Here is a 72089-nt window from a genome sequence, read left to right as displayed (position 1 = left end):
CCTCCCGCCTGAGCCTCCCAAAGTGTTGAGATTACAGGCATGAGCCGCTGTGCCCAGCCTGGAATGTTTGTTGTACTAGACACTCCCACTACATTTTTCTTTAAAAATTACTGAGTTGTTCAGCTCCTTAAAAGGATCTTTGGTGTTTTATACATCAAAATATGTGAGGCCAGGTGTGGTGGCTCAGGCCTGTAATCCCATCCGTTTGGGAGGCCAAGAAGAGTTTGAGACCAGACTGGCTAACATAGTGAAACCACCATCTCTACAGGAAAAAAAAAAAAAAAAAGCTGGGTGTGGTGGCACAAATCTGTAGTCCTAGCTACTTGGGAGGCTGAGGCAGAACTACTTGAGCCCAAAAGTTTGAGGCTGCAGTAAGCTATGATCGTGCCACTGCACTCCAACCGGGATGACAAGGCAAGACTCTGCCTCAAAAATAAATAAATAAAATCAAATAGACAATAGAATCTTCTGAGCTTTTCACCCTTTCCACGGGGTATAGGTGCCCGCAAGAAATAGTGAATGTTACAGGCTAGACATTTTTCATTGCAATGCAACTAGGATACCATTTCTAACCGTGTTCCTGTGCAGACGTAGAATGAAAAGCCAGTCGACTGGGGCTGCAGCAGGAATTCAGGCATCGTGCAGATGGCTCAATTTGAAGGGCCTTTTCTTTTTCTTTTTTTTTTTTTTGAGATGGAATCTTGCTTTGTCACCCAGGTTGGAGTGCAGTGGTGTGATCTCGGCTCACTGTCACCTCCATCTTCCAGGTTAAAGCAATTCTTATGCCTCAGCCTCCTGAGTAGCTGGGATTACTGCTGTGTGCCACCACGCCCAGCTAAGTTTTGTATTTTTAATAGAGATGGGGCTTCACCATTTGGCCAGGCTGGTCTTCAATTCCTGATATCACGTGACTCTCCAGCCTCGGCCTCCCAAAGTGCTGGGATCACAGGCATGAGCCACCATGCCTGGCCGATACCCTCCTCTTAAGTCTGGATTAGACCTGCTGGCTTGCTTCTTTTTTGTTTTTTTTATGAGACAAGGTCTTGCTTTGTCCTCCAGGCTGCAGTGCAGTGGTACAATAGTTCACTGTAGCCTCAAACTCCTGAGGTCAAGAGATCCTCTGGCCTCAGCCTCCCGAGTTACTGAGACCACAGGCACATGCCACCACTCCCACCTAATTTTCTGTAGAGGCAGGGTCTCACTATGTTGTCTAGGCTGGTCTTGAACTTCTGGCCTCAAGTGATCTCACTTCAGCCTCCCAAAGTGCTGGGATTACAGGTGTGAGCCACTGTGCCGGCAAGAAATAAGAAGGTTTAATTTATTGGTGCGAGCTGTCTGGTTGGCTGTGCAGAGAGCTGCTGATGTGAGCGGGTTCGGGGCCAAGGTGAGAAGGTGTGATCCTTATGAGCTTCTCTGCACCTCCCCCTTCTGGAAAAGGGCAGGGTCTCCAGGGTCAGACTCCCTGCCAGCTCTTGGTGGGCCCTGACTCAACACCCTTCTGACTTGCTGTCATTGTGGTTCTTGGCATGTGGCACTAAGCACTATTTTTTTTTTTTTTTTTTGAGTCAAGGTCTCACTCTGTTGCCCAGGCTGGAGTGCAGTTGTGCAATCTCAGCTCACTGCAACCTTGACCTTCCAGGCTCAAGCAATCCTTCTGCCTCAGCCTCCAAAGTAGCTGGGATCACAGGTGCCCGCCACCACACCCAGCTAATTTTTGTATTATTATTTTTTTAGAGATAGTGGGTATCCCTATGTTGTCCAGGCAGATCTTGAACTCCTGGGCGATCCTCCCACCTCAGCCTCCCAAAGTGCTTAAGTTACAAATGTGAGTCATCACAACCTGGACAGAGTTTTTTTAAAAACCAAATTGAGATTTTATTTCAAACTGTAAACAAGATTTTAAAATGTTTAAATTAGGCTGGGTGCAGTGGCTCATGCCTTTAATCCTAGCACTTTGAGAGGCCAAGGCAGGCGGATTACCTGAGGTCAGGAGTTCGAGACCAGCCTGGCCAACATGGTGAAACCATGTCTCTACCGAAAATACAAAAATTAGCTGGGCATGGTGGCACATGACTGTAATACCAGCTACTTGGGAGGCTGAGGCAGGAGAATCGCTTGAACCCAGGATATGGAGGTTGCAGTGAGCTGAGATTGTGTCACTGCACTCCAGCCTGGATGACAGAGCAGGACTGTGTCAATAAATAGATAAATAAAATATTTAAATTATTTTCTTAGCTGGGCATGGTGGTGTGCACCTGTGGTTCTGGCCACTTGGGGGCCTGAGGTAGGAGGATGGTTTGAGCCTGGGATATAGAGGCTGCAGTGAGCTATGATCATACCACTACACTTTCGCCTGCGTGACAGAGCAAGACCTTGTATCAACAAAAAACCAAAAAACAAACAAACAAACAAACAAACTATTTTCCTCTCAGTCCCAGGTATTCTAACAAGCCTTGATGGCCCCCATTTTGAGATTATAGCCTGTGGCAAGGGCCTGGCAAACAGGTTCTCTGTGCAGAATTGAGGTTGTTGTGGAGTAACATTTCCTTGGGCTGCATCAGCCTGTGGGTGAAAGTAAAGTTGGGCGCGGTGGCTCTCCCCTGGATTCCTTGATGCTTTTAATATCCTGAGTCCTCTACCCCACTCTGCACGAGCCACATTGACACTCGTGCACCAAGGTACGTGGTGTGGCCCCAGTGCCCACAGGATCGCTTGTGAGAACTGCTCCTTCGGCCCCACCTGTGTCCTCTCCTCCCGGATGAAGTCTGGCTCCTGATGTTCATGCCACGCTCCTTCTCACCAGGGTGCACACACATCACTGCCTCCAAAACACCTGATTGAAACCTGTTCCTGGTGGGGCCACCTCACCTCTCCAGGATGGCTTTCTCTGAAGCCAGTTCTTCCATCACAGTGGAAGTAAAGAAAATTATGAAAACTAGCAGGGAACAGTGGTTCACGCCTGTAATCCCAGCACTTTGGGAGGCTGAGGGGGGCAGATCACTCAAGGTCAGGAGTTCGAGACCAGCCTGGCCAACATGGCAAAACCTGATCTCTACTAAAAATACAAAATATTAGCTGGGCATGGTGGCGTGCACCTGTAATCCCAGTTACTCAGGAGGCTGAGGCATGAGAATTGCTTGAACCCAGAGGTGGAGGTTGTAGTGAGCTGAGATCATGTCACTGCACTCCAGCCTGGGCGACAGAGCAAGACTCTTTCTCAAAACAAATAAATAAAATTATGAAAACTCTCTTGAATATATGGGCACCTCCTGAACAGGAGGTGGTTGAGGGGAGGTCCTGGCAGGTGGGACAGGGTATCCTGGCAGGGCAGGAACTGGGACTTCAGTGTATTGTTTTTGGACCTCAATGGTGCCCTCTGTCACAAGTATCCATCTGCATCCACTGACTTATATGGGGGAACCTGGGGAAAAACCAATGATATGGTTTGATTGTTTCCCAACCAAATCTCATCTTGAATTTTAGCTCCCATAATCCCCACATGTTGTGGGAGGGACCCAGTAGGAGGTAATTGAATCATGGGAGTGGGTTTTTCCACTGCTGTTCTCTTGGTAGTGAATTAGTGAATAAGTCTCATGAGCTCTGATGGTTTTATATAAGGGCAGTTCCCCTGCACACGCTTTCTTGCATGCTGCCATGTAAGATGTGCCTTTGGTCTTCCTTTGTCTTCCGTCACAATTGTGAGGCCTCCCCAGTCATGCTGAACAGAGAGTCCATTAAACCTCTTTCCTTTATAAATTACCTAGTCTCAGGGATGTCTTTATTAGCAGCATGAAAATGGATGAATACAACCAACCTCAATAGCTTAAGTGGGTCCAGCCATCACTCCAGAAGATACAGGATCATAAACCATGGCGGCATCCACACGGTGCTAACTCAGCACATGTGCAAAGTATATGAGCTGTGGGGCTATGGTGGCCTCCGCCTAGATTTTTATAGTAGAGACAGGATTTCACCACATTGGTCAGGCTGGTTTCAAACTCCGGACCTCATGATCCACCTGCCTCAGCCTCCCAAAGTGCTGGGATTATAGGCGTGAGCCACCGTGCCAGGCCAAAAATGCAGATTTATGAGTGTCTCCCAGTGCTCTGAATCTAAATTTCTGAATGTCTAAATCTCTGTATATCTAACTTTTAACAACTTTGCTCTCTATATCTAATATCATTTTAACCCGGAAAATATGCACTCACCAACCCTTCAATCAATATTATTACCTGAGTTTTCCTGATCATAAAGGTCACTAGAGGGCTTGATAAACATACGCATTCTTGAGCCGGGCTTAGTGGCTCATGCCTGTAATCCCAGCACTTTGAGAGGCTGAGGAAGGGAGGAACATGAAAGAAAGAGAGAAAGAAAGAAATTACCTGGGTATGGTGGCACGTGCCTGTAATTTCAGCTACTTGGGAGGCTGAGGCAGGAGAATCGCTTGAACCCAAAAGGCGGAGGTTGCAGTGAGCCGAGATCGTGCCTCTGTATTCCAGCCTGGTGACAGAGCGAGACTCTGTCTCAAAACAAAACAAAACAAAACAAAAATCAAACACATTCTTAGGTCTCTCTGCTGGTGGGGATCATGTATAAAACAAAGCCCAAGAATCTACATTTATTTATTTATTTTTTAAGTTTTTTTCCTTTTTTTTGAAATGGAGTCCCACTCTGTCACCCTGGCTGGAGTGCAGAGGCGTGATCTCAGCTCACTGCAACCTCTACCACCCAGGCTCAAGCGATTCTCTAGCCTCAGCCTCCTGAGTAGGTGGGATTACAGGTGCCCGAAAACATGCCTGATTGATTTTTCTATTTTTAGTAAAGACAGGGTTTTACCATGTTGGCCAGGTTTGTCTCGAACTCCTGACCTCAGGAGATGCACCCACCTTGGCCTCCCAAAGTTCTGGGATTAGAGGTGTGAGTCACCATGCCCAGCCAAGAATCTACATCTAAATGCAGTTGTTAAATGTTCTAAGTAACTACACACATTTATCTGTTTTGTGGAATTACTGGAAGTTAGATCAGTTAAATTTTGGATAGCCTTAACCCAATATGATAATTTTAGTTTTTGAATAGCAGTTTATTTTAAGCCATTGGTTCTGGAAGAATTTAATCTGATCCAGTGTTGCATTTTTCTCTCACCCATAGATACAACAATGAAGATAATAGCTATAGCATTTAATGAGCATTAACTATATGCCCGCCACCATGTAACTGAACCTCCTCAAACCCTCTGAGGCATGGACCACTGTACTACTGCCATCCCCATTTTATGGAGAAGATACTGAGGCAAAGCAGGGTTACGTATCTTGCTAGACCAGGCAGTTATTAACATGGTAGAGTTGGGATTCCAAACTATTCTTGTAACCAACACAACACTGCGTCTCTGGACTTAATCCAGACCAATTTCTCTGATGCTCAAAATTTGCCTGCTTTTTTTTGTGTGTGTGTGAGATAGAGTTTCACTCTTGTAGCCCAAGCTGGAGTGCAATGGTATGATCTTGGCTCACTGCAACCTCCATCTCCTGGGTTCAAGAAATTCTCCTGCCTCACCCTTCCTGAGTAGCTGGGATTACAGGCATGTGCCACCATGCCCGGCTAATTTTGTATTTTTAGTAGAGACAGGATTTCTCCTTGTTGGTCAGGCTGATCTCGAACTCCCAACCTCAGGTGATCCATCTGCCTCGGCCTCCCAAAGTGCTAGGATTACAGGTGTGAGCCACTGCGCCTGGCCAATTAGCCTGCATTAAATGTGCTTTTGTGAATATAGATAGATAGATAGATAGATAGATAGATATAGAGATATAAATATATAGATATTTGAGACGGAGTATCTCTCTGTCACCCAGGCTGGAGTGCAATGGTGCAATCTTGGCACACTACAACCTCTGCCTCCCAGGTTCAAGCAATTCTCCTGCCTCAGCCTCCTGAGTAGCTGCAATTACAGACACCCACCACCATGCTAATTTTTGTTATTTTTAGTAGAGATGGGGTTTCACCATGTTGGCCAAGCTGGTCTCGAAACCCTGACCTCAGGTGATCTGCCTGCCTCAGCCTCCCATATTGCTGGGATTACAGGCAGGAGCCATTGTGCCCAGTCAAAACATATTTCTAATATAAAAGAGAAAGTTTTCCTTGCGCCACGTTCTACTCATGGCTAAAAGTTTCCTAAAATGGGCTGGGTGCGGTGGCTCATGCCTATAATCTCAGCACTTTGGGCAGCCAAGGCGGGCGGATCACCTGAGGTCAGGAGTTTGAGACCAGCCTGTCCAACATGGCAAAATCCCGTCTCTACTAAAAATACAAAAAAAAATTAGCTGACGTGGTGGCGGGTACCTGTAATTCCAGCTACTCAGAAGGCTAAGGCAGGAGAATTGCTTGAACCCAGGAGGCAGAGGTTGCAGTGAGCCAAGATTGCGTCATTGTACTCCAGCCTTGGTGACAGAAGTGAAACTCCATCTCAAAAAAAAAAAAAAGTTTCTAAAATGGACCTTGTTCTTTTTTTCTCCCCCCCCCCTTTCTTCTTCTTCTTCAGCTAGAAAGAACCTTCTTTTTAACCCAAACAAACTTCTTCTAAAAATATTTTCTATATCAGTGAGACTAATTAAATTGGAAAAGATCACCAACTAAATGATAAAACAAGGTAAAGCCTTTTGCTAATTATTTTTGAATAATTTATTCCTGGGCTCCCTGTGACTTGTTGAGGAATTGGAAGATACTGGGAAGTCTCTAATTAGGGAGTTTTAGAATAAACAGAAGTATAAACATTCATAGGAGTTAGATTTGAGGACAACTGCTTTTAACACACAGACCCACCAGGAAGTGAGCATCTTGGCCAGAGTTATTTATTATGTGTTTTACTTTGAACAGAGAACATGCATATTGATTAGGTCAAAAGTGTTCTTATCCTCGCATAGTGAAGAAAATGTAAGCAAGATAAGGATGAATGTGGTATGAAGGGAGATCCAGGCATGGCTGGTGTTTGGCTTTGCTGTTGGCTGTAATGTGGACTGTGGACTGTGGGCAAATTAACTCACCACTTTATGAGTGGGCCTTGGAGAGGGAATCCTAAAAGGATCCCAGGACTTGCAGCAGCCACACAGGAGATCGAGTATTCAAGGGAATAGAATGCTGGAGAACACAGAGACACTTAGGTTAGCTAAAGAAGATGAAAAATGAGGCTGGGCACAGTGCTTTATACCTGTAACCCCAACACTCTGGGAGGCCGAGGCAGGAGGATTACTTGAGCCCAGGAAGTTGAAGCTGGCCTGAGCGACATAGTGAGACCCCATCTCCACAAAAAATAAAAAGAAAGCAATCAGGTAAAGTGGCATGCACCTGTGGTCTCAGCTACTCAGGAGGCTGAGGTGGGAGAATCGCTTGAGCCTTGGGAGGTGAGACCCTGTCTAAGAACAAGAGGAGGAGGAGGAAGAGGAAGAAGAGGAAGAAGGAGGAGGAGGAGGAAGAGGAAGAAGAGGAAGAAGGAAAAGGAGGAGAAGGAGGAAGAGGAAGAGGTAGAAGAAGGAGAAAAAGAAGGAGGAGGAGGAGGAAGAAGAAAGGGAAGAAGAAATAGAAGAAGAAAAAGAAAGAGTCTCTGAGCAGCCATGAAGAGTAGGAAGATAACCCAACCTATCTCTCACTGGGTCTATGGGGAAAACACTGATTAAAACAGAGCAGGTCTTCAGAGAGAGACTAGGTTTGGTGAGTAAGAGATTCGAAAAGCTAGAGGAAATGGAGGATGTTTAAGTTACTCTTACGGCATAATACATAACCCCAACACTTCAGGTGCTTAAAATAACAATCTTGCCGGGCGCTGTGGCTCACACCTGTAATCTCGGCACTTTAGGAGACCAAGGCAGGCGGATTACCTGAGGTTGGGAGTTCTAGACCAGCCTGATCAACATGGAGAAGCCCCATCTCTATTGAAAATACAAAATTAGCTGGGCATGGTGGCACACGCCTGTAATCGCAGCTACTCAGGAGGCTGAGTCAGGAGAATCACTTGAACCCAGGAGGCGGAGGTTGAGGTGAACCGAGATCACACCATTGTACCCCATCCTGGGCAACAAGAGTGAAACTCCGTTTAAAAAAAAAAAAAAAGATTTTTTTTCATGGTTCTGGGAGTTGATGGGTTCAGGTAGGTGATTTTCACTCAGGGTCTCTCACGCTGTTGCAGTGGCAAAGCCTTCTTTAGTCTCATGTCCGGCAACTGATGTTGGCTGTCATCTGAAACCTGTGCTGGGACTGTTGATTAGAACATCAAAATGTGGCCTCTCCCTGTGATCTGGGCTTCCTCACAGCATGTGACTGGGTTCAAAGAGCAAGCATCCCACGAAGACCACAGAGAAATGGTATCCCCTTTTATGACTCACCTTGAATCACTTCTGCCAGTCACAGACCTTCTTGAATTCAAGGGGAAGGAGAACAGACCTGACCTCACCATGGGAGCAATGTTAAGGTCATGCTGAAGAACAGCACACTCTATTATTATTATTATTATTACTATTATTATTATTATGTCTTGCTCTGTCACCCAGGCTGGAGTGCAGTGGTACAAACTCAATTCACTGCAACTTCCGCCTCCCGGGTTCAAGTGATTCTCCTGCCTCAGCCTGCTGAGGAGCTGGGATTACAGGCTCCTGCCATCAAGCCCAGCTAAATTTTGCACTTTTAGTAGAGATGGGGTTTCATTGTGTTGGCCAGGCTGGTCTCAAACTCCTGACCTCAAGTGATTCATCTGCCTCAGCCTCCCAAATTGCAGGGATTACAGGTGTGAGCCACCGCACCCAGCATATGCTATTACTAAAATGTCAGAAAACAGTCAGGTATAGTGGTTTACACCTATAATTCCGCACTTTGGGAGGCTGAGGTGGGCAGATCACTTGAGGTCAGGAGTTCGGGACCAGCCTGGGCAAGAGAGGCCTGCATCTCTATAAAAATAAAAAATAAATATAAAATTTAAGTCAGAAAACCACAGATACTGGTGAGGATGAAGAGAAAAGGTAATGCTTATACACTATTGGTGGGAATGTAAATTATTACAACCATTACAGAAAACAGTATAGAGATTTCTCAAAGAAATAACAATAGAACTGCCGTTACAACCAGCAATCTCACTACTGGGTATCTACCCAAAGGGAAAGAAGTCAATACATCAAAAAGATTACAGGCTCATGCTTGTAATCCCAGCACTTTGGGAGGCTGAGGCAGGCAGACCTGTACTCACCTGTAATCCCAGCACTTTGGGAGACTGAGGCGGGAGGATCACCTGAGGTCAGGAGTTCGAGACCAGCCTGACCAATATCCCCATCTCTACTAAACATACAAAATTTAGCCGGGCATAGTGGTACCCGCCTGTAGTCCCAGCTACTCGGGAGGCTGAGACAGGAGAATCGCTTGAACCTGGGAGGTGGAGGTTGCAGTGAGCCGAGATCACGCCATTGCACTCCAGCCTGGGTGACAAGAGCAAAACTCCATTTCAAAAAATAATTTTAAAAAAGTACCTGTACTCATAGGTTTATCACAGCCCTATTCATAGTAGCAAAGATGTGGAATCAACCTAAGTGTCCATCAATGGGTGACTGGATAAAGAAAATGTGGTATATGTACACCGTGGAACACGACTCAACCACGTAAAGAATGAAATCATGTTTTTTGCAGTACCGTGGATAGAACTGGAGGCCATTATCCTCAGTGAAGTAACTCAGAAACAAAATCAAATACTGAATGTTCTCATGCATGGGAGTTAAACAATAGATAGACATGGGGAACCACAGATATTGGAGACTCCAACAGATGGGAGAATGAAAAGAGGGCGAGGGGTGAAAATTTTCCTATTGAGTACAATGTTCACTATCTGAATCATGGCTATACTCAAAGCCCAGACCTCAGCACTCCACAACATATGCACATAGAAAACCTGTACCTGTATCCCCTAAACAGATCAAACTTTTCAGTTTTATTTATTTAAAAATTCAACTGACTGGGCATGGTGGCTCACACCTGTAATTCCAGCACTTTGGGAGGCCGAGGCAGGTGGGTCACGAGGTCAGGAGTTCAAGACCAGCCTGGCCAAGATGGTGAAACCCCATCTCTACTAAAAATACAAAAATTAGCCAGGTGCAGTGGCAGGTGCCTGTAATCCCAGCTACTCAGGAGGCTGAGGCAGGAGAATCACTTGAACCGGGGGAGTAGAAGTTACAATGAGTCGAGATCATGCCCCTGCACTCCAGCCTGGGAGATAGAGTGAGACTCCCTCTAAGAAAAATAAATAAATAAATAAATTCAAGTTTTGCAGGGTGTGATGGCTCATGCCTGTAATCCCAGCACTTTGGGAGGCCAAGGTGGGTGGATCAATGGAGGTTGTGAGTTTGAGACCAGCCTGACAATATGGCAAAACCTTGTCTCTACTAAAAATAGAAAAATCAGTCGGCCTGTGGTGACATGCGCCTGTATGACGTGAGCCGAGATTGTGCTGCTGCGCTCCAGCTTGAACGACAGAGCGAGACTTCGTTTTGAAAAAAAAAAAAAAAACTCTGGGCGTGGTGACACATGCCTTTATCCCAGCACTTTGGGAGGCCACCATGCCCGGCCTTAGTATATTAAATTTAAAATGTTAACATATAATCGCACCTAGAGGAAATTCCAGCTTATTTTTTATCAATTATTTCTATTCTTACAGTAATTACCATACTCATTCTTGACTTCTTTTTTCATTTGGTTTTATAGCATCAGCCCCGTTTGCTGGGCGCAGTGGCTCACACCTGTAATCCCAGCACTTTGGGAGGCTGAGGTGCATGGATCACCTGAGGTCAGGAGTTCGAGATCAACCTGACGAACATGGTGAAACCCCGACTCTACTAAAAAAATACAAAAATTAGCCAGGTGTAGGGATGGGCGCCTTTAATCCCAGCTACTTGGGAGGCTGAGGCAGGAGAATCGCTTGAACCCGGGCGGCAGAGGTTGCAGTGAGCCGAGATCGAGCCATTGCACAGCAGCTGGAGCAACAGAGTGAGACCCTGTATCCAAAAAAGAAAAAAAAAAGGAATATTACTATCAGTCACTTCTTGATATAACTGGAGATCTCAGATATTATAACAGCTGTGGCACTGCTATGGACCAGAGAGGGGACAGGAGGCTTCCCCGAGAGCAGCTGTAGTTCAGTAATCCATTAACAAAAGTCTTTCTTCTAAAATCTCTGTCTTTTTTTTTTTTTTTTTTTTTTTAAAGACAGAGTTTCACTCTGTCACCAAGGCTGGAAGTGCAGTGGCGTGATCTAGGCTAACTGGAGCCTCTGCCTTCCAGCTTCAAGTGATTCTCCTGCCTCAGTCTCCTAAGTAGCTGGGACTACAGGTATGTACCACCATGCTCAGTTAATTTTTGTATTTTTTTTTAAGCAGAGTTGGGGTTTCACCATGTTGGCCAGGCTGGTCTCACACTCCTGACCTCAAGTAATCCTCCCACCTCACACTCCCAAAGTGCTGGGATTACAGGCGTGAGCCACCGTGCCCAGCCAAAAGTCTCCTTCTTGAGTCTAAATTGCTTCAAATGCATAGAAGCTCCCATAAAGTTGAAATATAACATATAGCAAAGTAAGTCATAGGGGCTATGTAGGAATTAATGTTTCATGAAATGCACACATTTATGTACAGACGGGTGATGTTATAGATAATAAAGCTAGGACAGGTGATGACCTAAGTCTATTTTGCTGAGCAAAGGATACCAAAGGGCAAAAGACATCAATTAAGAGGACCATTTATCTCAATATTTAACTCTGATGTGACTGTTTAAGTTGCATTCCAACAGACATTACCCAGAATACTGAATAATAGAACTGCTAAGAAAAGGAACATGTTACCATTAACGTCTTACTGTTAAAGTAGAATTTCAGCCTATTGGCAAATACATTGGTTGCTGGGATACTGAGCTTTGAAGCAACATGCTCTACAATACTCCTAAAGCCACCAGATATTAGGAACACCTGAACATTTCGCTCTCGTAGGCGACTTACCAGCTCCCTGAAAAAATAAAATGCAAAATATCAAACACTGAGTAACACAAAAAGAAAAAAAAAAAAAAAAGAAACATGAAGAGGAAACTAAGATATATTTTATTCTTCTGAATGCATTTTCCTGAGGTATATTTGACAAGGTATATTGCCTGGACAGTTAATGTTTTATATATGCTTTTCTTTTTCTTTCTTTCTTTCTTTCTTCATTTTTTTTTTTTTTAGATAAAGTCTCCCTCTGTTGCCCCGGCTGCAGTGCAATGGCACAATCTTGGCTCACTGCAACCTCTGCCTCCTGGGTTCAAGTGATTCTCCTGCTGCCTTAGCCTCCTGAGTAGCTTGGATTACAGGCATGCAACACAATGCCCCGCTAATTTTTGTTTTTTATTTTTGAGACGGAGTCTTGCTCTGTCACCCAGGCTGGAGTGCAGTGGTGCAATCTTGGCTGACTACGACCTCCACCTCCCAGGTTCCAGCGATTCTCCTCCCTCAGCCTTCCAGGTATCTCAGATTACAGGTGCCCACCACCATGTCTGGCTACTTTTTTAGTATTTTTAAGTACTAAAAACATCATGGTTTCACCGTGTTGGTCAAACTCCTGACCTCAAGTAATCCACCTGCCTCAGCCTCCCACAGTGCTGGGATTACAGGTATGAACCACCGTGCCTGGCCTAATTTTTAAATTTTGAATAGGGACCGTGTTTCACCATGTTGGTCAGGCTAGTCTTGAACTCCTGACTTCGTGATCCACCCACCTTGGCCTCCCAGAGTGCTAGGATTACAGGTGTGAGCCACCACGCCTGGCCTTATATGTGTTTTCCTAAACGCACTTAGAAATCAATGGCTAGGGCTTGGTGCCTTGAGGAAACCATTATAGAACTCTACTCTTCCATGGACCCAGAAAACCACAAGACGAGGACAAATAAGGAAAGTTTAGGTTTTCCCTGGAGAAAGAGGAAAGGCGGAAACAGGCAGGACCAGACAACCGGCCAGACAAGACCACGTGTAAGTGCCAAAAGAACCACACAAGCTATGCCTTTAATTCCAGCACTTTGGGAGGCCAAGGTAGAAAATCACTTGAGGCCAGGAGCTTGAGAACAGCCTGGGCAACATAGCAAGACCCCATCTCTACAAAATATATATATATATATTTTTTGAGACGGAGTCTCGCTGTCTCCCAGGCTGGAGTGCAGTGGCTGGATTTGGCTCACTGCAAGCTCTGCCTCCCGGGTTCACACCATTCTCCTGCCTCAGCCTTCCAAGTAGTTGGGACTATAGGCACCCGCCACCATGCCCGGCTAATTTTTTGTATTTTTAGTAGAGACGGGGTTTCACCGTGTTAGCCAGGATGGTCTCAATCTCCTGACCTTGTGATCTGCCCACCTTGGCCTCCCAAAGTGCTGGGATTACAGGCTTGAGCCACCACGCCCGGCCTACAAATTTTTTTTTAACGGCTGGGTATAGTGGCTCAAACCTATAATTCCAACACCTTGGTGGGCAGAGGGGGGAAAATTGATCACTTGAGCCCACAAGTTCAAGACCAGCCTGGTCAACATAGTGAGACCCTGTGTCTATACAAAATTATTTTTAAAAAATTAGGCATGGTCATCTACATCTGTAGTCCCAGCTACTTAGGAAGCTGAGACGGGAGGATCCCTTGAACTCAGAAGGTTGATACTGCAGTAAGCTGTGTTCATGCCACTGCACTCCAGCCTGGGTGACAAAGCAAGACCCTGTCTCTCAAAAAATTTTTTTTAATTAGCTGGGTATGGTGGCATGCACCTGTAGTCTCCACTACTAAGGAGGCTAAGGTGGGAGGGCCACTTGACCGCAGGAGTTTGAGGCTACAGTGAGCCATGATTATACCACTGTACTCCAACCTGGGCAACAGAATGAGACTCTGATGCTAAAAGAAATAATAAGCCAGGTGCAGTGGCTCACATCTGTAATCCCAGCACTTTGGGAGGCCAAGGCAGGTGGATCACTTAAGGTGAATAATTCGAGACCAGCCTGGCCAACATGGCAAAACTCGTCTCTGCTAAAAATACAAAAATTAGCCAGAGGTGGTCGTGGGCGCCTGTAATCCCACCTACTCCGGAGGTTGAGGCAGGAGAATTGCATGAACCTGGGAGGCAGAAGTTGCAGTGAGCTGAGATCGCACCACCACACTCTAGCCTGGGTGACAGAGTGAGACTTCGTCTCAAATAATTAATAAATAAAAATTTGCCAGGCACAGTGGCTCACGCCTGTGATCCCAGCACTTTGGGAGGCCGAGGCGGGCAGATCACCTGAGGTCAGGAGTTCAAGACCCGCCTGACTAACATGGCAAAACTCCGTCTCTACTAAAAATACAAAAACTAGCCTGGCATGGTGGTGGGCGCCTGAAATCCCAATTACTTGGGAGGCTGAGGCAGGAGAATTGCTTGAACCCCGGAGGTGGAAGTTGCAGTGAGCCAAGATCACACCATTGCACTCCAGCCTGGGTGACAGAGCGAGACTCTGCCTCAAAAAATAGGTAGATAAATAAAAAAATAAATATTTAAAAATAATAATAAAATTAGAAAATAAAAATGAAAATAAACCACCCAGAGGGCGCTCTAAAGGAATAGTTAGATGCTCTCAGGAGAATGTGCCCCCGAACACTGGTGCTGAAATACACCTGGAGCAGGTGCTCCTCTTACCTTATGCCGGGGGTCAGGTATGGGGGGTGCTCTGCTATGATTCTCTGCACCAGCTCCCTGGAGGGCTGGATGAGGGCTAAGTGCTCCGTCAGAGCAGCTTTGAAAGGCACTGCCCCGCCCATGGCTCGCCGTGTCCTGGGAGGGAGACCCAACAGTCAGGCCAGCCAGGTTCGCTGTCCTCGAGATTAACATGCCTTACTGCCCCGGGTCTGCACAACATCCACCAACAGGAAGATGCTACCAAGAGCCCGTGCAACAGACAGGCTTTGCTGCTATGAGAGCAAGGCCTTGGAATAAACTTTTGAAGGTTTGCTTGAAAATAACATTAATAGGTCAGGTGCAGTGACTCATGCCCATAATCCCAAACACTTTGGGAAGTTGAGGTGGACAGATTGCCTGAAGCCAGGAGTTCAAGACCAGCCTGGCCAACGTGGTGAAACCACATCTCTACTAAAAACAAGGGCAAAAATTAGCCAGGCATGGTAGTACGTGCCTTTAATCCCAGCTACTTGGGAGGCTGAGGCAGGAGAATTGCTAGAACCCAGGAAGTGGAGGTTGCAGTGAACTGAGATCACACCACTGAACCCCACCCTGGACAACTGAGTGAGACTCCATCTCAAAAAAAAAGAAAAAAAAAAAAGAAAAGAAAAAGTCACACGGCCTATCCATAGGTAGTTTTCTTGAAAGCCATGAGCTGTCATAAATCAAGAAAGAGACCAAAGGCTAAATGTTCTTCCATGAAGGGCAGTTTAAAACGAAATGGTGGCCGGGTGCGGTGGCTCATGCCTGTAATCCCAGCACTTTAGGAGGCCGAGGCAGGCAGATCATGAGGTCAGGAGATCGAGACCATCCTGGCCAACATTTTGAAACCCCATCTCTACTGAAAATACAAAAATTAGCTGGATGTGGTGGTGTGCACCTGTAGTCCCGGCTATTTGGGAGGCAGAGGCAGGAGAATCGCTTAATAAACTGGAGAGGGGGAGGTTGCAGTGAGCTGAGATTGCACCATTACACTCCAGCTTGACTCCCTCTCAAAAGAAAAAAAAAAAAAGCACAGTAGGCTGGGCGTGGGGGCTCATGCCTGTAATCCCAGCACTTTGGGAAGCAGAGGCACGCAGATCACTTGAGCCCAGGAGTTCAAGACCAGCCTTGCCAACACGACAAAACCCCATCTCTACCAAAAATACAACAATTATCCAGGGATGGTGGTGTGTGCCTGTGGTCTCAGTTACTTGGGAGGCTGAGGTGGAAGGATCCCCTGAGCCCAGAAGGTCAAGGCTGCAGTGAGCTGAGATCATGCCACAGAACTCCAGCCTGTGTGACAGAGTGAAACCCAGTCTCAAAAAAAAAAAAACAATTTTTTTTTAATTACTCCATTTAGCAGGAGCGCAGTTGCTGCTGCCTGTAATCACAGCACTTTGGGAGGCCAAGGCAGGCAGATCATTTGAGAACAAGAGTTAGAGACCAGCCTGGGCAACATGGTGAAATCACATCCCTTAAACAAACAAAAAATTAGCTGGGCACAACTGTGGTCCCAGTTACTTCGGAAGCTGAAGCACGATAATCGCATAAACCCGGGAGGTGGAGGTTACACTGAGCCGAGATTTTCGTCACTGCACTCTAGCTTGGGTGATACAGTGAGACACTCTCTCTGAACAAACAAAAACAAAAGATTATTTAATCAATCAACAATGACATCTTGAAATTGAGAACTCTTCCTTACTGTTCACTCAGCAGTTATTTTTATTTATTTATTTATTTATTTATTTTGAGATGGAGTCTTGCTCTGTCACCCAAGCTAGAGTGCAATGGTGCCATCTCGGCTCACTGCAATCTCTGCCTCCCAGGTTCAAGAGATTCTCTTGCCTCAGCCTCCTGAGTAGCTGGGATTACAGGTGTGTGCCACCACACCCAACTAATTTTTGTATTTTTAGTAGAGGTGGGGTCTCACCATGTTGGCCAGGCTGGCCTCAAACTCCTGACCTCAAGTGATCCACCTACCTCAGCCTCCCAAAGTGCTGGGATTACAGGCGTGGGTCACCGCGGCCAGCCAAGAAGTTCTTTTCAATACAGACTATATATAACTACGTTACCAAAGGTTAAAAATTTGATAGTGGGTTGATGAGGCATTTTTGTCATGCCAGCCCTTTTGTGGGCTAGCATATTTTGCACCGGCACTCTCGGCGCATAGACATTTAATATCATGGCCTTACCTGAAACTCTGACTTGACTCCGTATTTTCAGACTGACCTAACTGATTGAATTTAGCAGCAATGTTTCCAGACACCTGCACTGACCAAACGATTCCAGTCATCATCATTTTTGGTTTCTCCCAGATCACAGGAGTGATAGTGAGTGGTGAATCCTTTTACAGAAACCAGACTTTTTCTAAGCTGGGCCACGGCTGTGATAAATCGGCTCCCAAGTGGACGGCCACAGTGATAAAGGAGTCAAAACCTGGTTCCAAGGCCCGCTTGCCACTTGTACGGCCTGTCTGTGCCCTCGGGATTATTGGGAGCAACAAAGATTTGGAAACGGCCATCCCGCCCCCTCCTGGAATCTTGCTTTCCGCGTCTCTACCAAGACTGGTGGAGTGCGCCTGCAGTCCCAGAATTTTGGGAGGTGGAGGTGGGAGGATCGTTTCAGCCCAGGAGTTCGAAAACAGCCTGGGCAACATAGCAAAATCCAGTCTTACAAATAAAAACATTTAAAAACGTAGTCGGGCGTGATGGCGCGTGCCTGTAGGGCCAGCTACTTGGGAGGCTGAGGCAGAAGGATCGTTTGAGACCAGAAGTTGGAGGCTGCAGTGAGCCGAGATCGCGCCACTGCACTCCAGCCTGGGCGACAGAGTGAGACCCTGTCTCTAAAAGAAATAGAGAGGCCAGGCCGGGCGCGGTGGCTCATGCCTGTAATCCCAGCACTTTGTGAGGCCGAGGCGGACGGATCACGAGGTCAGGAGATCGAGACCATCCTGGCTAACACGGTGAAACTCCGTCTCCATTAAAAATACAAAAAATTAGCCGGGCGTGGTGGCGGGTGCCTGTACTCCCAGCTACTTGAGAGGCTGAGGCAAGAGAATGGCCTGAACCTGGGAGGCAGAACTTGCAGTGAGCCGAGATGCACTGCACTCCAGCCTGGGCGACAGAGCGAGACTCCGTCTCAAAAAAACAAAAACAAAAACAAACAAACAAACAAACAAACAAACAAGAAATAGAGAGGCCAACCCGGAAGAACCGCGTCTGCAGCCCGGGCTTTGTGGCTTCTCTCCGACGCCCTCCCAGTTGCAGACGCGCCCACTTTCAGCCCTGTGCGCCGGAAGTGGCCGAGTCTCCTAGGCCCCTGCGGGTCGCTAGCCGTCGCCATGGAAACGACAGCGGCCAGGGAGTGCTCAGCTCGGACGCGCCAGCTCTGGTGGGCTCCGGCGGACTACGCCGCGGCAGACAACGATGCTGAAGGCCAAGATCCTCTTCGTGGGGCCTTAGAGGTGAGGCCCGGCCCAGCGCGGCAGAGGGAGCCGGGAGCGGGAAGCGGGTCTCCGGGCCTGGGGGAGCGCAGGTCGCCACCCCTCTGGTCTGTGCCTTGTTCCTGAAGGTGGGAACCCGGGCCCACCGCGCCCATCCCGGCTAGCGACCCTGGCCTTTCCGTGAATTCCGTGCTTTCAGACCTTGATTCCAGTCACTGCCCGGAGGAGATAGTGGAGGCAAGCCCGGTGTTAATGAGCCCCGAAGGCCCAAGGTACTGAGTGGCATCGTTGGAACCACAGCCTAAGTCTGGTGACTCTTTTCTTTGCCCCCGATATCCCCCTAATGAATGCGTCTGTGGGTCTGGACTTTTGAGACAGGGACTCTCACTGTCGTTTATGCTGGAGTGCAGTGTTGTGATCATAGCTCACTGCAGCCTCGGCTTTCCTGGGCTCAAGCAGTCCTCCTGCCTCAGCCTCGTGAGTACCTGGGACTACAGGCGTGCACCACCATGCCCGACTGAGTTTCTTGTTTTTGTTTTGTTTTGTTTTGAGACAGAGTCTCGCTCTGTCACCCAGGCTGGAGTGCAGTGCCATGATCTTGGCCCATTGCAGCGTCTGCCTCCTGGGTTCAAGGGATTCTCCTGCCTCAGCTTCCTGAGTAGCTGGGATTACAGGCGCACACCACCACCCCCAGCTAATTTTTGTATTTTTTGTAGAAATGGGTTTACACCATGTTGACCAGGCTGGTCTCTAACTCCTGACCTCAAGTGATCCGCCTGCCTCGACCTCCCAAAGTGCTGGGATTACAGGGATGAGCCACTGCGCCTGGCCTAAATTTGTTAATTATTTGTAGAGATAGGATCTCGCTATGTTGCTTAGTACCTAGGCTGGTTTCCAACTCCTGGGCTCAAACAGTCCTCCTGCCTCAGCCTCCCAAAGTTCTGGGATTACAGGCGTGAGCCATTGCTTGAGGCCTGAACTTTTTACTATATGGTCCTGCAACCATTGGCTATTAATGTGTGTGTCCGGGGAGTGATAGTGGGGAATCACATCTACATGTATACTTCACATCATCCACAGAAATAAAGCTCAGATGAACTAAAGCTAAATGCGTTAAAAATAAAAAATAATAAATAAAAAGTAAAAAGCCCAGGTGTGGCAGCTCATGCCTGTAATCCCAGTACTTTGTGAGGCCGAGGCTGGTGGATCACCTCAGGTCAGGAGTTCGAGACCAGCCTAACATGGTGAAACCCCATCTCTACTAAAACTACAAAAATTAGCCAGGCATGGTGGCACATGCCTGTAATCCCAGCTACTTGGGAAACTGAGGTAGGAGAATCACTTGAATCCGGGAGGCAGAGGTTGCAGTGAGCAAAGATCGCACCATTGCACTCCAGCCTGGACAACAAGAGCGAAACTGTCTTAAGTCCTAGGCCAGGCACAGTGGCTAATGCCTGCCTGCACTTTGGGAGGCCAAGGTGGGGAGCTCACTTGTGCTCAGGCATTCAAGACCAGCCTGGGCAAGATAGGGAAATGCCATCTCTACAATACAAAAATTAGCCAGGCATGGTGGCGCACACCTGTAGTCCCAGCTGCTCAGGAGCCTGAGGCAGGAGGATCACCTGAGTCCTGTAGATGCAGGCTGCGGTTGCTCCACTCCAGCCTGGGCAACAGAGTACGACCCTGTCTCAAAAAAAAAAAAAAAAAAAAAGCAGTGTGGCAATGTGTATTACTCATATAATTGAGGTGGAGAAGCAGCTCCATGTGAGATTGTGAGACAACTAGTCACGAGTCCCTAGGCTGACTTGATCCTCTGTATGACCTAAAAACTCCTTGGCCGGGCTCAGAGGCTCACATCTATAATTCTAGCACTTTGGGAGGCCAAGGCAGGTGGATCACCTGAGGTCAGGAGTTCCAGATCAACCTGATTAATATGGTGAAACCCAGTCTCTATTAACACTACAAAAATTAGCTGGGTGTGGTGGCACATGCCTGTAATCCCAGCTACTCAGGAGACTGAGGCAGGAGAATTGCATGAACCCGGGAGGCAGATGTTGCAGTGAGCCAAGATCGCGCCATTGCACTCCAGCCTGGGCAATAGAGCGAGGCTCTGTCTCAAAAAACAAAACAAAACAAAAAAATCAGGTGTCCACCAGGCACCATGGAGTTGGGCCTGGCATGTTTCCTGGCACGTATGAGAAGCTTGATAAATTATTTGCTGACACGCATTGCTTTATACACTTTAGTGATTAGGCTATGATGCAGTTAGCAGTCATCAACCTTGGCCAGGCGTGGTGGCTCACGCCTGTAATCCCAGCACTTTTGGAGGCCGAGGCAGGCAGATTACCTAAGGTTAGGGGTTCAAGACCAGCCTGTCCAACATGATGAAATCTCATTTTTAAAATAAATAAATAAATAAATAGGGGCCAGGCACCATGGAACACACCTGTAATCCAGTACTTTGGGAGGATGAGGCAGGCAGATCACCTGAGCTCAGAAGTTTGAGACCAGCCTGGCCAACATAGTGAAAACCCAGTCTCTACTAAAAATATAAAACTTAGCCCAGTGTGGTGGTATGCACCTATAATCCCAGCTACATCAGGAGGCTGAGGCACGAGAATTGCTTGAACCTGGGAGATGTAGCTTTCAGTGAGTCAAGATCGTGCTACTGCACTCCAGCCTGGGCAACAGAGCCAGACACTTGTGTCAAATAATCATAATAATAAAATTTTTTTTAAATGAATAAATCAGCCTTTACAAAAAATAAAATTGACCTGATATGGAGCACACCTGTAGTCCTAGCTACTCAGGAGGCTGAGGCAGAAGGACCACTTGGGCCCACATTGGAGGCTGCAGTGAGTTATGATCCCACAACTGCACTACAGCCTGAGAGACAGAGCAAGACCCTGTCTCTTAAAAAAAAAAAAAAGGAAGTCATGGACCAACTTTTAATACTAAGATATTCTTTTTAAAGTCCACAGTTAGAAACCAGAATAACCTAAATTTCCCCCTTGTTCCTTTTCTTCCTCACAGGTTTGAGTCCTGCTGGCCAGCCCTGATGAAGGATGCTCACGGAGTAGTGATCGTCTTCAGTGCTGACATCCCAAGCCACCAGAAGGAAACGGAGATGTGGTATTCCTGCTTTGTCCAGCACCAGTCGTTACAGGACACACAGTGTATGCTAATTGCACACCACAAACCAGGCTCTGGAGATGATAAAGGAAGCTGGTCTCTGTGTAAGGAAACTGGAATTTCTCTTCCTCTTTTGTCTTGAACATTTTGGACACCTACATATTGCCCCATGTCCTGGAAACCAGCAGCTCTGTCCAGTTACTGAGCACCTATGTACCCTAGGCAATTGTTGCCCTCTCCATGTGAGTCAGAATTGCCAGGTTTGGCCAGGTGCAGTGGCTCATGCCTGTAATCCCAGCACTTTGGGAGGCCAAGGCAGGTGAATCACCTGAGGTCAGGAGTTTGAGAGCAGCCTGGCCAACATGGTGAAACCCTGTCTCTACTGAAAATACAAAAATTAGCTAGGCATGATGGCAGGCACCTGTAATCCCAGCTACTCAGGAGGCTAAGGCAGGAGAATTGTTTGAACCCTGGAGGTAGAGGTTGCAGTGAACTATTTCACCACTATACTTCAGTCTGGGTGACACGGCAAGACACCATCTCAGAAAAAAAAAAAAAAAAAAAAAACAAGGCCAGTTACGGTGACTCACACCTATAATCCCAGCACTTTGGGAGGCCAAGGCAGGTGGATAATCTAAGGTCAGGAGTTCGAGAGCAGCCTGACCAAATTAGTGAAACCCCATCTCTACTAAAGATATTTTAAAAATTAGCTGGGCATGGTGGCACACACTTGAAATCCTCTGAGCCAGGAGAATTGCTTGAACCTGGGAGGTGGAGGTTACAGTGAACGGAGATCACATCACACCATTGCACTCATCCTGGTCGGCAGAGTGAGACTGTCTCAAAAAAAAAAAAAAAAGGCCTGGTGCGGTGCCTCACGCCTATAATCCCAGCACTTTGGGAGGCCAAGGCAGGCTCATCACGGGGTCAGGAGATCGAGACCATCCTGGCTAACATGACGAAACCCCGTCTGTACTAAAAATACAAAAAATTAGCCGGGCGTGGTGGCACGCGCCTGTAGTCCCAGCTACTTGGGAGGCTGAGGCAGGAGAATTGCTTGAACCCGGGAGGCGGGGGTTGCAGTGAGCCGAGATCGCGCCATTGCACTCCAGCCTGGGTGACTGAGGGAGACTCCATCTCTTAAATAAATAAAGAAAGAAAGTACTGTGTTACTGTGTGCTTGAATGAGAGTAAATATGTGCTTGTGTGTGAGTCTGAGTGCCTGTGGGAGTCTGTGAGGGGAGTGACTGTATGTGTATGGGTGAGGGTGAGGGTGAGGGGAGTGGTGGGAGAAGACAAGGGGCCCCTTCAGGCCAGCTCAAAGAGTTTGGCTTCATCTTACAGGCATTACTGTGCCACTGACAGATTTTCACTGCAGATTAATGTGGCCAGAACTACATTTTAGAAAAACCCTTCTGACATCAACTTGGGGGCTGGACTGGGAGGAGAAGAAGACAAAGGGGATTAGGGGAGAGACCGCTGTAGTCCTGGTGAGGCCATGGGAGGAGAAAGGACCCTATGGGCAGAGAAGAAAATGGAGAACTCATAGATTCTCCTCTATGTCTAACTTGATGCTGATGCTGTATGAGCTTCCTGTTGCTGCTATTGCCAATTACCACAAACTTAGTGGCTTCAATTAGGAGAAATTAACTCTCTCATACTTCAGGAGGCCAGCAGTCTGGAATCAGCATCACTGAGCCAAAATCAAAGTGTCATCAAGGCCACATGGCCTCCAGAGGCCCCAAGGGAGAATCCCTGTCTTGCCCCCTGGTGGCTGCTGTCCTTTGCTTTGTGGCTGCTGTCATCACCCCAGCCTTCAAGGCCATCTCTACTCGGTCCCCACATTGCCTTCTCTATGTGTCTGTCTCAGATTTCCCTCCCTCTCTCTTATGCTATTTTTTTTTTTTTTTGAGATGGAGTCTCACACTGTTGCCCAGGCTGGAGTGCAGTGGCGCCATCTTGGCTCACTGCAAGCTCCACCTTCCAGGTTCAGGCGATTCTCTTGCCACCGCCTCCCAAGTAGTTGGGATTACAATTACCTGCCACTAGGCTCGGCTAATTTTTGTATTTTTAATGGAGACAGGGTTTCACCATGTTGGCCAGGCTGGTCTTGAACTCCTGACCTCAAGTGATCCAACTGCCTCAGCCTCCCAAAGTGCTGGGATTACAGGCGTGTGCCACTGCACCTGGCCCTTCATTTTCAAATATGCTGAATGATAGGATTTAATTAAAAGAGACATGATTAAACATCATCATGATAGCCAAAACAACCTTTGAAAAATTATTTTACAGCAGCGGTTCTCCAAGTGAAGTTCCTGGACCAGCAACAATCAGCATTATCCAGGAAATGTGAATCTTCAGGCCCTACCCAGATCTGTGGAAGCAGAAACTCTTGGAGTAGAGCTCAACAATCTGTGGGTTAAGAAGTCCTCTGGGTAATTCAAATGCATGGTAAGGTTGTGAGTCACTGTTGCCCACTGTTGTAAGGTATCTCCCCTCACACCTTAAACTCTGTTGCATTATGAATGGGTCTGACACCCTCCCATGTGTGAGAACCTGACTGTTTACAAAGGAAGAGCTTTCCCACCCACTGGCTCATTTGTTCTGATTGACACCCGGGCAGCCACACAGCCCTCTTAGCTACTTCTTATTGTTTCCTGTCTTTAAAATCTGTCTCATGGAGTTTTCATCAAGTTATAATTCTACTTAGCAGAAGATTACAGGAGAAGAGGTAGAATGAGAAATGCGAGTGGGAGAGCTTCATGAGAAAAAGGACAAGAGATGGAGAGAGGTATTTGGTTGATTTTTGCCAGCTGTTGCAGTCTCTTTCTCATTTATCTATCATATTTATGTATCTGTCAATGTATGTATGTATGTATGATCTATCTGTCTATCATCTCTATTATCTATCTATCCATCTATCTATCTACCTACCTGTATTAGTCTGTTCTCAAGCTGCTATGAAGAAATACCTGAGACTGGTTAAAGAAAAGAGGTTTGATTCACAGTTCCACATGGCTGGGGAGGCCTCAGGAAACTTACAATCATGGCAGACGGCACCTCTTCACAGGACAGCAGGAGAGAAAAAGAGTGAAAGCAGGGGAAATGCACGATGCTTATAAAACCATCAGATCTTGTGAGACTCACTCATTATCACGAGAACTGCATGGGGAAAGCTTCTCCCATGATTCAATTACCTCCACCTGGTCCCATCCTTGACATGTGGGGATTATTGGGGTTACACTTCAAAGTGAGATTTAGGTGGGGACACAGAGCCAAATCATCTATCTATCTATCTATCAATCAATCATCTATCTATCATCTATCTATCTGTCCTATTTATCGTCTCTATTATCTATGCTATTTATCATCTGTATTATCTATCATCTATTTATCTATATATCATCTATCCATCTATTATCTGTTATCTCTCTGTTTGTCTACCTGCCTTTCTTCTATTTATCTAAGTATCCTAATGTGTGTCCTTCTGTTAGTCTATCTGTCCCTCTGTGTACCTCTCTTTGACTGTCAACCTATATGTCTGTATGTGTATCTATTCATGTATTTGCATTTTTTTTGAGACAGAGTCTCACTGTGTTGCCCAGGCTGGACTCAAACTCCTAGCCTCAAGCGATCCTCCTGTCTTGGCCTCTCAAAATGCTGGGATTATAGGTGGGAGCCACTGTGCCAAGCTCCCCTTGGTTTTAGACAACCCCAGACTTCTCTGCTTGACTCCAAGGTCATGTATCATCTAGGTTCCACTGGTGTCTCCAATCCCCTGTTCTCTCACTCACTGTGCTCCAGCCACACCGGCCTGTTTCTCAGAGCAGGATGAGGAGCAAGACCAGATTGAGGATTGAGAGCTGGGGTCCTTATCTGCAGGAGGAGGGTCCCCAGGATAGGGCTAGTAGAAAGGAAATGAGCTCACCTACTGCTGACTTGAGGGGATATGAGGCCAGGGATCCTGGTGAGCTCTGAACTCCCCTTCATCCTGATTATACCTCACAGGGTCCATGACTGTAGTTTGGTCCTAAAAATGCAAACAGAGGGCCGGGCAAGATGACTCACACCTGTATAATTCCAGTGTTTTGGGAGGCTGAGGTGGGAGGATCGCTTGAGCCCAGGCATTCACAACCAGCCTGGGCAACGTACTGAGACCTCATCGCTAAATAAATTTTTTAAAATTAGCCAAGTGTGGTGGCATACACCTGTATTCCCAGCCACTTGGGAGACTGAGGTGGGAGGATTGCTTGAGCCCAGGAGTTGGAGACTGCAGTAAGCTATGATTGCACCACTGCACTCCAGCTTGGGTGACACAGTAAGACCCTGTCTCTAAGAACAAAAATGCAAACAGGAAGAATGAGATCATACCAAACACTGGTTTTTCCAGGGCTGCTGTCATCAAGAATGTGAACTGAGTCTGATTGTGGAGCTCTTCCCTTCAGTAAGCAATAATTAAACACCTGTGATGCACACAGCATCAGGCTAGAGCTGAAGACATATATCCCATCCATTCACTCATTTGTTCATTAGTCCACAAATTCTTACTGAGCATCTTTTATGCATCAGGTGTCAGTTTAGGTGCTTGGGTGTATTAGTCTGTTCTCATGCTGCTGATAAAGACATACCTGAGACTGGGTAATTTATAAAGAAAAAGAGGTTTAATGGACTCACAGTTCTACATGGCTGGGGAGACTTCGCAATCATGGCAGAAGGCGAAAGGCATGTCTCACATGCCAGCAGGCAAGAGAGAGCTTGTGCAGGGAAACTCCTGTTTATAAAACCATTAGATCTCATGAGACTTATTCACTATCATGGGAACAGTAGGGGAAAGACCCCCCCCCATGATTCAATTACCTTCCACTGGCCCGTTCCCATGACACATGGGAATTACAGGAGCTACAATTCAAGATGAGATTTGGGTGGGGACACAGCCAAAACATATCACTGGAATATGTCTGTGAGCAAAATAAAGATTTCCATTCACAAGGAGCTTACAGAGTGAGTGGAGAGAGAATAAATCTCCACTTAAAACAATAGATATAAATATGATACATTTTTATAATATGATAAGTGTAATAAAGATATATTATTTAATATATAATATAAAAATACAATAAGTATAGTAAATTCATGTATAATAAATTATTCTGGGTAACATAGAAAGCACAGCAGGGTAACAGGAGTGCAGGGGTGAGGTGCAGTTTTAAATACAGTAGATAGGGTAGGCCTTGCTGAGAAAGTGACATTTGAGGAAAGTCTAACTGGAGGTGAATGAGTGATTCAGGCTGCTCTATGGCGGAAGAGCATTTAAGCAGATCCACCAGCCTTTGCAAAGGCTTTAGCACCCTAAAGATTTATTGAAAATCATTGACATAAGGCAGATTGATTAATAGGAGAAAAGGCATACAAATGTATTTAACACATATACACAAGAACCTTCAGAATAAAGACCCAACCTCCCAATGAGTTACAGAAGATTATATGCCACGTTGGCGGGGTGCAACGGCTCATGCTTATAATCCTAGCACTTTGGGAGGACCAGGCAGGAGGATTGCTTGAGGTCAGGAGTTCAAGACCAGAAGCTTGTAGACTTGGAGGGTTACAGAAAGAATGAGGGCCTGGATCCTGGTAGAACAGGTTATGGGAAAGGAGCACAGAGAATAATTCTGTTGAGGGGATTACTAGAGAGAATGAATGGATTGGGGAACTTGTAAATAGTTCTCTTTGGAATTTAAATGATCCTTGGAGACAATCTTTATACTTGTAAAAGGGTCTATTCAGGTGTGGTTACGTCTTGGTCTCCTTTTCTGCAATAGACAATGAGATAGAGAAGGGAAGGAAAAACAGCTGTTCTCCCTCATGGTTCTCGATCTCAGGCAGATAAAGGAATTGCAGCTTCTCGGGTATGGAGGTGGGGAGGCCAGAGAGACCTTGAAGCTCCTTCATTTCAGCATGTCTAAATGCCATATTTTGGGACATTGGTTTCTGAGCCAGTGGGTGTGAGAGACAAGAGGCAGAACAACCATACTGAGAGTGTTCCAGTAGGCAGTCAGGCAGACATGAGCACGGCAGGAGAGGACACCCCCACTCCAAACCCAGCAACGTCAGGCGGCCAGCAGGTGATGGGCAGGTGGGTGGCTGTTACGCTGTCTCTCTAAAATATAACTGGTTGCAGCCAGTGCCAGGGAGAGGCAGTTTCCCCATAGACAGGAAAAACCTGAAACTGGTGATTAGCAGCTTCCCAATGAGACCTCAGGAGTTGGGTGAGTGGGCCCAAGCATGCACCCTAAGGGGCAAAATGGCCAAGTTTCACTGGTATGTGACCTTCTTCTAGGAAAACTTGATTGATAAGGGAAGAATGCCTTAAGTGGGCATGCGTGCAATTTCAGGAAACACAGTGTGCACGCGGCCCCTCCCAGATGCTGGAAGGCCACTGTGCATGTGGACAGCCTACCCTACGGGAAGAATCAGGGGAGAAGGAATGCAACCCTCCGGAAGCAGGCCAACCTATAAAACCCCAAGTCTAAGGTCAAACTGCACTTGCTCTCGTCACTTGTGTGGTCCTCTTCCAAGTGTACTTTACTTCCTTCCGTTCCTACTGTAAAGCTTTTTAATAAACTTTCATTCCTGCTCTAAAACTTTCCTCAATGTCTTCCTGTGCCTTATGTCCCTCGGTAGAATTCTTTCTTCCGAGGAGGCAAGAATTGAGGTTGCTGTAGACCCATGTGGATTCGTAGCTGCTAATAAAAGTGCCCCATGTACAGAGACTCCATGTATCTTGTTCACCTACTGTGTGCTTGGCACGTAGTAGGTGCTCATTAAATATTTCTGAAATGAATGAATCCATAGGATGTGGCTACTGATTGAATGTGGGGCAAGAGAGAAAGAACGCAATGAGGAGAAGGCCATCCATTGCAGTAAAGACTCAAGCTACGCTCAGGAGAAGTAGGAAATGAAGGAGAGAGGCAAACAAATGAAAACCAGAAAACAAAGGGGAACTAGAAATAAGAAGACAAAAACTCAACCACACATGACCAAAGACATGCACTCTGACCCCCAGCTGGGACTTCTAGACCAGTGGGGTGTGGAGACCTGCATACTTCAAAGCTGAGTTTTTCTATAGAAAAGAACCCTAACCCGAGAGCCAGACTTCTTGGGTTGGAATCCCAGCTGAACCCTCTGCTAGCTGTGTGATTTTGGGCAAATATCTCATCACTGTCAGTGCCTCAGTTTCCCGGGGTGATTGTGAGGATGAAAAAAACAATACTTGCCTAGGGCTTATGGCAGCACCTAGCATATAACAAGTGTCTGATGCACTTAGCTGCTCCTGTTAATTATTATTATTTTGAGATGGAGTCTTGCTCTGTTGCCCAGGCTGGAGTACAGTGGTGTGATCTTGGCTCACTGCAGTCTCCACCTCCTGGGTTCAAGCAATTCTCCTATGTCAGCCTCCTGAGTAGCTAGAATTACAGGTGTGTGCCACCACGCCTGGCTATTATTTATTTATTTAGTAGAGACGGGCTTTCACCATGTTGGCCAGGCTGGTCTCGAACTCCTGACCTTGTGATCTGCCCACCTTGGCCTCCCAAAGTGTTGGGATTACAGGCGTGAGCCATGGCACCTGGTTGTTAATTGTTATTACAAGAGAAGAGAGCCCAGTGCAAAGTGTAGAGGCATGGGACATCAACATAGGGCCACGGTGGGCTGATGGCTGCCAGAGGCTGTGGCTATGGGTTGCAGCCATTGGTTCTGTCTGTCCTTGAACTCAACGTCCCAGGACAGATTGATGGGGCCAAGCAGTCTGCAGGACTGGGAGGCAGGAAGCAGCTTCTAGGTGTGTCAGAAGAAAGAAAAAGTGAGAAGGAAAATGACTGTTAATGAGCAGAAAAGGGGCCAAGTGTGGTGGCTCATGCCTGTAAGCCCAGCACTTTTGGGAGGCTGAGGTGGGTGGATGGCTTGAGCCTGGGAGTTTGAGACCAGTATGGGCAACATGGTGAGAAGCCATCTCTACAGAAGATTTTAGAAGTTAGCCAGGCATGGGTGTGTGCACCTGTAGTCCCAGATACTTGGGAAGTTGAGGCAGGAAGACTGCTTGAGGCTAGGAGTTCGAGAACAGCCTGGGCAACATAGTGAGACACCATCTTTAAAAATAAAAATGAAAACATTAGCCAGGAGTGGTGGAGCACACCTGTAGTGCCAGCTACTTGGGAGGCTGAGAAGGGAGGATTGCTTGAGCCCAGGAATTCGAGGCTGCCATGAGTTGTGATCGCACCACTCCACTCCAGCCTGGGAGACAGAGCAAGATCCTGTCTCTAAATAAAAACATGCATTAATTAAGTGGGAGAAAAGGGCTAGGCTCCTGAGCCCTGAGGATGGCAAGGAAATGAACCCATGGCTTCTGTAGTGAGGGTCTTTCTTGAAGGAGCAGAACAAACTTGCCCAGGCAGGTCAGCAACTAAACTTCCCGAATGCCCAAGGGGTGGAAAACACTCCAGAGCTATGATTTCAACCAACAGCCTGAGCAGATGGGTTCAATAAAGCCAACGGTTATTTACATCAATGTGGACACTGCCTGTGTTTATTTCTGGCTCCTGGGGTCTGGAAAGGAAAAGGAATGACTGAAACAAGGAACGTGCTGAAAGGCAAAAACTGTACAATCTAACAAGAAAAAAAAATTTCATGCTTAACGTAATCTCTTTCATCCCGGGGCCTCCGAGGGCTCAGTGAGGGGATCTGGTAAGCCCTCCAGAGATCTGACTCATGTCAGCTGGGATCCCAGGAGAGGGCCCGGGGAATCACTGTCTTATGGTCTGGGGAACACGGGTCTGGGAATCGGGGGAGAGTAGAAGGGATGCCTACTCAAGTGTGTGTCGCGGTTCCAATCTTGCCCCACCCTTTACTAGCTGTATGACACGGGGCAAGACCGGAATCAATCTGTGCTTCCGGGACCAGGCGTGGTGGTGCAGTCCTGTAATCCCAGCACTTTGTGAGGCTGAGGTAGGAGGATCACTTGAGGTTGGGAGTTCAAGACCAGCCTGGGCAACATAGTGACATCCTCATCTCTACAACAAATAATAAAAATTAGCCAGGTGTGGCTGCACACACCTGTTGTTCCATGACTCGGGAAGCTGAGGAAGGAAGATTGTTTGAGCCCAGGAGTTTGAGGCTGCAGTGAGCTATGATTGCACCACTGCACACCAGCTTGGGTGACAGAGCAAGACCCTTTCTCTTAGAAAAATTCTGTACTTCTGTTCCCACATCTGCAAAGGGAGCACAGTAATGAAACATCCCTTGGAGGGTGACAGGACTTGATATTACAGTTAGGGAAGTCTCATTTGGTCCTGTGGTGGAGGGACCTTCTTTGCCTCCTTGACAAGTTCGTGCCACTGTAGGCATCTCCTGGGGGAACGTAGGACTCACAGACCAACCTTGCACCAGCTTTTGTCTGGCTGTTTCCAGGATTTGGGAGTAAGAAAATGCAACCTGATATTGCTCCTAGCTGATGTGCCAAGCAGGCAAATCTAGGATCTAAGATGAGGAAATCTAGTCTCTAAGCCAATTCAAGCTCCCAGAGGCAGGGCTGGACTATGCTGGTTTAATGGGGAAACAGAGCCCAGCCTGATAGCTTGTCAGAGGCACTTGGGATGCTATCAGTATTGCTCCTGGTTTTAGAAAGTGCTGTGGGATTTCTGGCTAAAGTATGCTGTGTGTCCACGGGAAATACTGTTTTTCTCTCCATGCAAGGGAGCCTGGAACTGCCTCTCTTCTCCCATGTGAACAAATGGGAATGCCCTGGAGAGAGGCCATCAGGAGAGGAGGGCTGAGTCTCCCATAAATCAGGAGGTTCCGTAAATCTCTTAACTCCTACTTTTCTCAGGGGAGAAGAAAAAAAAATTACAAGAGCATGCAGGGTTTTCTAAGTCTGTAAACACTGTTGCCCATGGCTCTCAGGGGTTTCCATATGAATCAGGCCCCACCAGACTCAGTGCCAAGCACATAGCTTTATAGGTATGACCTGGCAGCTCCTCCAACCAAGCATTTTAAGAGCTCTCTGATGCTGCAAATGCTACCACAGAGCCTCACTGTGGAAAAGCTGCCTCCCACTGATGCATCTGTCCTCAGACCCTGGGTGCTGGGAAGCTGGACCAGGCTGTTAGGCTGCCTCATGTCAACTGGAAACCACTAATGAGCTTAGAACCATCATTAAGCCAAAGTCTGGTCGGTTTCTTCATTTTGCCTCTTACAGTTCTGGTTGTAGAAATGCTTTTATATTATATTATATTATGTTTTTTTGCTGGGGGAGGATACTGACTCACTTGCCTGGTACCAGCTGCAGTCAGTGCTGGAGCCAGCATGCTAGTACTCTCTTGTTAGTAAATCTCCGCATGTGTACTCTTTTGCCTTTTTCAGACAACAGGGATTTCTGCATTGGGTGGCACCTATAAGGCATGCTCTGTTACTCACTCCTGAATCCCAGCAATGCCTGGCATGTAATAGGTGCTAATGAACATTGACGGAATGGATGAGTGCATAAAAGCAAGCTCTTTTGGCCAGGTGCGGTGGCTCACGCCTGTGAGCCCAGCAATTTGGGAGGCCAAGGAGGGCAGATCACCTGAGGTCAGGAGTTTGAGACCAACCTGGCCAACATGGTGAAACACCATCTCTACTAAAAATACAAAAATTAGCCAGGCCTGGTGGCAGGTGCCTGTAATCCCAGCTACTTGGGAGGCTGAGGCAGGAGAATTGCTTGAACCCGGAAGGCGGATGTTGCGGTGAGCTGAGATAGCGCCATTGCACTCCAGCCTGGGGGACAAGAGCGAGACTTCATCTCCAAAAAAAAAAAAAAAAACAAAACAACAACAACAACAACAACAAAAACCAAGCTCTTTTGCAAAATGGACCAAACCAGAGAAAGAAACAGTGGAGATTGTGGAGGGATTGGGGTGTGAGATGAATTAATCCGACTGCAGGGCTGGCTCTACAAGGGTATGGTGATGGGGAAAGAGAGAGCCATTTGTGTAACTGACAGAGCCCAAGGGATACAGGTAAACTGACTTCATTGGGGCTGCCTGTAGTCCCCAAAGAATTCCCAAATTCAGGGGCTTTGGGTTTGCTGCAGAGGTCTTTGGAGAGTGACAATTATTAAAGTATGGTGAGTGTCAGGGCTTTGGTTGTAAATGTCTTATCCCATCTGGGCAAGAGTCTAGGCAGTAGCAAAGGCTTTCCAGGTTTGGTCCTGACTGCAGAAACATGGGTCTGGCAAGAATTAGACAAGGTGGGAAGGACCCAGCCAAGCTATCTGGGCTTCAAGGAAAGGTCTTTTTATGGGCTGAATGTTTGTGTCCCTCTCCATTCTCACAAATTCATATGTTGACATTCTAATCTCACTGTGATGGTATTCAGAAGTAGGGTCTTTGGGAGGTGATTAGATTTAGATGTGGCCATGAGTTGATGCCCTTATGATGGAATTAGTGTCTTTACAAGAAGACGAAGAGGCCCAAGATTCAACTTCCCCTGCAATGTGTAGATTGAACAAGAAGGCAGCAGTCTGCAAACCAGGAAGAGAACCCTCACTAGGAACCAAACAGGCTGGCAACTTGATCTTGGACTTCTCAGCCTCCAGAATCAAGAGAAATGACTTGTTGTTTAAGGCCAGTGTAGGTATTCTGTTACAGCAGCCTGAACAGACTAAGACAAGTCTGATCCTAATGAGGAAACACATGGCCCATGAGAACCAGTCATATAGATGGGGCAAAGACAAAGGCAGTGGGGAATGGGGAGATGCAAGTGGACAGGCACATAGGTAAGCACATGCCTAGTGGACTTAAGGAACCCAGACCAACTGCAGACTTCACCTCTGATGTGAACATGTCTGTGTGTATATATGTGCTTAACATACTCTTGAGGGTTTTACAACTGCCCAAGCCTCTGGTTCCTATTATTGTGTCAGGGTATGGACTCCCCAAATGAAGCTGGGGTTCACCATGATCCTAGGGACGCCATATGTCTAACTTCTGACAACTCTTTTATCCTCCTCCTTGCTCTGTCCCACTGTCTGAACTCCAGTCCTATTTTGCTGGTAGAAGAGATGCAGTGCACACATGTAGGGCATGGAGGCTAACGCAACTCCATCTTGGATGCTAATCCACCATGTTGACTTCTGATTAACCCTAGTTCTGGGGATACCTCTAAGATTTCTATTTTATCTACTGTTCCTTATGTAAGAGCATTTACTTACTGTAAATCCTGCCCTTAGGTCAAAGCAACCTTGATGTTATTATAGACACACACTTACTATTTATCTTGCCCTTAGGCAATACTCTGTAGTACATAAGCCCTGGGTCTGGGGGGTAATAGTGTAGGGATCCAACCATCTCGAATCCTCCTGAGACATGGCTTCTGTTCATAAGTTCCTATTCAATGTTATTTTCTGAGAAGCTGGATTTATCTGCCTCTTTCTTTGGTCTCAGTTTCCATAGACTTTGGCAGTAGGTTTGCATAGATCTCACCACAGAACATGGGGCATTGCTTACTTCACTTTGGCCCACAGCTCTTCTGAGCACTTTGGCCCCACTAGCAGGTACCTGCATCTGGTTGTCTAAGAGTTGTCCCATCTGGAAGCAGCCTAGGCCGGAGCCGGGTGAGCTGGAGGTAGTTCTGCCCACATGTTCAGACAGGCCATAGAAGTTCTCTATCCTCTCACCAGCAACTCTTATGTAATAAAGATAGATAAATACCCCTAATCTTTCATGCCTCAGGTGGAATAACTCAAGAGACATCTCCCCGAGTACTCAGCAGGTGTATTAGTCTGTTTTCATGCTGCTGATAAAGATATACCTGAGATTGGGTAATTTATAAAGAAAAAGAGGTTCAATGGACTCACAATTCCACGTGGCTGGAGAGGTCTCACAATCATGTGGAAGGAGAAAGGCACTTTTTACAAGGTGGCAGCAAGAGAGAATGAGAATCAAGTGAAAGGGGTTTCTCCTTCTAAAACCATTAGATCAGTGAGACTTATTCATTATCACAAGGAGAAACTGCCTCCATGATTCAATTATCTCCCACTGGGTTCCTCTTACAACATGTGAGAATTGTGGAAGCTACAATTCAAGATGAGATTTGGGTGGGGACACAGCCAAACCATATCAGCTGGATTAAGCTTCAGTTGTGCAAAGTGGTAACTTGCTTGATAACATACCCTTTGTTGCTTCCTTTCTCCCCCCGTCTCATTTTCCCATTCTTCTAACTGTGCTTCCTGAGATTATCTCCCAAATATATTATATCTGTTTGAATCCTTGTCATAGACTACATTGCTGGAGAAACCCAAACAAAGTTATATGGTTTCAGCATCCTCTCCCCGTACACCAGTCTAACTATTCAGTGTTGGTTCAAGACCCAGGCAAAATAGAACTGAAACCCAATTTTAGGGGGCAGACAAATAGACTTCATCTCTGGATAAGAGGAGCTGAAAAGTCACATTGCAAAGACTGTGGATTCAGGGTGGGATGGAGAACTGGAGCTCTTTCTGCAAATGACTCCAGAGCCATCTTCAACTCCATCTACCTCTCATATCCAATTGGTTGCCAAGTGCTATTAAATCTACCTCTGTAGTATCTCTTGAATCATGCCCTCATTTCCATTTTCCCATTACTGCTATCCCTAATCTCTAGCTTGAATGTATGCAGCCACTTTCTAAATGGTTTCTGTGTCTCCCACCTCCCATCTCACCCCAATCTGCTTCCCCAGTGCTTCTGGAGTGATGTTTCTACAGCACACCTGACTATGTTACTCTTTTGCTCAAGATACTTGCTGGCTTCCTAGTGCGCACAGGAAAACACTCAAATTCTTCAGCCTGACATTCAGGGCCCTCTGTGATTTGGTTTCCCACCATCATTTCTTGGCATTTCCTACCCACATATTCCAGAAACACGAAGATTTTCTCCATTCCCTGGAATTTCTCATCACTTTCCCTTTTGCTCAAATACTTTCCTCCACTTTACTGACTGCCAGAGTCCTGATAATGTTACATAGTTGAGTGGAAGTATTTTCTCTTTGTGTCACGTTTTCTAATTACTCTGGTCTCTGTGCCTATCTAGCACTGTGTTTATAGGTCATTGAGCAAACACTCATCCAATCAACTCTTGCATGTGCTGAGTACCATGGTTATAAGATGTGTATTGTTCTGTTTGCTTGTTTGCTTTTTTTTTTTAAATCACGAAATTGCAAGCCCCATAAATAAATAGAATATACCTTCTAGGGTGTGCCATAGTTTGGAATGAGAAGTAGGTGTTTAGTAAACCTTTGTAATTCAAATTGAGCTGAAATGAATTGGAACCTGGACAATAAGAGAGTCATCTTGTGTCTCCTATGAATGATCAAATTCTGTAGATGTGGAATAGAGTATAAAATGCGCTTAACACTAAAGTGCTACTGAACATAATTTAATCTTTCTTGGGTGATTCAAAGGCTCTCCAGGACCTTGTAGTGCTGGAGCGTCATCAATGTGAACATCGGTTCTCATTGTGTGAAGCTGCCAGTTTAGGGAGTGCAGGTTGATAGAGTTCTGGAGAAATCAGAATTCTTCTTCTTCTCTTTTAAGCCAACAATTTGCCTAAGTGTCTTTAAAGTGCATATTACAATCAAATCATTGATTAAAAAAAATTTTAAAACAGAGCAGGTTAATTCTGGGGAGCTGTTGAGTGGATAAGTGTATAAATAATAGTGATTATCTGGGAGATGAGTTTGTACAGTCCAGTCCTTGCTTAGGGTGAGGAGTTGAGGTGTCTGTCCTGAAAAATGTCAGTTATGTCCTGAAACAATGACACCAGTGTCACTGAGGTTGTAACCAACACCAAGCAGGGACTTCACTGTTCTTCTTGCTTTGTGCAAGTAACACTGTGTCTGGGGTCCTCAGATCAGATTGGAAGATTAAATGATCTCTTTCATGTGAGTTAGAGAATACCCTGTCTCTCTTTTTAGTCCAAAATTGGCTAGTTGGATGAAGCATGCCTGAACTGAGGCTTGGATGCTTTTGAAAATCAGCAAACACAACTACAGTCTCCATGATGTAAACCAGTCTGCTGGACCACTTCCAATTTCAGCTCCAACACATGAAGAGCGTGGAAGTTATCATTCCCATCCTTCACAGAAAGTAAAAGCCAAACAAATGGAAAATTGGTGACTTTTCTTGGGTCCCTCAGAGAATAGAGGTTTCAGGCAAACTGCCACCTTGACATCTGGAGAGAGGAAAATTCAAAGAGACATAGCCAAGATCTGTTCACCTGAACCTGAAGACAACAGAACAATCACCTGGTAGAAAAATTAAATAATAATTTTAATGACTTGCTGGAGGCAGAGTGTGAACTTGCCTGAGACTGCAAGACCTGGTATTTGGCGATTACAGCATATCGGCAAGTAAAATGAATGACAGCAATATAATAGGGGATGAGAAGGATAAATTGGGAAGATTCTAAGGTACCTGCACTACATGTGAAGTGATTTAGTGTTACTTGGAAGCTGACTTAATCAGTTAAAAATGTAAATCAGAAACTCTAGGACAACCACTAAAATGTTTTGAAAAAGAAGTATACTTGATATGCTAAGATATAAAATGCTTGATTAAAACCAGAAAAGGAAGAAAAAGGGGAAGGAAAAAGGAATAAAATATAATGAGTAGAAAATAGTTACAAACATGGTAGCTATGAATCTAATTAAATCAATAATCACTTTAAATGTCTAAATATATAAATTTAAAGGACAGAGTTTGTCATAGTAGATTTTTTTAAAACTCACCCAATTATATGTTGTTTACAGGAGACCTACTTTAAAGAGTTAAGTAGGTTAAAAGTAAGTGTTTGAGGTGATGAATATACTAATTACCATGATTTGATCATTACACACTGTAGACATGTATTGACATGTCCCTCTATATCCCATAACTATGGACAATTATTGCATGCCAACTAAAAATAAAGGATAAAAAAAGAAAGAAAAAGCGAAGACACAAAAATATACCATGGTAATACCAGTCAAAAGCAAGCTAGAGTAGCTCTGTTAATTTCAGACAAAGTCAACTTCAGAACAAGTAACCCGATTAAGGACGAAGAAAGGTATTACATTATGATAAGGAGGGCAGTTCTCCTGAAGTTAAGAAGACCTAACTATCCTAAATGTGTATATACATAATCACCAATGGAAATACGTAAGGCAAAAACTGAGAGAACTGCAAGGAGAAGTAGACAAATCCACTATTACAGTTGGAGACTTCAATATCCCTCTGTCAGTAACTGATAGACCAAGCAGGCAGACTCAGTAAGGATGTACTTGACCTAAAATAACCTGCTGAGTTACATGTGAAATATACTTTTCTGTTGTTTTTTATTTCCCTAACCTCTTACTTTTGTTTCTCAAACCTCTTTGAAATGTCTGAAGAGAAAAAGAGTAGAGTAAGTCTAGAAATATGACTGAAATTTAATTGACTAAAACAACAACCACCCAATTCTATTAAATAAAATAAGGACCTCCTCCTTTAGATTATAAGAAAGAAGATAATGGTACTTATATGACTTTTCATTTGTATAATCACTGTTTTATTTCAAAGTACTTTGTTTCCTAATTTTAAAAATTTCACTTGTTTAATTAATTTATTTATTTTATAGAGACAGAGTCTTGCTATGTGCTCAGGCTGGTCTTGAATGCCTGGCCTCAAGCAAGCCTCCTACTTCAGTCTCTCAAAGTGCTGGGATTACAGATGTGGACCATTGCACCTAGACCAAAGTACTTTTATATGCCTTTAGTTTGTATACCTTTATTTTATTTAGTAGAGACAAGGTCTTGCTATATTGTTCAGGCTAGTCTTGAACTTCTGACCTCAAGCAAGCCTCCTACCTCAGTCTCTCAAAGTGCTGGGATTACAGGTCTGAGCCACTGAGCCTGGCCCAAAGTACTTTTATATGTCTTTAATTTGATCCTTACAACCATTATCCATAAAATGGGTACAAAAATACATGCCGTGTAGCCAGAGCAGGTGTTTTCACTCCCATTTTACCCGCTCCATAATCCAAGATTCAAAGAGACGATGTGACTTGACTGTGATTACCCAGGTAGGAAGCGGCAGATCTGGATAGAGGACCCAATTATTTTGATTCTTACCCCACTATTCCATCCACTCCACGAAGTTTCCTCTCAAAATAACTGGGTTGGAGAGAGATTTCTTGGCATATTGCTGCTTTGGACTTTGTAGACATAGCATTAGGGGAGACACCTTCCAACCAACAGACTTTAACATCTGTATAATATTCTCTTCCAAAGATGTTTTTGCAAATAGCAGCTAGTGTTTATGAAGTCATCCCATATTTGAAAAGATACTGTCAAGTATTCAGTGTCTTTCCCCTCCTTGTTCTCTCTTCAACTCAGCACCACTCCCTCCTCCTCCACCTCCTTTGGACCACTATATTTGAGACTTCCATTGCTTCAAGAACAGAGGAAAAAAGACTTCAAATGTTTGGCTTTTAAGATGCATCCCTGGTATAAATCAGAGAGATTTTGGAGAACACATATTGTATCAGCATTTGTTATTTTATTGTTCGAGATGAGATGTTCTTTCTTTTCTTTTTCTTTTTATTTATTTATTTATTTTAATTTGGAGACAGGATCTTGCTCTGTCACCCAGGCTGGAGTACAGCAGCACAATCATAGCTCACTGCAGCCTCACACTCCTGGGCTCAAGAGATCCTTCTGCCTCAGCCTCCCAAGTAGCTGAGACTGCATGTGTATGCCACTATGTCTCGCTATTTAAAAAAAAAATTTTGTAGTAATAGGGTCTCACTATGTTGCCTAGGCTGGTCTCCAACTCCTGCCCTCAAGTGATCCTTGCACCTCAGCCTCCCAAAGCGCTGAGATTACAGGCATGAGCACCTGCACTCCACCCAAGATGGGATTTTTAAAGGAAACTCTCACTGAGATGGGGGAGGAAAGAGAGGTAGGGCCATGATGTTACTAAATTTGGTAAGCAGGGTGCATCCAGTGTTGTATACTGCCTTTCCAGATCCTCTTCATGCCTCATTGCAAAAGGAAGGTGAGCAACAGAGCTCCCCAACACGCTTGAGCACCTGAGCACAGAGCAGGTGGCTGCTTTGCAGGAGTTGTCCACGGTGTGGTGCAGAAATAACTGCAGAAAGAGCCTGAGCTGGATGAAGAGAAACCAAGCTCCCTGTGGCCCTAAGCCATCAAGATGAGAGCAGCACAATCCTCAGAGCTCCAAAGGCAGGTGGTAGGTAGTGGAGAAAGGGGTGCTGGTAGACCAGAAAGCTCATCACCATGCAAAGGGGATGCTGCCATGCGGAGTGCAGCAGCCTTGGAGGAAACCGATTGTTGGGCGACTTAATGGCCGTCGCCATCTTCATTTCCTCTGCCACCTTCCCTACAGAGGTCAAAAGATTTTTCATTTTTAAAAAATTTATTTTTATTTTTATCTTTTAGAGCCAAGTTTTCACTCTGTGATATGGTTTGGCTGTGTCCCCACCCAAATCTCATCTTGAATTGTAGCACCCATAATCCCCACATGTTGTGGGAGGGACCCAGTGGGAGTGAATTGAATCATGGGGGTGGCTCCCCATACTGTTCTTGTGAGTCCATTAAGCTTCTCTTTTTCTTATAAATAACCCAGTCTCGGGTATGTCTTTATCAGCAGCATGAAAATGGACTAATACGCTCTTTCACCCAGGTCGGAGTGTAGTGGTGCAATCATAGCTCACTGTAACCTCAAAATCCTGTGCTCAAGCCATCTTCCCATCTCAGTTTGCTGAGTAGCTGGGACTACAGGCATGCACCACCATGGTTGGCTAATTTATTTTTATTTTAAAGATGGTATCTCACTGTATTGCCCTGTTTGGTCTCAAACTCTTGGCCTCAAGTGATCTTCCCATCTTGGCCTCCCAAAGCTCTGGAATTACAGGCATGAGCCACTGCACCTGGCCAGCTGAAAGTGTTAATGGTTTTTCCTCAGCTTTCACTTCAGCTAGGTGGGGCCATGATGTTACCTAGTGGCAGTTCAGTGACCTCTGAACTTCATGTTCTGTGAAAAAAATAAACTCCCTTTGAGTGCTTCTCAAACTTGAGTTTGCCTCAGATCCACCTGAAAGGCTTGTTAGAGCACAGATTGCTGGTTCTGATTCTGTCATCTAGGGTGGAGCCTGAGAATTTTCTTTTTTTTTTTTTTTTGAGACAGGATCTCGCGCTGTCACTCAGGCTGGAGTGCAGTGGTGCAATCTAGACTCACTGCAGCCTCAACCTCCTGGGCTCAAGAAATCCTCCCCACTTCAGTCCCCCTGAATAGCTCGGACTACAGGCATGTGCCACCAAGCCCGGCTAACATTTTTGTATTTTTAGTAGAGACGGGGTCTCACCACATTTCCCAGGCTGGTCTTGAACTCTGGATTCAAACGATCCTCCCACCTTGGCCTCCCAAACTGCTGGGATTACAGGCGTGAGCCACCATGCCTGGTCGAGAATGTTCACTTCTAACAAACACTCAGGTGATGCTGTTGCTGCCAGTCTGGGGACCAGACATTGAGAACCATGGGTTTAACTCACTGTAAGTCAGGACAATTACTCGCAGTGGAACACAATCCTAACTGATACCATGCCATATCTGAGAGCAGAGACAATGACAGGACCTCCTCAACAAATGTCAGCATGCAGGGATGACCACACCTGAGAGAATGTTCCATCTCGAGAGGTGGAGAGTGGAAGGTCAGAATTTAAATAGTACAATGAGGAACCAGGGGCTGGTCAAAAAAATTAGCCCAGTGTGGTGGCAGGCAACTGTAATCCCAGCTACTTGCGAGGCTGAGGCTGGAGAATTGCTTGAACCTGGGAGGTAGAGGTTGCAGTGAGCTGAGATTGCTCCACTGCACTCCAGCCTGGGCCACAGAGTGAGACTCCATCTCAACAAAACAAAACAAAACAAAACAAAACACACACATAGAAGGGAGGAAAGAGGATTCTAGGCAGAAGCATGGCCTGGGCAAGAGTCTCAAGGCAGAAGAGTCTGGTGAGAGGTTTCTATAGGGGCAGATGAAGCAAGGAGAGAGGATAAAGAGGTACAGATGCTAGAATTGGCAGAGCCTTAGAAGCTGCATGAAGACTTGTGGTTTTGTGTCCTAAGGATGTTGGGGAGCCTTAGAAGGGTGTTGTTATTGTTGTTGTTTAAAATAGGCTAATGTTTTACTAGAAGGGAGAGGATACAACTCCAGAGCAGCAAGAGAGAGAGCCAAAAGGAAGGAGAAAAAGCAAATACAAAGCTTTAGGCTGGGTGCAGTGGCTCAAACCTGTAAAATTAGCACTTTAGGAGACTGAGGTGGGAGGATTGCTTGAGGCCAGGAGTTCAAGACCAGCCTGGGCAACATAGAGAGACTCTGTCTCTACAAAAATTTAAAAATTATCCAGGCATGGTGGCACATACCTGTAGTCCCAGCTACTCAGGAGGATGAGGTGGGATTGCTTGAGCCTGGGAAGTCAAGACTGCCATAAGTCATGACCACACCACTGCATTCCAGCCTGGGCTACAGAGTGGGACCCTGTCTCGAAAAAAAATAAAATATAAAAAATAAAAGGAAATAAAAAACCTCCCCAAATGGTGCATTAGGGAGCTGGCCACAGCTTCATGGGCTGCATGGTTGGGCCATATGGACCATAATTTATGGTGCACAGAGTGGTCCACCAAGGCCTAGGGGAGTAAATTCATTTGCTGGATTTTTTGCACCTCCTCTCTCTCTCTGGTCAGAGTAGACCCCACAGGGTGATAACTCTTGATATGGTTTGGCTGTGTCCCCCCACAAATCTCATCTCAAATTGTAGCTCTCAGGATTTCCACATGTTGTGGGAGGGACACAGTGGGATATAATTAAATCATGGTGGCAGTTCCCCCCATACTGTTCTCATGGTAGTGAATAAGTCTCATGAGATCTGATGGTTTTATAAGGGGTTTCCCCTTTCACTTGGCTCTGATTTTTCTCTCTTGCTTGCCACCATGTAAGGCGTGCCTTTTGCCTTCTGCCATGATTGTGAGGCCTCTCCAGCCACATGAAACTGTGAGTCCATTAAACATCTTTTTCTTTATAAATCACTCAGTCTCAGGTACGTCTTTATCAGCAGCATGAAAATGGACTAATACAACTCTCTAGCACTCCTGGGCTATGTCACCAAAGACCCCTCCAGGGGACCCTTGTAAGTCATAGCTGGAGTGAGGCACGGTGCTATCTCTGAGTCTGGAAAGGGTGGGAGGAGACAGAGACTCCATGGTCAAGGTCAGGGTGGGCTGGCTTGAGAACTGTTCTGGCAGGTGCAATGGAGATCGCACCTGAGAGGGTCCTTACAGCAGAGAAGACGAGCACAACCAGCACTGTCCATTTAGCAAGCAGCTTGTCAGCCAGTGAGGTAAATATGAGGAAGCTACATTACAAAGTCCAATATGGGCTGGGCATGGTGGCTCACTCCTGTAATCCCGGCACTTTGGGAGGCTGAGGCAGAAAGATCCCTTGAGGTCAGGAGTTTGAGACTAGCCTGGGCAACATGGCAAGACCCCATTTCTACAAAATATTTTAAAATTAGCCCAGCTTGGTGGCGCACACCTGTAGTCCCAGCTACTTGGTGCTGAGATGGGAGGATCACTTGAACCCAGCAGTTGGAAGCTGCAGTGAGCTATGATATTAATAGCTTCACTGCACTCCATCCTGGTCAACAGAATGAGACCCCATCTCTCTCTTTATTTTATTTATTTATTTATTTATTTATTTTTTGGAGATGGAATTTCACTGTTGTTGCCCAGGCTGGAGTGTAATGGCACAATCTTGGCTCACTGCAACCTCCGTCTCCTGGGTTCAAGCAATTCCCCTGCCTCAGCCTCCCAAGTAGCTGGGATTACAGGTGTACACCACTAAGCCAGGCTAATTTTTGTATTTTTAGTACAGACAGGGTTTCTCCATGCTGGCCAGGCTGGTCTCGAACTCCTGACCTTGTGATCCACCTGCCTCAGCCTCCCAAAGTGCTGGGATTACAGGTGTGAGCCACTGCGCCCAGCATGAGACCGCCATCTCTAAAAAAAAAAAAAAAAAAGTCTTGGGGCCGGCCGGGCACAATGGCTCATGCCTGTAATCCCAGCACCTTGGGAGGCCGAGGCAGGCAGATGACTTGAAATCAGGAGTTCAAGACCAGCCTGGCCAACATGGTGAAACCCTGTCTCTACTAAAAATACAAAAATTAGCTGGGCGTGGTGGTACACACCTGTAGTCCCAGCTACTCAGGAGGCTGAAGTAGGAGAATCGCTTGAACTGGGGAGGCGGAGGTTGCAGTGAGCTGAGATTGCACCACTGTACTCTGGCCTGGGTGACAGAGTGACACTCTGTCTCAAAAAATAAATGAATAAATAAATGAATGAATGAATAAATAAATAAATAAGTCCAGTACAGCATTAGAAGGGTTTTAAGAAGATGTTTGCGAAGGGGTTGAGCAGGTAGGGATGGGGTAGGGTGTGTAGCTTGTGGAAATTGTGATTATGTGCATGTGTGTGTGTATGATGTCATCACATATGTTTTTCAAAAGACAATTCTGTCATACTTTGAAATATGACCATTGGCAACAGACTTTCTACTGGTCCATTTCTTGGACAGCTTTCTTGGTTAGAAAATAATTCCCTAAAATAGGCTCTACATCTTTGGATGTTTGAAGATAGCTAGCACGGACACAAACACTTTCTGAAGGCCAAGCGGATCTGGTACTCCACCTGTTTCTCATTAGATTTGATCTGATGTCTTCTCACCACCTGGTACTCTTCCTCAAAACCTATTACTGTATGACTCCTAAAGTGTGAAGCTCAGAACGAACCTAGAACTATCGTATGGCCTGACTGCATCGCATGTATCACTGACTGCACTGCATGTATCACTTCTCTCATTCTGGAAACTACACATTCAGTGCAAGCTAAGATTGTGTTAATTGTTTTGGCAGTTGGATCACACTTTTGACCCGTGCTGAGCTTACTGACAAGTCTAACTCCCCAGGCTTTTGATACAAACTGCAGTCACACACGGCTCCCTCTTCCCACACTTGTGCCTTTTGGACCCAAAGTCAGAACCTTACATTTGTTCCGATTAAATTTTATCTTGTTAAACACAGTTCATCACTCAATCCTGTCAAAAATGCCTGGAGCCCTTATTAGGTTTTCCAAAATACATGCTATAACTACCACAAGTTTCCACCTATCAATCTACACACAATTGAATGCCTCTTCTGTGTCAGTGCTGTTCTTGACATTGAAGATTTAGAGATGTGTGAGACTCTGTCATTGCCTTCAGAGAGCTCACAGACACACACAAAGGGGAAAAAAGTTGCAGCGCACAGGGTGCAATAAAAGAGAAACCAAGTTTGATGGAAGCAGGTAGAAGAGGTCCCTAATCTAGAACGGGGTTAGAAATAGGGGGTGAGGGAAGGCACCCCTGCAGGGGTGACACCTACAATAAATCCTGCGTGCAAAGTAGGAGAGCAGAAGATGTAGAATACTTTAAGGCCTGGACCACTTGAGAACCTGCAAGCACTTAGGGAATGGTGAGGTCAGATATGAAATGCTGAAGACTTCAGACTTCAGACTTCATCCTCATGGGCAGTAGCCCCTCCACAAAGGGGCTTCTACATATAGATTTGGGTTGAAGAAACACCACGTAGCTTGAGAGTGAAGAGGATTGGGCACATGGTACATACCTAGAGGTAGAGAGGACAGTGGAACTGTTAACCATGCTCCTGGTAAGAGTTGTTGGGGGTGATGATAAAGCAAGGTGGTGTGGATGGAAAGGACTGTATGTAGATCTGGGATTGAATCAGCAGGCCTTGGTCATGACTGGAAGGAAAGAGTGAAGGTTGGTACCAAGAATCTTGGCCTTAGCACCTGAGTACATAATGGCAGTCTTAATTTGGATAAGAAATTGAGAAGAGAAATTGGTTTCAGTATGGGTCTTTGATTTTGATGCACTGTGAGGCATCTAATTAGAGATGTCCAGAAGACGGTTGAATACATCCATCCACATGGGCAGAAGTGAAGTGGACTGGAGATGCAGATTTAGGGATCATCTACCCTGAGATAATAGTTAAATATGGAGGGATGAAAATGTTTAGGGAAAGTGTAAAGAAAGGGCTAAAATGAAGCCTTTATGAGGTCAGCATCTATTCACTCATCTATCCATCCATCCATTAATCATTCACCTATCCATCTAACCATCCAACCCCCCATCTATCCATCATCCATCCTCCTACCCACTTACCTACCCATTCATTCATCCATCATCCACCCATTTATCCATCCATTTAACCACCCAATCATCAATCCATCCATCCATTCATTATCCTTCCATCTAACTACTTAACTATCCATCCATTCATTCATCTATCCAACCACCCAATCATCAATACCATCCTTCCATTCATTACCCATCCATCTAACCACCTAATCACCAATCCAGCCATCCATTCATCATCCATTCATCTTAACTACTTAGCCATCTATCCATCCATCCATCCATTCATCCATCCATGTAACCACTCAATCATTAATCCATCCATCCATTCATCATCCATCCAACTAATTAACCATCCATCCATCCATTCATCTATTTTTCCATCCATCCATCCATCCATCCAACCATCTGTCCACTTTTATCCATCCTTCTATTCCTCTATCCCTCCATCCAACCATCATCAATATAGCAAACAGAATACTTTCTATGGGCCAATGACAGTGACAAATGAAAAAAGGCAGAGTCCTCTATTTCTAAGGAGTTTGTATTCTGATGGCTGTGGTGGGAGACAGGCAATAAACATGTAGCAAATAAGGAAATGAGATAACTATAGTTATCAAGTGGCACAAAGAAGATAAAATAGGGTGATGTGAAAGAGAACAACTAGGTGAGGCAGCATTAGCTGAGGTGGTAAGGAAAAGAGAAGGGGCATTTTGATTGAGACCTGAATGAGAATGAGGCAGTCTTATGTGACAATCTGGGGGATAAGCCTGGGATGACTAAAGAAGAACAGGTACAAAGATTCAGAGAGAGGAATCAACTTGGCCTTTGTGAATGAGAGAAGCTGGAACATCTGGACAGTAGTGAGCAAGAAGGGAAAGAATGAGCCATCAGAATACAAACTCCTTAGGGATAGAGGACTCTGCCTTTTTTCATTTGTCACTGTCATTGGCCCACAGAAGGTATTCTGTTTGCTAGATTGATGGATAGTGTGATTTGCAAGGATGATGTGAAGCAGGTGGTCAGGTGCCTTGTAGATTAGATAGGATCTTACAGACCTTGCTGAGGGCTTTGGCTATGATGGGAAGATTGTTCATCAGGAACATAAGTATGATTTGATTTATGATTTGGAAAAAATCATCCTTGTTGCTATGTGGATGATGTTTTGTAGTGAGGCAAAAGTGGAGGCAGGGAGACCAATTAGGAAAGTGGTCCAGGCAAGAGATAATGGTAGTTTGATGAGGAAGTAACAAGGGAGATGGAAGAAATGGTCATATTTGATATGAATTTTGGAGGCTTAGTGGGTAAAATATATTTGTGGATTAGATGTAGAGTGTGAGGAGAATAATCAAGAAATGCTTAGGTTCTGTGCATAAGAATTTGGATGATGGTGATGCTATTTGCTGAGATGAAGTCTTGAGGATGGAGCAATGCTTTCTTTTTGTGGGAGATAGGAATAAATAGTTTGCTTGTTGTCAATTTCGATTTGAGTCTTCTTTTTGTCATTCAGATGAAGATGTTGGGCAGGATGTTGGAAATATGAATCAGTAGCAGAAGGAGAGATAGGGTTTAGAGATACACATTTGAATGTTGGGAGCACATACAGGGAGTCTTGAAGTCATAGGAATGAATGCACATTCCTAGCATAGAGAAAGAGAAAAGAGAAGATGACCAAGAGGGGAAGGAGGTCTGTGAAGAAGACTGGAAAGGGCCAGGTGCAGTGGCTCAGGCCTGTAATCCCAGCAGTCTGGGAGGCAGAGGCAGGTGAATGGCTTGAGCCCAGGAGTTTGAGACTAGCCTGGGCCACATAATGAGACCTCATCTCTACAAAAATTTAAAAAATTAGCCAGTTGTGGTGGCACACGTCTGTGGTCCTGGCTACTCAGGAGGCTGAGATGGGAGGATCCCTTGAGCCCAGGAGTTCCAGGCTGCAGTGAGCCATGTTTGCATCCCTGTACTCCAGCCTGGGCAACAGAGTGAGACCCTATCTCGATTAAAAAAAAGGAAGAAGAAGACTGAGAAAGAAAGTTAGGTAGATACAAGGGCAGACGTTAAGAAGATAGCTCAATTAAAATGAAGAGTATTCACTTGCTTTAGCACAAGGCAGGGCACTGGTGGTGTTTACCAGAACATTTCAGTGGCACTGGGGGTTGAAGAGTGAGTGGGAAGTGAGAATATGGGGAAGTGACTGCACATTTTTTTCAGTAACCTTTACTCTGAAATGAGGCAGAGAAATGTGGTAGTAGCTAAAAGGAGACCAATAAGTGTGAAGGCACTTCTTTAAAAATAATACTAATTTTAGTTTTTTTTTTTATGGGGATAGGGCAATGATCTGAACTTGGGCATGAGGTCGGGGGCAGACTACAAGCAACAGTAACCTAATACTGAGCTCCAGAAATTGAGGCTCTTCCCTCTGGGTAGCATTGATCTTGGGTCCTTGGAGGGATGAGAGCAAGTGGGGAGGAAGTGGGTTCAGATGGGCAGATCAGAAAGGCTGCAACCCTAAGACCCTGTGTGGCTATTATCAAGAAGCTTGTACCCAGTGGGAAAACTGGATGTGAGGCTAACCTGGTATAGCAAAAAAAAAAAAAAAAAAAAATTGAGACGAGGTCTCTTTGTCACACAGGATGGAGTGCAGTGGCACTATCAGAACTCACTGAAGCCTTAGCCTCCTGGGCTCTAGTGATCTTCCTGCCTCAGCCTCCTGAGTAGCTGGGATTACAGGCCCAGGCCACTATGCCTGGCTAATTTTATAATTTTTATTGTTTGAGATGGGGTCTCAGTATATTGCCCAGGCTTCACTCAAACTCAGTGGGCTCAAGAGATGTTCCTGCCTCAGCCTCCTGAGTTGCTGGGACTACAGGTGTGCACCACCATGCCCAACCAATTTTTAATTTTTTTGTAGAGATGTGGTCTCACTGTGTTGCCCAGGCTGGTCTTGAACTCCTGGCCTCAAGTAATCTTCCTGCCTTGGCCTCCAAAGGGCTGAGATTATAGGCAAGGACCACTATGTCTGGTCCAGTATGGCAAATTCTTAATGAAACTGTGCTTCTTCCTGTTTTAAGAGCTCAAAAACCATCTGCTCTATAACATTTCCTGGATCAATACAAAGGACACTTGTTTAGGCCCCTCTTGGGTTTAGAGGCAGCGTTCCAATCTCCTCTTTCAGAAAACTGGCAAAAGAAAGACACGTTCTCAGTTCTGAGTGTGAAAGTGAGGGGAACTTCCAAAAAGAGGACTAGCCAGCCATTGTCTTGAGCCCCTGGGTGGCCCTGTTCCCCCTACCCTTCAAGCTCTCCTGGCCTCCCCACAGGTCTCTCTCGGACGTCCAAGCTCCAGCAGGAAACTTCCTGAGTCCACTCCACCCCCCAACCCTGCCTACCCCCAACCAAGCTCTGGCTACCAAAGGCTCAGCCCATCAGGGGGCCTCCAGGACTCCAGGCCAATGCTGCCTTCTGATTGGTCAGCGTTTTTGCCTTACAGATGGTCAAATATATTTGAACATTACTCTTGCAATTTCTGGGAAACAGAATTCAGCTTGTACATCTTCAGGTCTACTCTTCGTTGTTTCTGCTACTGGCTTGGTAGTCTAATAAGAAGTTCTTAGCATTCCTTTGGAATCCATTCAGTTCAAGGGACTTGCACTCTTGAATGCCTAGGTGCTCGGTTGTAGCGTTCACCCCACTTGAGCTCTAATTCCTGCTTTTCATGGTTAATTCTGTATCTTGCTGAACAAAGATTACTCTCTCTGACAGGTACAAAAGAACACAACAGGAGCTGGAAGGACAGAGGAAATTGCAGGTGGAGGAAATAGAATGAATTAATGCCTGGAGGCACTTGGGAAATGGTGAGAGGCCATTTTGAGTTCCAGGGTTGCAGCACACAGCCAGAGGCAAGAGGAAGCTTTGCGGGGAAATGGTCCTTTGGGGTCAATGCACACAGGACTCTTGAGTGTCAAACCTGGGGAACTTAGGGTTCATTCTGGGGCCATGAAGAATCCATGGAAGGCTCGGATTAGGACAGAGATATGATGAGCCCTTTGCCTGTAGAAGGTTGACTGTGGACTGTGGTGAGGAGGGGTTGTGGGTAGGAGAAGCATTAGGGGATTTTGCACAAGTCCAGAAAGGAGCCAGCGGAGGGCATGGGGTGGGCACGGAGGTGACAGTAGCCCTTCTTTAGGGTCACTGGAAGTGAGGAATGGCTGTTGAGCTTGGCAGCTCTGTGCTCCGGGCAGGTTCCAGTAGTGTTGCTATGAAACCCACACTGATTTTGCTTGTGTCTAAAATCCATCACATGTTAGCCAATTCCAAATTGTGTTTGAATTGAAATTTCTGGTTTCTAACAAATGGTTTATTTAAATGACCTCTTTAGGGATTATTAAACATGCTTGTAATTTTCCATAAGCTTCCTTGAGATCTTAAGGGTAAATGCAAGCAGAGCTTTAATCCTTTAACATAGTTTTACCCTGGTAATACTTCTCTCTCTCTCTTTCTCTCATAGTCACGTGTTTTTGGGGGGGATGTGGGTAGGTGGCTGAGATGATGTTCAGACATTCCTCACGTTGACATCCTCTTCCACATCCGTGTCACACACAGGACACATCCCTGAGGCACACCACTGGTGTGTTCCTTCCACATCCATGTCACATACGGGACACATCCCTGAGGCATACCACTGGAGTGTTCCTTCAGACCACACACCCATCATCTCTATTCCTGCATCCCGCCCCTTTCCATACTCCAGATTTTTCATTTTCACAAGAGACTCACTAACTGGGGAAACAGATGGGAAAGAAGAGGAGGAGGAAAAACTCGGTGTGATGGGTATTTCTAGTTCTGTCCCTTTGACTGGGTTGAGGCTCTTGGGTGCGGGTCCAAGAACAGGGCTGAGAGAACTCCTGCACATTCCTGCTGTGCGAAGCGTAGTTGGATAAGGAGCACCAGTACCTCCCTGGAGCTTGCAGCAATGCAGATTCCCAGGCCCAACCATTGACCGAACAAAATCAGAAGCTGTATTTTAACCAGTTTTCTAGGTGATACCTCAGTGCATTAAAGTTTGAGAAGCAGCGGGGATAGTAGTTTTAGGCTCAGCTACACATTAGAAACAGTTGAGGAGATTGAGGAAGTCTTGATGTTGGCTAGATACAGTGGCTCATCCTTGTAACTGCAGCACTTTGGGAGGCAAAGTCAGGAGGATTGCTCAAGTCCAGAGTCCGAGATCTGCTGGGCAACATAGAGAGACCCCGTCTCTACAAAAGATAAGAAAATTAGCCAGGTATGCTGGCGTGTGCTTGTAGTCCCAGCTACTGGGGAGACTAAGGCAGGAGGATCCCTCGAGCCCAGGAGGTTGAGAAAGCAGCGAGCCATGATAGCACCATGAGACGTTGTTTCAAAAATAAAATAAAATAAACTCCGAATGCCTCTGCTGCACCCCACACCCATTAAATAAGACTCTCTGGGACCTGGGCATTTCTACCAAGTTGATACTCCAGGTCCATGGACCAGCCTTCAGCAGCTACATTCTAGAGAATGTACTGGCCTCTGATCACTATCAGGGCTGATGAGTAATGTGAAGCCAGGGAGGAATCTCCAGGGTATCCAGCACTCCCTGGGCAGGCTGAGGAATAGCAACGTTGGGATCACCCCCAAGGAAACACCCTCGGCTTTTGCATGAGTTTCCCACACAGGGACTGTTACAGGGGCAGCTAGCTGCAATGCTCCCTTGAGGGGAATTACAATGGTGGAGTCCATGTGGGAGCCAGGGTGTTTGTGGGCTGCCAGAAATAACTGGAGGACCCTTGGATAAGGGTTAGTTTTCTTCTTGGGTAAATTGAGAGGATTTAGATTCATTGTAATGTGACTCCATTTTACCTTTTCCAAATGGTGAAGCATGACATATTGGATAGAGATTTTTATCTGTCTGTCCATCCATCCATTCATCCATCCATCCACTCATCCATCCAGTCACCTACCATCCATTCGTCCACTCATCCATCCATATATCTATTCATCCATCCACCCACTTACCCATTATCCATCCATCCATCCATCCATCCATCCATCCATCCATCCATCCATCCAATTAGTCATCTACCCACACTACTATGCACACAGTCTACCACTTTGCTTATTGTTAATGAACACCAGCTTGCTAATTGTTGCTCTCCAGAATAGTCTGAGATTAGCCATCATTGTTAAACTATCCTATGAGGATAGAAGGCAAGGCTCTAAAGAACGCATACAGAAACAAGCATTCATTCTTCACATGGGATGGCAGTTGCTGAGGTCAAAACTCTAGTACCATTAAGAAACATCCAAAATAGCCACTTGTGGGAGGCCACAAGGCCAAGCCTTTTAATGTTTTTTTGTTTGTTTGTTTTGTTTTGTTTTTGAGATGGAGTTTTGCTCGTTTCGCAGGCTGGAGTGCAATGGCGTGATCTCGACTCACCGCAGCCTCTACCTCCCGAGTTCAAGTGATTCTCTTGCCTCAGGCTCCCGAGTAGCTGGGATTACAGGTATGCAGCACCACACCCAGCTAATTTTGTATTTTTAGTAGAGATGGGATTGCATCATGTTGGTCAGGCTGGTCTCAAACCCCTGACCTCAGGTGATCCACCTGCCTCAGCCTCCCAAAGCTGGGATTACAGGCGTGAGCCACCACGCCTGGCCAAGCCCTTTACTATTAGTGCTCTGAATGCTTCAAGAATTCTTGGTGTGGTTAGAAGCTGTGTCTTGAAATAAAGCACTCTGTCTCTTTAGGACATGTGCAAATTTGCTTGGAATTCCATGCAGACATAATGCTCGGCTATGGAAATCAGGCTTTCAGTAACAAGCAATCCTTGTTAGTCAGCACAAATGATCCACAAATGGCCACAGAACAGCAGCTCATGGGCTTTGTGCAGTGGCAGATTGGCCCCACTGGAAAGGTGTGCTACAATGGGAGCACTGCACAACAGCCCTTGAGTCAGCCTGAAGCCTCGTCTCCCCACCCCCAAGCAGATGCAAACCCTGCGTGAGTCCCTTGGCGTTCTGTGATGCCGATGGTTTGATGGGCACAGCTGCCTGCACAACAGAAGTGATGATGCTGTGTGGATCTCACCCACACAGAAGAAAAGGAAAAAAACAGCCCCATGCCCTTCCTGCTACTCTCCTTCTGCAGTGCTATTACTCCTCTTCCCAGGCTGGAAACATTGCCACTGGCTCTGACTCTGCTGTCACTTTCCTCCTTCCTGTAGCTGTGGTTTGGCATAGCTTTGTCCAGAGACATCATTGTCCTTGACAGACATTGGGTCAGCCAGGATGGTGCAGGAGACAGGGCACAAAAGGCAATCACCTAGGCCAAGGCAGGTGTGGGTGAAAGCCAACCTTAGCTCCAGAAACAATGTCTGAGGGCATTCATCAGTCTCATTATTAATTCTAGAAAGGTTGAGCTCCAAAGAACTCATCCATCAAGGGAGCACAGCAGCAGGGTTTCTGTGTGGCAGCCAGTATGTAGCTGTGTACAGTATTAGGCAGCGGTTTGGGTAGGTATTGGCTCATAAAGAATCATGAGAGCTTGTGGGCCAGGCTCTGGCCAGAGTCTTGTTCTTTTTTCTTTTTTAAATAGGGTCTCACTCTGTCATCCAGGCTGGAGTGCAGTGGCGCAATCATAGCTCACTGCAGCCTCAACCTCATGGGCTCAAGTGGTCCTCCTGCCTCAGCCTCCCAAGTAGCTGGGACTACAGGCATGTACTACCATGCCTGGCTATTATTTTTTATTTGCTGTAGAAATGGGATCTTGCTGTGTTGCACAGGTTCATCTTGGACTCAAGCAATCCTCCCACCTTGGCCTCCCAAGGTGCTGGGATTACAGTCATGAACCACAGTGCCCAGCCCAGAGTTATGTTCTGAAGTGCTTGGCAGAGTATGTGATGAAGCCAAGGACAGGGCTGTCATCTGGCTCTGCAGCAGGGTCAGTGAGAGAAGAAGGAAAGGAAGCTGTTCCTGGGAGCTTCCCCATAGTATTGACTCCAGGTATGCTTGGCATCAATGAAGGACATGGGGCTGAGACACTGGGTCCAAAGTTTGGGATCATGCCAGGATCCCAGAGCAGCAGAACTGTGGTTACTGATGGATGTCATGACACTCAACAAGAGTGTCAACCTTTACGTGGGGGTTTTGGAGGCCATTGGTCATGAAAAGCTAGGAAGGCTGAGGTGGGAAAGGAAGTAGAGGTTGGCAGTCCCTCAGATCTTACTCTTACCCAGCTCCGTTTCTTCCTTCAAAAAGGCTTTGCTCCTCGTCTTCATGGCGCCCACTCTAGGAGCTAGGTCCACTGCTTTATAGTCTCATTGCCACCCTACACATTCTCTGCCTCATGTTAATTCCCCGGAGAGGCAGTTCTGGGAAATCATTAAGAACCTGATTTAAATATCCCAGCTCTGTGACTTCGTGTATGTGACTTCATCTCCCTGTGCCTCAGTTTCTTCATCTGTGAAACTGAGATAATAATAATAAAATCTACTTCACAGGATTGCTGTGAGAATTAAATAATGATATAGTAAAGCCCTTAAAATAATGCTTGGTATATACTCTCATATATGTGTTTGCTGCTGAAGCTACTTCTGCTACCATTATATAACTCCTCCTGCTCCTCCTCTTCCTCCTCCACACAGTCCAATCCCTGTAAGCCTCCCTGCAGCCTCCAGATGCAAGCACTCCCCAAATCTTCTGATGTTTAACCCACAAGTCCCATCTCTCCTCCATTCCAATGGTCACCACCTCACTTCTAGTCCTCATTGCCTCTGGCCAAGCAATGGCCTTCAGATTGTCCTCCTTTCCTGCAGTTAAGTCCCCTTTTGAGTCATTTTCCAATCTGTCTCTAAGAGTTATTTTTAGAAAATGCAGGCTGGGCGTGGTGGCTCACGCCTGTAATCCCAGCACTTTGGGAGGCCGAGGCGGGTGGGTCAAGAGATCGAGACCATCCCAACCAACATGGTGAAACCCCATCTCTACTAAAAATACAAAATTAGCCAGGTGTGGTGGCGCCTGCCTGTAGTCCCAGCTACTCAGGAGACTGAGGCAGGAGAATCGCTTGAACCCGGGAGACGGAGGTTGCAGTGAGCTGAGATTGCACCACTGCACTCCAGCCTGGTGACAGAATGAGACTCCGTTTCAAAAAAAAAAAAAAAAAAAAAAGAAAATGCAGATCAGATCATGTCATTTTGTCTATTTTCAGTAACTACATTGCCCATAGAATAAAGGTCAAACTTAATCTGACCCCAAGCCATCTTCTGAATTCTCTGTGTACCTTTTGCTCTAAATATATCCAAATTCTTGCTCTTCTCAAAACCTATTCATATTTTTCCTTCTGCCTAGAAGTAATGAACATTTCTTTCCCTCCCTCTCTCCCTCCCTTCCTTCCTTCCCTCTTTCCTTCTTTCCTTCTTCTCTTCCTTCCTTCTCTCTCCCTTCCTTCCTTCCTTCTCTCCTTCCTTCCTTCTTTCCTTCCTTCCTTTCTTCCTTCCTCCCTGCCAACTATACTTTTATTCAAACGTTAAAACCCAGATTGAGAGACGTCTTCCCCCATTCCCTCTGCATATACACAGTAGATGGCAATCCTTGAAGGCAAGGACAGAATCTTATTCATGTGGCTCACACATTGGTAGAAATGAAACAAGTAAGTAGAAAATCAGGTTCTGCCACATACGGGTGGTGTCTTAGTCCATTTTGTGTTGCCATAACAGAATACTTGAGACTGGGTAATTTATAAAGAAAAGAGGTTTATTTAGCTCCTAGTTCTGCAGGCTGGGAAGCTCAAGGGTGTGGCCCTGGCTTCTGACATGGCTTCTGTGCTGCATCATAACATGGCAGAGGAGGTCAAAGGAAAAGCAGACATGTCCAAGGGGATAAAACCCAAGGGGCATCCTGGCTTTATACCAACCTGCACTTGAGGGAACTAACCCAGTCTTGCCAGAGTGAGAACTCACTACCAGGAGAACGTACCAAGCCATTCACGAGGGGCCCACCCCCAGGAAACAAACACCTCCCACTAGGCCCCCCCCACACACTGCCACACTGGGGATCAAATTTCAAGAAGAGTTTTGGTGGGGACAAACTGAAACTGTGGCAGACGTCATCTCTGAAAGTGAGTTATGGGTAAGGTAGCTTCAGTAATTTATGACAGAGAGGGAAACTTTTTGGGTAGTGCTAAATAAGGATATTTCCTCTTTCTGTCCAAAATGTCAGGTACCTTGCAATAGCCAGAGAGAAAGCATTCCAAACGACAGCAGTGGGTACAGAGGAGTGGAACTCTCTAGGTTTCTGCTTTGTCGGAAGTGTGCACTTTCAAGTCAGGAATACCTGGAGCAAGAGATTCAGGAAAACAGAAGCAGACAAACTCCAACTCAAGTCATTGTGTGCTGAACTGTGAGCAGCTAGGGATAGAGATCCGGGAACTGTTGGAGGGGAGGATGTCAGCCTTGATGCAAAGAAATGGCCACGTGCACCTGAATTTGTGTTGGATGTGAAACATTGTGGGAACCAGAAAACAAGGGAAAAGCTGGTGGATTAAAGGTAAAAGGGCCTATGCAAGGCAGAGCTGAGCTATTCCAAGCTACCAGGAACTATGTTCTGTCACTATTGCTGCTGAACAAGTCATCCCTAACCTTAGTAGGTGGTCATGAATTTGCCATTTTGTGCATGAATCTGCGACTGGACATGGTTCCTTGGGAAGGCTGGTTTTTGCTCTTTGTGGCATCAGCTGGGAGCTGGAGAATCCACTTTAGGACAGCTCTCTCATGTGGTTGGCAAGTTGGTTCTGGATGTGAGCTGGGAGCTCAGTGGGAGATGAGGGCCAGGAGTCTTGGTTTTCCTCCATCTAGGCCTCTCCACAAGCTGCTCAGGCTTCCTTACAACATGGTGGTTTAGTTCTGAGCGTGGGGTCACAAAAGAAGCAGGTGAAGCAGAGTGCTAGCAAATGTTGAACAATTGGTTTCCTGGGGTAGAAAAAGCCCTAATTTGTAGTGTTTGCTAATTTCCAGGGAGTAAATAATCCCACCATGGCTAATTTCAAACTACTGAACATAGAATTGGGAAGAGATGTATATAATTAGCTTTCAAGAGCTGGTATAATCTCCAGCATCTCACTGGGTGGAAACTGACCTAGCCTTGGAGGTCACATAGTATCACTTGTACTGTAGTCCACAGACATGTCTAAATGCAAGAAAAAGGAACTTAGACCTCTATATCTTGATGGAAAGAGTATCAAAGTACCATTGTAAGAAGAACTGTGGGATGGGAGATATTTTTGCTACAATTTAGAAAGTACAGTAGGCTGCAGAATAGAGATATAGGCCTAGAGAAGCGAGGTAGAGAATGAAAATTGGTAGGGAGGTCAGGTGTCAAGTGATGAGAGCAATTGACATGTGCCCTCCGTGCCCTGGGAGAAGTAGGTGGGAAGGGCTGGGTGTGGTGGCTCCTGCCTGTAATCCCAGCACTTTGGAAGGCCAAGGTGGGCGGATCACTTGAGGCCAGGAGTTTGAGACCAGCCTGGCCAAGATGGTGAAATTGTGTCTCTACTAAAAATTCAAAAAAATTAGCTGGGCGTGGTGGTGCATGCCTGTAATCCCAGCTACTCGGGAGGCTGAGGCACAAGAATCACTTGAACACAGGAGGTGGAGGTTGCAGTGAGCTGAGATCACACCATTGTACTCCAGCCTGGGTGAGAGGGAAACTGTCTCAAACAAACAAAAAACAAACAAACAAACAAAAAAGGTAGGCAGGGAGGAGGTGCTGGTGAATTGGAGACCACCCACGTTGGGTGAGCCAAACACTCAAACACTTCTGTGGACAAAGCCAGCCCTCAGGCAAGTTGTTGGCAACATTTAACACAGTCCCAACTCAGAGGAGACTACAGGAAATAAATTAGTTCTTATATATTTTTTAAGCATATTAACTTGGCAGCCTGGATTTAAAAAAATAAATGGCTGAGTGCAGTGGCTCATGCCTGTAATCCCAGTACTGGGAGGGTGAAGAGGGAAGATCACTTGAGACTGTTGACCAGTCTGGGCAACATAGTAAGATCCCATCTCTACAAAAAATAAAAATAAATAGCTAGATGTGGTGGCACATGCCTGTAGTCCCAGCTACTGGGGAAGCTGAAGTGGGAGGATCACTTGAGCCCAGGAGTTCAAGATTGTAGTGAGCTATGGTAGAGTCACTGCACTCCAGCCTGGGTGACAGAGTGAGAACCCAACTCTAAAAACAGAAACAAAACGAAACAACCCCTGCCTTTTGGTTATCATTTTAAAAAGTCATCAGAAATGAGTAGACCCAAGTGCCATTCGCATTCAAGGCTCTGATAAATAGTTGCCCTATGGAATGCTGCTTAAATCAGTCCCATTTCATTTTGAGCATATCTAATATTTCCCAGGCACAGTGTTTGCTTTGTATGTATGTATAATATGCACACATGTTCTATCAATGCACACATAGATATATACATATATATGTATAATTAGCACATGTAATTAGCACATGTCACAGTGTGTGTGCAATAATATTTGCTAATTGAATGAAGTCGATTTGGCACTAGCTAGTGTGATTCTTGTACTATTTTCTTTTTTCTTTTTTTTTTCTTTTCTTTTTTTTTTGAGACAGAGTCTTGCTCTGTTGCCCAAGTTGGAGTATGGTGGCATGATCTTGGCTCACTGCAACCTCCGCCTCCTGGGTTCAAGCAATTCTTGTGCCTCAGTCTCCCAAGTAGCTGGAATTACAGGCGTGTGCCACCACGCCTGGCTAATTTTTGTATTTTTAGTAGAGACAGAGTTTCACCATGTTGTCCAGGCTGTGCTCAAACTCCTGACCTCAGGTGATTTGCCTGCCTTGGCCTCCCAAAGTGCTGGAATTACATGTGTGAGCCACTGCACCCAGCCTCTTGTACTATTTTCCACATGCATCTTTGCTGCAGAGCCCAGAATGAAGAAATGACAGCACAGTTGGCTGATTTAGATAAGGGTTACACATAGCTGGTGACCTGAGGGGTCAGAGTGGTATTATGGGTTGGAATTCAGGGTGGGGTCCTACAAATCCACTCTGTCCTTTGCCACCACACTAGGCAATGCTTCCTACGACTCGGAGTCAGGCTGCATTCTTTGCAGCCTGATTAGCTGTGATTAGCCAGTCCCCAGATCCTTCAAACCCTGGTTTTCCCTTCTCCGTGCTAAGATGACTTTTTTGGCAATGTTTGCCCCTGCCAGAGAAGAGGGGCAGGAACAACAGTGACATTCACAGTGGGAAATTTTCATACTGGCTGGAAGCATCCACTAAAATTAAATGTACGGATTATTTGTGGGTTTCATTTTTCAGACTATTTCTGTTGCCCACTGACACAAATAATTGGAAACTGACTATAGTAGCTCTTTGAGAAGATTATGGAAACACAGTGAACAACTTATGCAGCTGGATGAATTGGGAGCGTGGGTCTTCTGATTTTTGTATGTTAATTTTTTATGTTTTCGAGTTGGGATCTCACTCTGTCACCCAGGCTGGAGTGCAGTGGCGTGATCTCAGCTCACTGCAACCTCCACCTTCTGGGTTCAAGCGATTCTTCTGTCAGCCTCCCAAGTAGCTGGGATTACAGGCACCTGCCACCATAACTAGCCAATTTTTGTATTTTTAGTAGAGACAGGGGTTTCGCCATGTTGGCTGGTCTCGAACTCCTGGCCTCAGGTGATCTACCCACATCGACCTCCCAATGTGCTGGGATTACAGGCCTGAGCCATCACACTCAGCCCAGGTCTTCTGATTTTTGTATGTGTGTGTGCTAATAAAAATTTTAGCATATAGCTTTCAATTAATTGATTCATATTTACTGGGAACCTTCTATATTCAGTTAGGGAATTTGCAGTAGGCCATAGTCCCTGATCTCTAGGGAAGCAGGGTCTACCTGTGAGAGGTTATACAGCAATACAATGTCAGTAGCCACTCAATACAATGGTTTAAGCCAAGAAAGCACTAATATTTATTTTAGGGTTATAGAGTATACAGTGCCTGATTGGAAGAGACATGAGAAATTGACAAATGGCCTGAACAAACTATGGATGAGGTAGAAAAATGTGTTTATCAGATATGGGAGGGCTTCAAGAGGAAAATTCTTCACAGCCTGAAGAGCAGGTGGGTAGCACCAGGGGGTGGAGGAGTGAGGGGCATGGGGGTGAGGGATTGGGGTGAGAAGAGCATTCCTGAGTAGAACCTCAAAAGCAAAACCTCAGAATGAAGAAAGTAGAAGACAATTTTTTCTTTGTTGCCTGGGCTGGAGTCCAGTGGTGTGATCTCGGCTCACTGCAACCTCCACCTCCCGGGTTCAAGTGATTCTCCTGCCTCAGCCTCCTGAGTAGCTGGGACTACAGGCACGTGCCACCACGACTGGTTAATTTTTTTGTATTTTTAGAAGAGATGGAGTTTCACTGTGTTAGCCAGGATGATCTCGAACTCCTGACCTTGTGATCCACCCTCCTCGGGCTCCCAAAGTGTTGGGATTACAGGTGTGAGCCACTATGCCCGTCCAGAAGACAATTTTTTTTTAACGTAAAAGTTTGTTTTTGGATTTTTAGTTTCTTGAAATATGTACTTATTGACTCTAAATGGACTTATTATATTGGTAGATCTGCAAGAGAGTACTATTATTTTAAAATACAGGAAAAAGGCAACTTTTTTTTATCAGACCAGAGTGGCTGGAATGGAATGTTCTGGAAGGTGGGCAGCTGGCAGCAGGACTGAGTAAATTCCTTTGAACCAGACTGTGGTAGACCCGGTAACCTGGTCAAATAACAAAATGTTTTTCTAGGGCGAGATGTTGTTTTCATGAAAACATAGCATTGCTACATGTTTTGTTTATGCCCAAGTGTGCTGTCTGTGAAAAAATAAATTGCTTATTTATTTTTTGAATATGTATATGTTAACAAAAATTCAAAAGACACAAAAAGGTATGTAGCACCAATTAAGTCTCCTGCTCACCCCTGCCCCCTGGCAAGCCAGTTCTTTATTCTAAGACAATTTAGCAGGTTTTGTTAGGAGTTTTTGTTATACGCTATTTGCCAACATCAAAAAGGTCTCTGGGCTTAGAAAGAGCCAGTATTATCTGTATCATTTCGAGTTGTGCTCAGTTTTAAAATTCTAGTCCTCAACTGCAGCCCAAAGCCAGCACTGTGTCAAGTGAAAACTGGTTGCAAGAATTGTCAACACTGCCCATGTGACATTTATTTATTTATTTTGAGATGGAGTTTCACTCTTGTTGTCCAGGCTGGAGTGCAATGGCACAATCTAGGCTCACTGCAACCTCCACCTCCCTGGTTCAAGCGATTCTCCTGCCTCAGCCTTCCAAGTAGCTGGGATTACAGGTGCCTGTCACCACACCTGGCTAATGTTTGTATTTTTAGTAGAGATAGGGTTTTGTCATGTTGACCAGCTGGGTTGACCTCAGGTGATTCACCCACCTTGGACTCCCAAAGTGCTGGGATTACAGGCGTGAGCCACCATGCCTGGCCAATGTAGCATTTAGTACATAAGTGCATGAGATTCTTTTGGGTTTTTGGGTTCTAAAGCACAGAACACAGTCAAACCATCTCAGGCCCAAAACGGAGCTGTTGTCTTGTAAAGAGATCTCACAGAATCAGAGCAAAGAAGTCGAAATAGAAGCAGTCTCTGGGGAACTGTGTCTGGGCATCACAAACTGAAGTCTGTCTTCTCTTTCTCTTTCTGATTGTGTGCTGTGGGTTTGTGCAATTCATCTCTTTGTACAGATTAGCCCTTTTTTTGTTGAAAATAGTTTGCCCTCTTCCCTAAATCGATATGACCTTTCAGCTCTAGCGCTCACCGCCCCTATTGGCAAAAACTTCTATGCCTTTTAGCTCAAATTCTGGTGAGAATTGAATTGTACCAGTTTGTCTCCCTGAGCCAGGCCACACACAAGCAATAGCTCACACTGGCTGTCTTTGGTCACATGTCCATCCCTGGTCCCCTGGGCTGTTATTTGAGCAGGAGCAAGGGAAGGTCAAATGGCAGGTTAGAGGTCCCTTTCAGGCCGTTCAGAATTACCCTTTTGACCTTATCTTGTTTCCACTGCTGTGCGTAACCTCCTTAAGGACAAAGACCCTGAGGGTGTCTAGCTTGGTATTAAACACATAGTTTGATGTTTGGTACATATTCGTTGGTTTTATTGATTTTTGCCCCCCTCTTAGAAGATACTATCCTTCAGAAAGGACTGAAAAGCCTGCATTTTAGATATTTATTCAACTGCCATTAAAGGAGTATGGTGAAGCAGATAGGACTCAAAAGTTAGTTACTGCCAGGAGGTAATGATTTGAAGCTGTGTGTTCCTCTTTTGAACAGGATCAATAGATTATTTTCATTAGAAACACAAGGCAAAATAATAATAATAATAATCACACAGAGGCAGAGCAGCTATAGCCTGGGATATGTCCTTTAGATAGAATTTAACTATGTATCTACTCAGCCTCCTGAAAGTGTGACAGAGTAATAAACTCTTTTTTTTTTTTTTTTTTTGAGACAGAATCTCGCACTGTCACCCGGGCTGGAGTGCAATGGCATGATCTCGGCTCACTGCAACCTCCGCCTGCTGGGTTCAAGCAATTCTCCTGCCTCAGCCTCCCAAGTAGCTGGTATTACAGGCACCCGCCACCACATCCGGCTAATTTTTTGTATTTTTAGTAGAGATGGGGTTTCACTATGTTGGCCAGGCTGGTCTCGAATTCCGGACCTCGTGATCCACCCGCCTCAGCCTCCCAAAGTGCTGGGATTTCAGGCATGAGCCACCACACCCAGCCTGAGTAATAAACTCTTAATTGGAATATCTTGGAGGTGGCCAGCCCTAGTGAGTGAAAATTGTGAAATTATAACAAGCATTTAGCCAAGTACAAGGCCTACTTTAATGACTAGATAAGAATCTTTGATAAGAGTAGAATGTTTACATGCAAGTGATGCTGATAATGTGATTGTCAAGTATCCAGAGTTAATTTTCTTAAGTAGATTCAAGGTCCGTTTTCCAATTTTGTTAGAATTGATCATTTGATTTGCAAACATATTTCTAAAATCGTTACTAATTTCAGAAAAGCTGATTCTGGATGTGTCTTTTAGTGGCTTATAAACATTTACCATCTACTTGTGAATTTATAATTGCCAAAAATTGGGTTAAATTTGAATTGTTTTCTTGGGGAAAATGTTAGACAAGGGATGAATGAAGCACTTACGCTCTGCTAAGGTAAATATATGTGCATCATTTACATTTGGTACATAAACAAGAAGTGTTATCTGGCCAGGTGTGGTGGCTCATGCCTGCAATTCCAGCAGTTTGGGAGGCCAAGGTGGAAAGATTGCTCGAGGCCAAGAGTTGGAGACTAGTCTGGGCAACTAGCAAGACCTCGTCTCTACAACACATAAAGAAACTAGCCAGGTGTGATGGCGCACACCTGTAGTCCCAACAACTACTCAGGAGGCAGGGGCTGGAGGACCACTTCAGCCCAGGAGATTGAGGCTGCAGTAAGCTATGATAACAGGTTCTGCCATGTTGACCAGGCTGGTCTCAAACTCCTGACCTCAGGTGATTCGCCCACTTCAGCCTCCCAAAGTGCTGGGATTATAGGCGCGAGCCACCGCAATTCAGTCTGGATGATAGAGCAAGACCCCAGTCTTTAAAAAAAAAAAAAGTGTCATTTGTCGGGAAGCACTAGGAAATGGGATTTTGGAAATCAAAGTCCAGACATGGAGCAAAGGTGACCAGAATAATCTCTCAGCCTGATTTTACCTTATCAGGAAGTGGAGAGTGGCCATCCCTTTGACCCCAAGAAGGCCTTGTGACTACTTTAATAAAGAGAGTACAGAAAATGACTCTGGGTCAGATCAGGCATAGCTCTTTGCTCACCTGGCAGCTTCCAGTTCCTGCCTCTTGGGAGCCATCTGCCTTAGAAGTGTGTTCACCATTAGGAAAAAGTCCGAGCCATGTGGAGAGGCCTGGAAGATGTGGCACCTGTAGAATGATGGAGGCCAAGGAGAGTACTGAGGCACCACACGTGAGAGTGAGGAAGCCCTCTTGGAAGAGGGTCCTCCAGTCCTCGCCTGCCCAACTTGTGACAGGGAGAGCAGAGATTCACCGTCGGCCGAGACTTGCTGACACACAACATCGTGAGCAGCTTAAATGGTGGTTTTAACTGTTAGGGTCATAAGTCACTTGTTTCTTCTGGGCCTCTATTGGTTCATCAGAAAAAGGACAGTGGTAGCTTTTTCTCTGTTTCATAGGGTTGATGTCAGATTTATCATGACGTCATGCTGAGACAACAGGTGTGAAAATGGTTTTATAGGTTACGAATGTTAAGAAATGGAGCACAGTGGGTAGGCTCAAAACATGTGAGTTAGCCAGGCATGGTGGTACGCCCTGGTAGCCTCAACTACTTGGGAGGCTGGGGTAAGAGGATCACTTGTGTCGAGGGGTTGGAGATGGCAGTGAGCTATGATTGCACTACTGTACTCCAGCCTGGGTGACAGAATGACACCCTGTCTCAAAACCAAACCAAACCAAAACAAAATAAAATATTTTGATTTAAAAAAAATTTTTTTGAGATGGAGTCTCACTCTGTTGCCCAGGCTAGAGTGCAGTGGCAGAATCTAAGCTTACTGCAACCTTCACCTCCTGGGTTCAAGCAATTCTCCTGTTTCAGCTTCCCATGTAGCTGGGACTACAGGCACATGCCACCCTGTCCAGCTAATTTTTGTATTTTTAGTAGAGACAAGGTTTCACCATGTTGGCCAGGCTGGTTTTGAACTCCTGACCTCAGGTGATCCGCGTGTCTCAGCCTCCCAAAGTGCTGGGATTGCAGGTATGAGCAACTGCGTCTGGCAAATTTTTTAAAAAATGTGATGTGTCCCAGTGTGCACACTGACTGTGACAGATGCTGATTGTTCTTATGATCACAGCTCTTGAAGACCCTGGTATCATCTATCTTTGGTCCTCAGGTTCCCTTGCTGACTCCTATTCTTTCTCTTTTTTCAAAAAAATATTTTTGTTAGAGACAGGGTTTCCCTCTGTAACTCTGTCTGGAGTTTAGTGGTGCGATCATAGCCCAGTGCAGCCCCGACCTCCTAGACTCAAGTGATTCTCCCCTCTTAGCCTCCTAGGTAGCTAGGACTACAGATGTGAATACCACCACTCCCGGGTAATTAAAAAAAAAATATTTAGAGGTGGGGTCTCACTATTGCCCAGGCTGGTCTTGAACTACTGACCTCAAGTGGTTCTCCTGCCTCAGATTTCTGAGTAGCTGGGACTCCAGGTGTGTACCACTGCAGCTGGCTAATGTAAAAAATTTTTAGAGATGGGGTCTCACTATATTGCCCAGGCTGGTCTTAAACTCCTGGCCTCAAGTGAGTCTCCTGACTCAGTCTCCCAAGTAGCTGGGACTACAGGTGTGAGCCACCACACCCAGTTAGCTTCTATTCTCTAACCAGTTACCTGTCATATGTCAGAGGCCTCCAGGGAAGCGCAGAGGAGATCCTGATTCTAGAATTCTGTTTTATGATTCTTGTGCTATTGACATACTGGCCACTCCAAAACACAAGGCTCAAGGAAACTGTGAAACTGTTAGTATCCTTGTTCTTCCTAGGGTCATTCCTTTTTTTTTTTTTTTTTTTTTTTTGAGATGGAGTCTCACTTTGTCACCCAGGTTGGAGTGCAGTGGCATGATCTCGGCTCACTGCAAGCTCCACCTCCTGGGTTCACGCCATTCTCCTGCCTCAGCCTCCCAAGTAGCTGGGACTACAGGCACCCGCCACGACGCCTGGCTAATTTTTTTTTTTTTTAAATTTTTAGTCAAGACGGGGGTTTCACCATGTTAGCCACGATGGTCTCGATCTCCTGACCTTGTGATCTGCCCACCTTGGCCTCCCAAAATGCTGGGATTACAGATGTGAGCCACCGCAACTGGCCAGGTAATTCCTTTTATTTTAATTTAGACTTGATTTTTGACTGAATACTTTTCCACATTTATTGCACCTGTAGATTTTTTTTCAGTATGAACTCTCTAATATTTCCTCAGATGTACATTTTAGACAAAGTTTTTTCCATGTTTATTACATTTGTAGGTGTTCTCTACTATACAAATTCTCTGCTGAGTAAGATGTGAGAAAACGTTAATGGTTTTACTACTGACTTTTCATTTTACCAACATTTGTAAAGCGTTTCTCCAACACAAATACTGTAGTGTTCTCTCAGGTATATGGACAAACTTCTTTCCAAATTCCTTACATGTATAAGGTTTCTGTCCAGCATTAATTCTCTGATGTTGGGTAAGTTGTGAACACCAGTTAAAGGTTCTGCCTCATGTTCTACACTTGCAGCATGTCTCCCCAGCATAAATCTTGTGTGTGTGGTAAGGTTTGAGCCCACAATAAAAGTTTGCCACATTCTTTACATTTTTAGGATTTCTCTCCAGTGTTAATTTTCTGATGTTGAGTAAGACACAAGCAGTTAAATGCTTTGTCACATTTATTACGTTTGTAGGATTTCTCTTTGTGTATGGATTCTCTGGTGTTATGTAAGGTTTGAGTACCAGTGAAAGGCTTTGACATATGTTTTATGTTTCAATGGTTTCTCTCCAATAAGAATTATCTTATGTCTATTTATATTTGATGACTGACTGAATACTTTCCCACATATTTTGCATCTGTATGTGATTTTTTCCAACATGACTTCTCTGCTGTTGAGTAAGTTTCGAGGACTCGCTCAAAGTTTCACCACATTCATTGCATTTGTAAGGCCTCTGTTGAATATGTATACTCTGATGGATAATAAGGTTTCCACATTGGCAAAAGACTTTCCCACATTTCTCACTTTGGTAATGATTCCCTGGAAAATTAGTACTTTAATGTTTACTAGAATTTGACCTTGGTTAGAGTTTCCAAGTTTCATTACAATTGTTATATTTCCAAAATTGATGTTAATATTTACTTTAAAAAATATGGTTTTGGTCGGGCATGGTGGTTCATGCCTGTAATCCCAGCAGTTTGGGAGGTGAGGCAGGTGGATCACGAGGTCAGGAGTTCAAGACCAGCCTGGCGAGGATGAAGATGGTGAAACCCCATCTCTACTAAAAATACAAAAATTAGCAAGGTGTGGTGGCAGGTGCCTGTAATCCCAGCTACTTGGGAGGCTAAGGCAGAGAATTGCTTGAACCCAGGAGGCAGAGGTTGCAGTGAGCCGAGATCGCACCACTGCACTCCAGCCTGGGTGACAGAGCAAGACTGCATCTCAAAAAAAAAAAGAAACAAAAAAATACATATATGGTTTTGTAGAAGTAGCTAACATAAACTGAGTTTTTTCTGAGATGCTGTATATTCCTAATTTTCTTTGGCAGTTAAATTTTTGCTATTGTAGTTGTTGCACGTTGGTTATCTATAATAACATTCTCTCTGCCCTTAACGTTCACACAAACTTTCCCAGATTTTCCTTAAGAGTAAATTCTCATGGCCACAGCTTTTCTATCTTCCCAGTATCACTTTTTCAAATGAATGTATCCATTGCTCTGGCAAAAGGCCTTGATTGTAACGAGAAGAAATCGTTTGAAAAATAAACATGATAAATTATTCTACTAACTAGATTCAGGGGAGTATACTTACAAAGCTAATATAAAAATCATATAAAGTGAGAACATCACCAAGATGGCAGAATAGAAAACCACTGTCTCTCATTCCTCCATTGCTATATGAGTTTAACAATATGTTGCCCAAATTGCCTATGTGAGAATGATCAAAACCAGTTAAGAATTTAAAACACCGCAGGTGAGCACAATGCTGAAAAGAAACATGTAGAAGAGGAAAGAAAGCTTGTTATATTTGCCCACCATGGCCCCATCTTCTCCTTAATACAGTATGGTACAAATAGAAGAAACTCCCAGTAGGGTTCTCCCTCAGAACTGAAATCAAAGAGTAAAACATGTTTACATTCTTGGCTTTTTAGGGGCACTGTCCAAAGACTGCCCCTTTTTCTCCCCTCACAGAGTGCTAAAGGGAATGGCGGTTTATACTTAGACCTGCTGAGACCAAAGGTAAATGATTGTTTTGGCACCAAAGAGACTGCAGTACCATGTACCTACCACAGAGATAGCAAGAAATTATGGGTCATGAAGAAGAAACCTGGGCCAAACTTTAATTGGAAAATAAACACACAATTTCAAAGAAAACACATTCTTAAACAGGTTTCAGAGAACTCCAGAATCTATAGCCCAGTTGACTGGTGTCACACTTCTTGTGAACAAAGTCACTCCATAAATATCATGACATGGAATTTTTAAAGTGGCCAATTCTCAACAAAAGATCACAAGGCATGCGAAGAATCAGGGAACTATGGCCTAAATAAAAGAACAAAACAAATCTCCAGATACCAAACCTAAAAATGAAGATGCATAAATTGCCCAACAAAAAATCAAAATATACATCTTTATAATCCTTAATGATACTATCATACGAATAATACTAATACTTATCAAAAATATAGACAAATAAATGAATTCAGGAAAGAATATCAACCAAGTCATAAAAACTATATATAAAAAGAAACAGATTGTAGAACTGAAGAATACAAAAAGAAATAATGTCTAATAAATTGTCAAATTTGCAGAAGAAAACAGACATAAAAATTCAGGAAGCTCAATGAACTCCGACTAGGATACACATAAACACACCTACAACAAGAAACATCATAAGAGTCAAACTTTCAAGAGTTGCAGACAAGAAGAGAATCTTGAAAGGAGCAAGAGTATAATGACATGTTATCTATAACCATGCTCCTATGAGATTATCAATGGATTTATCAGCAGGACCCTTGCAAGCCAGAAAGAGTTGAGCGATATAGTCTAAGTGCTGAAATACTGAACACCACCAATTAAGAATATTAGATCAAATCAAATTGTCCTTCAAAATAAGGGAACAATAATAACTGCAAGATTAACAAAAGCTGTAAAAAGTTTATCACCACGAAACATATCCTATAAGAAATACTAGTTTCTTCCATTGAAAAAATAAAATGATGCTAGAAATAAATATAAAATTATATAAAAATATATTGTACTCACCAGGCTCGGTGGCTGATGCCTGTAATCCCAGCACTTTGGGAGGCCAAGGTGGGCTGATCACCTGAGGTCAGGAGTTCGAGACTAGCCTGGCCAACATAGTGAAACACCCTCTCTACTAAAAATACAAAATTAGCCAGGTGGGGTGTACACGCCTGTAGTCCCAGTTACCTGGGAGGCTGAGGCAGGAGAATCGCCTGAACCCAGGAGGCGGAGGTTGCAGTTAGCCGAGATCGCACCATTGCATGCTAGTCTGGGCAACAAGGGCAAAACTCTCAAAAAAAAAAAAAAAAAAAAAAAAAACCAAAAAAATTCGGGCTGGGTGCGGTGGCTCATGCCTGTAATCTCAGCACTTTGGGAGGCCGAGATGGATGGATCACGAGGTCAGCAGATCGAGACCATCCTGGCTAACACGGTGAAACCCCATCTCTACTAAAAATACAAAAAATTAGCCAGGCGTGGTGGCGGGCGCCTGTAGTCCTAGCTACTCAGGAGGCTGAGGCAGGAGAATGGCATGAACCCGGGAAGCGGCGCTTGCAGTGAGCCAAGATCATGCCACTGCACTGCAGCCTGGGCAACAGAGTGAGACTCCGTCTCAAAAAAAAAAAAAAATATATATATATATATATATATATATATGAATTTATATATATGTAGTTCTATATAGCGTGTATACTGTATACTATATAGTTCTATATAGCGTGTATATTGTATACTATATAGAGTTCTATATAGCATGTATACTGTATACTATATAGTTCTATATAGCATGTATACTGTATACTATAGAGTTCTATATAGTGTGTATACTGTATACTATAGAGTTCTACATAGTGTGTATATTGTATACTATTTATAGAGTTCTATATGTATAGTGTATACTGTATACAGAGTTCTATATGTATAGTGTATACTATACACAGAGTTCTATATGTAGTGTATACTGTATAGAGTCCTATATGTATAGTGTATACTGTATACAGTCCCATACATATAGTGCATACTGTATATAGAGTTCTATATGTATAGTGTATACTGTACACAGAGTTCTATATGTAGTGTATACTGTATACAGAGTTCTATATGTACAGTGTATATTGTATACAGAGTCCTATATGTATAGTGTATACTGTATACAGAGTCCTATATGTATAGTGTATACTGTATACAGTCCTATATGTATAGTGCATCCTGTATATAGAGTTCTATATGTATAGTGTATACTATATACTATATAGAGCTCTATGTATAGTATATACTATATAGAGTTCTATATACTATATAGAACTTCTCTATATATAGTATATAGAGTTCATAGAGTTCTCTATATAGTATATACTATATAGTTCTATATACTATATATAGTTCTCTATGTAGTATATAGTATATATAGTTCTGTATACTATATATAGTTTTAGATATACTATATATAGTTATATAGATATATACTATATATAATTACTATATGTAGTAACTATGTATAACATATGTATATGTATAGTTCTCTGGCAAAAGTATAAACATACAGAAATACAGAATTCTTTATTGTCATACTGATGGTGCATAAAACACTTTCAATATTTCTGTAGAATTTGCAAAATAAAAGCACAAATATTAGAATTATCTGATAATGAATGTAGAATATAAAACTATATAATTTGCGACACTGATAACATAAAGTTGAGAAGAGATGCAAAGACAAATAATTTTTGTATTCATTTGAACTTAGGTTGTTGCCAGTTCAAAACAGATTGCTGAAACTTTAAGATATTTTATGTAGTGTCCATGGTAACTACAAAAATAATACCCGAAGAGAATAAAATTAATCAAAACATGTCACAACAAAAATCAATGAAACAAAAAGGAAGAAATAAGAGAAAAAGAATAACAAGATAGCTATGAGTAACAGAGAAAATATTTAACAAAATAGCAATAGTAAGTCTATAACTTCATAAATTTCTTTAAATACACATGGAGTAAAATTCTTGATCAAAATACAGAATTAGCTAAAGGGATTTAAAATGTGTTCAAACTTATGGTGTCTATAAAAGATTCACTTTAGATCTAAAAATTTAAAAAATGAAAATTTAAAATGTATTTATTTTTAAAAATTACATTATTACATATTCCAGCACTTTTTGTGTTTTTGTATGAATTCAAATTACTATCTGGGGATACTTGCACTCAGCTTCACTTAATGATTCTTGCAATGAGAGTCTGTTAGCAACACATTGCCTCAGTTGTTTGTTATTTGTTTTTCAAATAATGTAATGTAATTTTTCTCTTGTTTTTCATAGATAGATTTTATGGGTACAGGACTCTGGATTAGCAGGGTTTTTATTTTCCTTTCTGACAGGACTAAAAAATATTTTTAAAAATTTTAAATGCTTCTGGAGGGGCAAACAAATGAAGACCTAAAAAGTCACCAAGATGTATTATAGAGTGGACTGGGTTGAAGACAGCAAGAAGACATAATGGCAGATGTTAAAAGCCGCAGGGCAGGTGTCCAAGGTGAGACTGCTTGCTAGAGCATCAAAAATAAAATGTGAGACAGATACTTCAGAAAAAAACCAATTAGCCTGATCTCATATTCAAGTGAAAGATCCTTTGGTTTATTAGAAAAAAAAATCACCACTTTAACACAAGATAGTGTTTGGTTAAGTAACTGGACCAAAACTATGACCATCGTCATAAACATTAAGTTGAAAGTTAGGGTTATTTTTAACACAGATGTAATTGGCGGGTGGTACAAAAGCAAAACCAAATTGGTAGTGTCTAAAAAGCCAGTACTCAATTGCTGAGTGTGTGAGATCCAGTATCTCTTGAGTAGAAGGAACAGAGGAGACCAAGGATTGGGGATGGCAGAAAACACCGCCACAGGAGCCTAGGAGTCCATGTGTACATAAGCTGTCTTATGAAAGGCAGTGCACATCCTAACCCTCAGTGTTGCTTGAGTGGATGGCTTCTTTCTGCCCTCTCTAAACATAACTGATTAAGTAAGTGGGAGAAATAAGTGCTAAAATTCAGCCTGTATTCTGATTCCAATGCCAGGTACCCTGGTGCAGGGCTGTATCACCTGAAGGGCAGAGTACTATACCTGACTAGGTCAGTCAGAGGAGACATTTTTCTCTTTTCCACAGTGGGTTTTATATTCTAGCTAGGACCCTGAGGCCACTGGATTACAATTATCATTTTATTTGCACAACATGGATGAAACTGGAGGACATTATGCTAAGAGGACCAGGAGAGAATCTTGAAAGGAACAAAAGTATAATGTCATGTTATCTATAATCATGTTCCTATGAGATTATCAGTGGATTTAAGTGAAATAAGTGGATTTAAGTGAAATGAGCCAAGCACAGAGAGACAAATACTGTATGATTTCAGTATGTGGAAGCTAAAG

General features: G+C 44.8%; 1 protein-coding gene and 1 pseudogene across 7 annotated transcripts; one reads left to right on the top strand and one right to left on the bottom strand.

The window, feature by feature from the left end:
* Window positions 1–638, bottom strand: part of LOC101004924 — a 2966-nt pseudogene extending 2328 nt beyond the window's left edge.
* Window positions 639–17839: 17201 nt separating this feature from the next.
* Window positions 17840–56064, top strand: LOC101023473 (intraflagellar transport protein 22 homolog). 7 transcript variants are annotated; one of them, XR_004183019.1, is made up of 6 exons: window positions 17840–18172; window positions 18351–18423; window positions 21185–21387; window positions 23576–23734; window positions 49329–49420; window positions 55800–56064. XR_004183019.1 is itself a non-coding variant. In XM_017956688.3 (4 exons), the coding sequence occupies exons 2-4, from the start codon at window positions 18404–18406 to the stop codon at window positions 23704–23706; spliced, it is 354 nt and encodes a 117-aa protein (XP_017812177.1). In that variant the 5' UTR covers window positions 18031–18172; window positions 18351–18403; the 3' UTR covers window positions 23707–23870. The 7 variants fall into 7 exon arrangements, 1 of the variants encoding a protein (XP_017812177.1); XR_004183018.1 differs by lacking the exons at window positions 49329–49420; window positions 55800–56064 and adding exons at window positions 23997–24074; window positions 27621–28687 and having other exon boundaries at window positions 17841–18172; XR_644756.4 differs by lacking the exons at window positions 49329–49420; window positions 55800–56064 and adding an exon at window positions 27621–28686 and having other exon boundaries at window positions 17845–18172; window positions 18351–18461.
* The last annotated feature ends 16025 nt before the right edge of the window (window positions 56065–72089 follow it).

This window comes from Papio anubis, chromosome 4 (genome assembly GCF_008728515.1).
Source record: "Papio anubis isolate 15944 chromosome 4, Panubis1.0, whole genome shotgun sequence".
NCBI lineage: Eukaryota > Metazoa > Chordata > Mammalia > Primates > Cercopithecidae > Papio > Papio anubis.
The sequence above is the reverse complement of the archived record's forward strand: the minus strand, read 5'-3'. Positions and strand labels throughout refer to the sequence as shown.

Excerpts from the sequence above, each read along its gene's own strand:
- LOC101023473 (XM_017956688.3), top strand. The coding sequence starts at position 18,404 with ATGAGCCCCGAAGGCCCAAG. Across the intron at positions 18,424-21,184 it reads ATGAGCCCCGAAGGCCCAAG|GTTTGAGTCCTGCTGGCCAG; the intron begins GTACTGAGTGGC and ends TCTTCCTCACAG. Across the intron at positions 21,388-23,575 it reads TAAAGGAAGCTGGTCTCTGT|CAGCGGTTCTCCAAGTGAAG; the intron begins GTAAGGAAACTG and ends ATTATTTTACAG.